The sequence below is a fragment of the Lasioglossum baleicum genome, chromosome 17 (assembly GCF_051020765.1).
Source record: "Lasioglossum baleicum chromosome 17, iyLasBale1, whole genome shotgun sequence".
In the NCBI taxonomy this organism is placed as follows: domain Eukaryota; kingdom Metazoa; phylum Arthropoda; class Insecta; order Hymenoptera; family Halictidae; genus Lasioglossum; species Lasioglossum baleicum.
The window spans coordinates 4,834,407-4,893,905 of record NC_134945.1 but is presented as its reverse complement, the minus strand read 5'-3'; the positions used below and the strand labels follow the sequence as shown (position 1 = coordinate 4,893,905).

General features: G+C 46.1%; 3 protein-coding genes across 3 annotated transcripts; 1 reads left to right on the top strand and 2 right to left on the bottom strand.

The window, feature by feature from the left end:
* Positions 1–32,405: 32,405 nt before the first annotated feature.
* On the top strand, positions 32,406–33,740 carry LOC143217535 (uncharacterized). Its single transcript, XM_076441920.1, has 3 exons — positions 32,406–32,823; positions 32,902–33,069; positions 33,172–33,740. The coding sequence occupies exons 1-3, from the start codon at positions 32,406–32,408 to the stop codon at positions 33,738–33,740; spliced, it is 1,155 nt and encodes a 384-aa protein (XP_076298035.1).
* A 13,002-nt stretch (positions 33,741–46,742) lies between these two features.
* LOC143217534 (uncharacterized) lies at positions 46,743–47,696 on the bottom strand. The gene has a single exon (XM_076441919.1). It carries the CDS (start codon positions 47,694–47,696, stop codon positions 46,743–46,745), a length of 954 nt encoding a protein of 317 aa, XP_076298034.1.
* A 3-nt stretch (positions 47,697–47,699) lies between these two features.
* Positions 47,700–51,647, bottom strand: LOC143217533 (uncharacterized). The gene has a single exon (XM_076441918.1). The coding sequence runs from the start codon at positions 51,645–51,647 to the stop codon at positions 47,700–47,702; it is 3,948 nt and encodes a 1,315-aa protein (XP_076298033.1).
* Positions 51,648–59,499: the final 7,852 nt, after the last annotated feature.

Sequence of the window (59,499 nt, the reverse complement as noted above, 5' to 3'; positions counted from 1 at the left end):
CAATTCTTATTCTCTCATCTACCCCCGCCCCCTTTCTCCTTTCCCTATTCACTATTGCCCATACCTGACTTTCCCTTTTTATACCCTCCACCTCCTTTTCCCATTTCTCCCTCTCTTTCTGTTTTTTCTCCTCACACAATAACTTGTATGCCCTTTTTCTTTCTTTATATTCTTTTCCCTCTCCTCCCCTTTTTCTCCACCCCCTCAATTCATCCCTCACTTTCCTTTTTTCTTCTTTGCATTCTTCATCCCACCATCCTTTCTTTTTCCCTTTTTCTTTGTTCCCCGTTACCTCTATTACTTTTATTATTTTCTCTTTTAACCCTCTCCAATCTTCTTGTAGTCCCTCCCCCCCCTCGCTTGTCCTCCTCCCAAATCTTGCCCTGAAGTTCTTTACTCCCTCTTCCGACCAATCCCCCCTACTCATCCACTTCCCCTTCCCTTTCTTCTTTTCCCCCTTTCCCCTTACCCCTTTTAGCCATACGCTTACTGGCATGTGATCCGACTCTACCTTTTCCCCTATTTCCATTTTTTCTATTCCCTCTCTTGTTTCCTCATTTCCTATCACATAATCAATTACCGAATTTCCTCTTGCTCCTACATATGTCCATTCCACTCTCTCATCCCCCTTCATATTCCCATTTAAAATTCCCCACCCCCTCTCACTCAAAAACTTACATAGTTTTCTCCCTTCCGTATTTATCATCCCGTCTTTAGAATTCCTGCTTTCTTTCCCCCCTCCCTCATCTTTCTCCCCTACCTCTCCCCCTTCCCTCCCTGTCCTCGCATTAAAATCCCCCCCTATAATCACTCTTATTCCTCTCTCTTTCCCCTCTATACATTCTCCTAGTTCCTCCATTTTTCTCTCTAAATCCCCCTTTACGTATACCCCAATCACTCTCCACCAGCCCCCCACAATTTTCACCTTTGTCATCATAATTCCCTCCCTCCCTCTTAACTCCCCTCTTTCCGACTCTATCTCCTTACTTACCCCCACCATCATACCCCCTTTTGCTCTCCCCATCTTTTCCTCTCTTTTAGCCCATTGTACCTCCCAGTAAAAGTTTTTTGGCAACTTACTTCTAATTTTGTTCCATCCCTTTTCCTCTATCCATGTCTCTAACATTATTATTATATCCCATTCTTCTAAATCCTTCCAAAATTCTTCCTCCTTATTCGCTAGACCTGCCACGTTCCAAAAGCCCACTTTATATCCTGTTCTCCTCTTTTTGTCCCCTGAAAACTTCCCCTTCCCCCTTCCCTATTCATTGCCCTGCTCTTCTATCCATATTTCTTCTATTTCATCCCATCTTTTCATTTTTCCATTCACCCACATCTTCATATAGCCTACCTGAACAATCCTACCTTCCCTTCTCTCTTTTTCCGCTTCCCTTTCTATTTTCCATTTCGCCCTTCTCTCTTCTACCGTTAAATCGTTATCTATTCTTATTCCCATGCCCCTTAATTTTTTCTTTGCCTCTATCACTTCTCTCTTGCTATCCCTATCTGTCAGTTTTACCACTAGCATTCCCATTCCCCTTCCCTCTTTCCTTACTTTTCCTATCTTTTTTATCTCTTTTATGCCCTCTTCTTTTGCCCCTATCTTATCCCAGATTTTCTTAACCTCCTCTATTATCGCATCTCCTTCTCCCAAAATCCCCCTTACTACTACATTATTTCTTTTATCTTCTCTTTCCCTTTTATCCTGAAAAATTTCCATTCTTCTTATTCTTCTTCTGTCCTCTTCTACTAATTCCCTTTCTGCCCCACCTTCTCTATTTTTCTTTCCCTCCTCCCCCTCCCCCCTCTCCATTTCTTCTAATCTCCCTTCTACTTTTGCTACCCTTCCCTCTATTCCTTCTGGCCATTTATTTAACTTTTCTCTTTTTATCTCTTCGTCTCTCCTCTCCTCCCTTCTTATTTCCCTTTCCCTCCTCAATTCTTCTTCTAGTCTTTTCCTTTCTACCCACTCCCTTTTCATTTCCTCCCTCAGACTTCTCATTTCCCCCATTAATCCTCTGATTAAATCTTCTATTCCCTTAAGTGACCCATCCTCCTCCCTTTTATCCCCTTGCGGTGACCTCTTCGTTGTGTCACTCCTTTTGAAAATTGTTCTTTCCTCTATCCCCCCTCCCTCTACGTCCACTATTCCCCTTTTTCTCCCTGTACCATCCAAACTTTCTGTACTAAACCATTTTTCTAAATTACTATCCTTCTTAACCTTCCCTAATCTTCCTTTTTCTTCTTTCCCCTCTTCCCTCCCAATCCCCTTATCAATATCCCCCCTCTCACTCATTTTTATCTGTATTTCTTTCTAACTACCTTCCCTGTTACTCTTTTTCGAAATTCCCGCTTGCTGCTCTATCTTTCTTCTAGTCTGTCACTTTCCCTCTAGTTAGCGCCACTTTCTCTTCTACTCTTTTTCCCGCGCCTGCCTGTCTACTGCCACACGATCCTAACCTTCTATCCTGCCGCACACTTCACTTCCCTACAGCTCTTTCTCTCACTCCCTCTCCCTTAGCCCTTATTCTATCGCCTATCCCTATACCCCACTACCCCCTCTCCACTACTTTCTTCACTCACACTTCTTTTGACTCCACTCTTTCACACAAAAGATTCGCTCAGCTATTCGCACACAACCACCTCTCATACGACCGGAAACGGAAGTCCATATTGTTATAAGTATTGTTCATGAATTTTTTCAGATTTTTTGGTTTGGTGCGCCGTTGTTAAAAAAAATAAAAACCGATTTTTTCGACGTTTTTTCCGCGAAGAACTGAGCTAACCTTAAAATTGTTACGTTCTATTTATTCTGTAAGTCTATCAGGCTCTGATAAACCTTGAGCATTCTACAGAAGTAATTAAAAAATGAAATCAACTCAATTAATATTTCTACAGTATGAACATTACATCTAGAAATATCAATCACGTTTCCAACAGCTCAGTTGGCTCAGCGTGTTAGGTATTCGACTGGGGGAGTCCCCCTCGAACCTTCAAGGGAGACGGACGTGCCGACCGCTGTCCTGCGAGCTACCTGTCAAGATCAAAATCGCTCAACTAGAATCAGTGAAAAGCTTTTCTGTAACCTGGCATTTTTCTAAAAGAAAAAATTTGTAGGCGCGAACTATGTAACTATGAGTAATGCGGTGTGTTATTCGCGACTGGTGGCCGCTGCCCCCTGTAGGCTAACGCGGAAGACGCGAATTGTGTAAGATGTTTATATAGACAGGTATTCGAGAGTAGAGGAGAGATAGAGTTGAGGCTTTGAACGGAATAGATAATTGTTGTCACGACGAAGGACTGTTCGTGTGTGTGTGCGATAGTGAGAGAGATAGAAGCTACAAAGGACCGTAGACGATATCTTGTTAAACATTCAATATATATATATATATACATATATATTCTTTTCTCCTAGAATCTAACTGCTAATCTAACTGCTGTAAGTTCGTGTGCAAATAAATGTATATTGTCCTGACAACTCGAACTGTTATTTACTACAGTTCAAATATCAGAAGTGGGATTATTGCTTGGATTGATTATAAGGATTTAACTATTGGTGGTAACGAGCATTACGAGGATATTGATCAATGAACATATCGTGCTTAATAGGATTGATAGAGAACGATTTTGTGCTAAGTGAAATTTTCGGTTGGTGATAGAACGTTCGAGACATTTTGAAAGTGATACGCAGTCACCTCTGGGTAGACAATAAGGACATACTTATAGACAAGTCTTTGTTGGTACGACAGTTGCCGGTGATTTGTAAACACTTGAACTAGCAGTACGGTTTTGTATGGACCGAACGACATTGGAGAGTTCATCGATAAACGACCTTCGAGGAATAGCAGCTCGCTTGAAAATTTCTAGTAAAGGCAGCCGTGTACAAATCTTGGAACGATTATTAGATCATTTTGAGCGTGTAGGGTGGCCAACCTCAATGGAAATGATGTTAGGTGAAAACAGTCCAGATGTAGGATCACATAACGATCCAGATGCAGCAGTGCAGAGTAGAGGGAATGCATTGAACAGTAGAACGGTCAGTGAAATTAATATGCAGGAAATTGTGCAAGCGGTAGTGCATATTATGGAAGAGAGACAGCGTTCTTCATCTTCGTTAACTGCAACGGAAAGTCTCCGCGTAAATACGGAACAAGTGCCAGTGAGAGGAACGGATTCAAATCAATCGAATATTTGGCAGCAGGTGAAATGCGCAGGAAAATTGATTCCTTCTTTTTCGGGAAAGGATGAAGAAAATGTGACAAGGTGGTTAGAGAGAGTCGGATGTGTGGCTCGAATGTATCGATTTAAGGACGATGTGTTGGTTTTGGCGGCAATTAGCCAACTACAAGGTCGGGCGTTGGAATGGTATAATCGTCAACCGTTGGAGTCAGTTTCTACATGGGATGAATTCAGATTTCAAATTAGAAGATATTTTGAAAGAAAAGAATCGTATACTACAATTTTAGAAAGGATACGTGCCCGTTCGTGGAAATCACACACGGAAAAATTTGTGGAGTATGCGGAAGCAAAATTGAATCTTATGCAATTTCTAACGTTGACGGAGAAAGAAAAAGTGGAACTCTTGGCTGATGGGGTGAAAGATTTTACACTCCGAAAACTAGTACTAAGTACTTGGATAAACAATGTTCCGGATTTCATCGAACACGTTCGAAAAATCACAGAAGACAATGTGGTCGTCAGAAAGACTGAACCATTTTCGAAATACGATAATAGAAGAGCAAATGAAGTGGGAGGAAGAATCAATGCAACAGAAGAGAAGGTGTGCTTTACGTGTAGGAAGCCAGGACATTTGTCGCAAAATTGTACGATGGCCAGACCGAAATGTTTCAAGTGTGGTCAACCGGGTCATCTCAGCCCAATGTGTCCAAACAGAGAAAATCGTCGGGGTGCAGCTCTGAATCATGTGCAGCGTCGTGATGCAGACTCATTCTCCGTGGAAGAAGCAGCGGGAAATCAGGAGGCAGAGGAAATCACCCAAATCGGACGAATGCCTCAGGATGAGTGTGATAAGCCATTTGTTTACATTTATAGATTGAGTAATGAGACAAAAATACGTACTTTAATAGACACTGGTAGCCCAGTTAGCTTATTAAAAAAATCGGTGTACGAAAATTTATTTCGAGATCGCGGATTATTAAAGGTTAAAAAGGAAATTAACTATAATGGAATTAACGAATCTCCTGTTATAATTTATGGTAAAATTTATGACCAAATTGTGTTAGGGAATATTAAGGATTCTTGGTTTGATATTGTCTTTTTAGTAGTAGATGATAAAACTATGAGATACGATGCGATTATCGGTAGAGATTTTGTGAATAGTTCTAAGTTAAAGTTTACCTATTATAATAACCAATGTACTTTCGAACACGTTTACAGCTGCGATGAAGATGTCAAAAGTATTCTTACTATTAACGCTATTGAGAAGAGGGAGAAATATGATGTAATAACGGAAAATTTAGATAAAAACCTTTGCTTAAAGGATCGACAGGATTTGTTAAATACATTTAGAGAGGTTGAAAACATGGAAATCGATAGAGTAGAAGACGGTCATTGCGTATATGTACATTTAAAGGACCACTCTTTTTTTAGATACACACCAAGACGTATGTCGATGACAGAAAAGAAAGAGCTACAGGATATAATAGACGACTTGCTTGAAAAGGGTATTATTAAATCAAGTATTTCTCCATACTGTTCTAGGATTGTATTAGTATCAAAAAGGAATGGTAAAAAGAGGATGTGTGTCGATTTAAGACCACTCAATCAAAGGATATTTCCTCAAAAATATCCGTTTCCAATAATCGAAGATCAGCTGGATAAATTGTATGGTAAGAGTGTTTTTACCAAGCTGGATCTGAAAGATAGTTTTCATCAACTGGATATCCATCCAGAGCATACACGATATTTTTCTTTTGCTACGCATTCTGGACAATATGAGTTTGTCAAAATGCCATTTGGTTATTCAGAAGCACCAGCAGAATTTCAAAAACGGGTTCTTCAAATTTTTGATTCATTAATTAGAGAAGGAAAGATTTTAATTTACATTGATGATATTCTCATTCCTACTGTGTCGATTAAGGAAAATCTAAAAATATTAAAGGAAGTATTGATTTATTTGAAAAAATACGGATTGGAATTGAATTTAGCCAAATGTACATTCTTAAGTAAAGAAATTGAATATTTAGGTTATCTAATTTCATCAAAGGGTATTACGCTATGCAAACGTCATGTTCAAGCTATATTAGATTTTCCGTGTCCTAGAAATATTAAAGAGTTAAGAAGTTTCTTAGGGTTATCAAACTACTTTAGAAAATTTATTAAAGATTATTCTGTTAAAACTAAACCACTTCAGGCGTTGATTAAAAAGGATGTAGAATTTGTATTTAATCAAGAGTGCATGACAGCATTTCAAGAATTAAAAAAAGAATTAACAAACCCGCCGGTATTATGTATATATAACCCTGTTGCGGATACAGAATTACATACAGACGCTAGTAGTCTAGGCTTTGGAGCCATTTTGCTTCAAAAACAATCCGATGGTCATATGCGTCCAATTGGTTATTTCAGTAAGGCAACTTCCGATGCCGAGAAAAACTATCACAGTTATGAATTAGAAACGCTTGCTATTGTACGAGCTATAGAGCGTTTTCATGTATATATCCATGGCATAAAGTTTCGCGTTGTTACTGATTGTAATTCATTAGTGCAGGCGATGAAAAAAATAAATATAAATCCGAGGATAGCGCGTTGGAGTTTAGCGTTACAAAATTACAAATTCGAGTTGATACATAGAGCGTCAGATAAGATGGTACATGTTGATTGTCTGAGCCGAAGCGTTATGATGATAAGTTCTATTACGACTGAAGATGAAATTATGTATAAACAATGAACAGATGTGAAACTAAAAGGGATAGCGGAGGAACTGGAAACCAAAGAACACAAATACTTCGTATTAATTAATGGACTAGTTTTTCGTAGATACTCAGAGAAAAATTTATTTGTTGTTCCGGAAAATATGATTAATAGCGTTATAAGAATTTATCACGATGAGATGGGCCACGTTGGTATTGATAAAACTATACATGGAATTGTAGGACATTATTGGTTCCCATGTCTGAAGTTACGAGTAAAAAATTACATTGAAAACTGTGTAAAATGTTTAAGTTTTTCTTTGACGCAAGGAAAACCCGAGGGTGAGATGCAAATTGTTGAGAAAATTGCGATACCATGTCATACGTTACATCTAGATCATTTTGGACCGCTGGAAAGAACTGCAGACCGCTTTAAATACATTTTAGCTGTTGTAGATGCGTTTACTAAGTTTACATGGCTTTACGCGACCAAATCCACTACTACTGAAGAAGTTATTCATAACTTGACGAATCATTTTAATCTTTTCGGGTTTCCAGAGCGTATTGTTAGTGATCGTGGAACGGCTTTCACGTCAAACAATTTTTCGTCATTTCTAAATGAAAAGAAAATAAAACACGTGCTGACTGCAGTTGCTTCTCCCTGGGCTAATGGTCAGGTCGAAAGGGTTAACCGATTTCTTAAATCTACGTTGTCGAAATTGACAGAGAATCCATCTAAGTGGAAAAATGTTTTAGGAAAAGTTCAATTTGTGCTCAATAATACCTTTCACCGAGCAATAAATACGACTCCGAGCAAATTATTATTAGGTTACGACCAAAGGCAAAATAGCGATAAAGAACTTTGTACGTTTATTGAACAGTTAACGGAAATAGATGTAAACTTAGAAGAGGAGCGTACTAAGTTGCGGGATTCGGCTCAAATTGTAAACCGTGCGATTCAGGAATATAATAAATCGAAATACGACGAAAAACATAGAAAACCCTCACAATATAAAGAAGGAGATTTAGTATTGGTGAGAATTTTGCAACACTCGCCGGGAATAAATCAAAAACTGCTCCCAAAATACAAGGGACCTTATCAAATTAAAGCTGTTTTGAAAAAGAACAGATTCGTTGTTACTGATATACCAGGTTTTAGTTTAACGCAGAAACCATTGAATACTATTTTTTCGTCGGATAAATTGAAACCATGGATTAGAATAAGTGATGAATAGCTTTAAGTATATGTATATGTATTTTCACTTTTGGTAATGGTTTTCTTTAATTATTGTATTGTATTTACGTTCGTGGTCGAACTAGAGATCAGGATGGCCGAATCTGTAGGCGCGAACTATGTAACTATGAGTAATGCGGTGTGTTATTCGCGACTGGTGGCCGCTGCCCCCTGTAGGCTAACGCGGAAGACGCGAATTGTGTAAGATGTTTATATAGACAGGTATTCGAGAGTAGAGGAGAGATAGAGTTGAGGCTTTGAACGGAATAGATAATTGTTGTCACGACGAAGGACTGTTCGTGTGTGTGTGCGATAGTGAGAGAGATAGAAGCTACAAAGGACCGTAGACGATATCTTGTTAAACATTCAATATATATATATATACATATATATTCTTTTCTCCTAGAATCTAACTGCTAATCTAACTGCTGTAAGTTCGTGTGCAAATAAATGTATATTGTCCTGACGACTCGAACTGTTATTTACTACAAATTAGTGAAAATACAGATAGTGCACAGGGGGTTTACTCCCCGGACCCAGAAGTGATAGAAGAAGAAAATAAAAATAAAAATAGAAACACGGAAAATGTGATAAACAATAAAGTGTTCCTCAACATAATAAAAACGATCAAGGATGAAGAGAGTCTCGTCAACAGTCCCTCCGTCCTTAAAAACAAGTTAAACAAAATACTTAAAACAAAGAAAACGATTGAAATATCACTACCAAAGCCTAACATAAATGGTAAAAAACGACTCCATTTAAATAGCAATCCTAAAGTATTCGACGAAAAAATGCCAAAGACACCTAGTACAAAGAAAGAACAGAAGGAGAAGTCTTCTACAGAAGGAGAAGAAATAAACAAAGAACTATTACAAATGATCGATAGTCTAAAAAAAAATTGAAAATATAAGTAAGGAGCTGGAGGAGGAGAGAGCCAAAAACGCATCGAGCTCTACGCAAAATAGCATAGCAGAAAGCCCAAAAAGAAAATCTACAGCAAATGACAGTGAAGAAAAGAAATCACCAAGTACCGTTAGCCGCACGACCCCCAACTACGAACAAGGGAAACAATGGCCAGAAGGTCATAGCACAAGCAAGAAAAGATGTAACGGAACAGGGGCAACCTAGGAGTACCTGAAAGAACAAAACAACACCGCACCAGCCGACGACAATATGATGGACCTCGACGAGCCACAGGACCCCAACCCAAAGACAAAGACAACGAAACCAAACGTAGACAATAAAGAGGTACAAGAAATAGTAACGAAAGAACGACAGGTAAAACCGCCGATAATAAATATTTTCGAATCTTCCCAGCAAGTCACGTACAGAATTGTTAAAGAGTCCCTAAATATTAACAAATTCAGCATTAAATACATTAATAGTAATAAACATTATTTACAACTTGAGAACCTAGAAGACCATGCAGCAGTTATTAACATACTAACAGCAAGAAAAATTAAATTCTTCACATATACACCGAAGTCGATCAAACCAAAATCCATACTTTTAAAGGGTATTGATAACAGCTTTGTCCCGGATGAAATATTAGAAGAAATTAATAACCTAAATCTACCTAAAGTTTCGATTATCAAAATAACCAAATTCAGCACGCAAAAATCTATCAAAAATAACAATCCATTACCATTCCTACTAGTACAAATCACCCCCGACAGCGATATCGGAACCCTAACAAGCATAAAATACATTCTAAATCAATCGGTTAAATGGGGAAGACTAATAAAAAAAGAACCAATCATGTGCCTTAGATGTCAAAGAATAGGACACTCAGCGTCAAATTGTAAATTAGACTTTAGATGCGTCAAATGTTCCGAAAACCACGATCCAGGTAACTGCGAGATCAAAAAAGATAGCTTGGTAGAAAAATCAAACCTTTTTGTGTAAGATGCAAAGAATTTGTACACCCGGCATCGTACAAAGGTTGTCCAAAGTTCAAAGAAATAAAAGAAAGATACACACACAACTTAAAAAAAAAGAACGAAAACAAAATTACTACTTTAGCAGAGATAAAAAATAGTATAACCCCAAAATACAAAGTTTCATATGCTGAAGCGGTTCAAACAAATAACCGATCTACCGACAATCAAATAAACAATAACACAAACCCAACAAACAGACACTACTCTTTTTCTCAACGACCAATAGACAGCTCACAGCACACACAAACACAACAGGACAAAGTACATACACACGTAACAAACCTAACATACACAAATCAACAAAGCATACCCGACCCTATAATGGAGCTAAAAAATCTTTTTACATCACAATTGAACAGAATAGAGTACTTAATATCTCAAAACACTCAAAACATACAAAATCTATTTAAATTATATTGTGATGGTACACCAGAACTAGTAGACACTATACACTATGAAACAAACGAAGAACTAACCAATGGCTAACAAAAGCGTAACACAGTTAAATATTATTTCCGCAAATGTAAACTCCATCGCATCAAACGAAAGGAGACATAATATAGTACAAATCATCAACAACCTCAATCCGGATATTATATTACTAAACGAGACAAAGCTTAAAAAATTTCACAACCCGAAATTTAAAAAATACAATCTAATTAGAAACGACAGGATCTCAGCAAACGGAGGAGGCGTAGCAACCCTCATTAAAAATCATTTTAATTACGAGAGAATAATACCAATAAAAGAACTGAACATAATAGAAACGGTTATCTTAAAACTCAAACTAGAAAATAACAATAATCTGTTCATCATAGCAGTCTATGCCCCTAGTACGGAAGCAACCGATGTAATAGCTGATTTGGACTACATTTTTTACTTTTTAGAACTACATGAGACTAATAATTATTTTGTAATAGCGGGCGACCTGAACGCTAAACACCAAAAATGGAACAACCATTATCAGAATGCTAGAGGGCGAGCTTTGGCTAACTGGATACAAAAACACGAAATAGACTATAAAATAGTTGTAAAACACACAAATATTCCAACCTTTGTAAGGAGCAATTCATATTTAGATATAGGTCTGATCGACAGCAGAATAAAATTAGAAAACCTAAATCAGGATGGTACCATACAGACCACAGACATCGATAGTGACCACAGAGCTATCAACATACAATTCTCACTACCAAAAAAAGACGACATAATTGTTTTTAAAAACCATAAATATCCATTACTCTACAAAAAAACAGACTGGACTAAATTCAAAAAATACCTAGCGGTTAAATACACTACGCATATTCCGCAAAATAGAAATTTAACCAACCAAGAAATAAATAACTTTCTAGAAGAAATAAATACAGCCATACTAGACGCAATAAAAAAACATGTTCTTAGACAAGTAGACTACAATTCATCCGACATGTATATAAACAGAACCATTAAAAACTTGCTCGCACAAAAAAGCAAACTAATAACCATACTAAATAATGAATACAGACACCCCTCTCCACAAGCTATGGTCATAATTAAAGAATCCAAAGAATTGATCAAAAAATATAAAGCAGAAATCAAAAATGAATTCAAGAAATCGGTCAATACGTTCTGGGAAAACAAAATAAAAAACATACCCATAAATTCAACAAAAATGTTCCCGAAACTAAACTCAATTTTTAGAAAAAAAACAACTGAGAATATCCCAAATCTAGAAACCGATAACAACTATGATATTTTAAAAGACGCGAAAATAGACATAAATTCAACACAAACAAACAGCACGGGAAAATATATAATAACTAATAATAGGGACAAACTAAATTTAATAGGGGCTAACTTCGCAAAAGTCTACACTCAAAACAAAAATCTGGGAAAAAATAGATTATCTGAAATTATCGATAAACACCACAATAATCTCATGCAGAACATAGAAGAGGATTTGGCCAATAACAAATACCTAATACAGTTCGACGATAACAATCAAGCGAGAAACCCAGAATGGGAAGAGGACCCAAGCTACTTCACAAACATAGCACTAACAACCAGCCTCTTTAAAAAACTTAACAATAAATGCTCCTCAGGGCCAGACGAAATACCAAATATAATACTCAAAAATCTTCCACTCCACATCATATACGACTATAACACAATTTTCAATAACTGCTTAAACAACTGTTATTTCCCAACAAATTGGAAAACGGCAAAAGTAATCCCGATTGCCAAGAAAGGTAAAGACTTCTCCTCTTACAAGGGGAAGCCACGGTCGATGGGTCACGGATTTTTCTGAAACTTGCAGTACTTGAAGATATCTTCTCCAAATGTAATTTGATAAAGCAGTAGCGCGCGCTTCTCAAGATTTTTCGAGAAAATTGCATTTGAAAATCGGTTTACACGTTCATAAGGAGTTCCCGTTAAGAGGTCAATATGAAGTGAATAGCCGAGGGCGTAGCGAGGATTACTGGTAATCTGTAGGTTGCTGGTTCGTGTCTCGCTGTGGATTTTTTTTTTCTAGAACTTCGATACTCCTCCCTCAATTTTAAGCCTAAAATCTATTAATTATCACTTATTTTTATTTTTTAAGATGAAAATGCATGTTTTTTATTTGTTCGATCAAAATCAAAGTTTTTATTTGTGGCCGTTGGGAAATAAATCGAACAAAAAATAATTTCAAAATGTTATAGTTGCTTTATTATTGAAAATTCTCTCTGTATTGATTACATGCTAGTATGACACGAGCCAGGGTGATACTCGTCGTAAAAACATCAAAAACAATAATTCTTGCGGCATCTCGCACACACAATAAACGAAGCATTCGTACAAGAACACACGTTTTTCAGGACATCTATCGGAAAACACGCTTCATTCAAATTTACAAATATGTACCTCTCTGGGGACTTCCCTTTCCGGTTGTGTGAGAGGCTGCGGTGAGTTACTAGCTGAGCGTGATTTTTGTGTGAAAGAGAGCAGGTAAAGAAGTGTGAGTGGAGAAAGTGGTAGTGAGGGGTTAGTGGGGTGTAGGGATAGGAGTGGGATATAGGGCTAAGGGTGAGGGAGCGAGGGAAGGAGCAGTAGGGAAGGGCTAAGTAAGTGGAGGTTAGGTTCGCGTGGCGGTTGACAGGCGGGCGCGGGTAAAGGAAGGAGGGAGGTGGCGCTAACTAGTGGGAGAAAGTGTGACTGGGAGATAGATAGAGTAAGAAGCGAGAATTTTTGAAAAGGGTCTTATTAATTGTGGGAAGATAGAAGTATAGGGAAAATGAGCGAGAGAGTAGAGGTAGACAAGGGGATGGGAAAGGAGGAGGGGAAAGAAGGGAAGGGAAGATTGGGGTTGATTCTAAAGGATAGCACTATAGAGAGGTGGTTCAGCACTGAAAGTGTGGACAGTGTGGGGAGAAAAAGGGGAATAGGGGAAGTAGAGGGAGAGGTGGGAGTTGAAAATATAATCTTTAAGAAAAGTGACACGACGAAAAGATCTCCGCAAAAATCTAAAAGTGAAGGGGGAGGGGTTTTTAAAGAAATGGAGGAAATGTTCAGAGGGTTAATGGGATAAGTGAAGAGGATGAGGGAAGAGATTAGGGGGGAAAGGGAGGAAGGAAAAAAGATATTAGAAGAGTGGAGGCAGGAAAGGGAAAAGTGGAGGGAAGAGAGGAGGGAGGAAGAGTTAAATAGGGAAAGGATGAAGAAATGGATAGAAAGCGTAGAGGGAAGGGTAATAAAGATAGAAGGGAGACTAGAGGAATTAGGGAGGGAGGAGAGGGACGAGGGTAGGTGGGAGAATACAGACAAGAGTGTAACAGACCTACATAACGTAGGCCTGTTACGAATAAACCCCTAGCAAACCTCCACCGGTTATACACGACGACGCGAATCTAGTAAAGTACCACCGGCCTCCTGTCACAACAACAACACCGCCTGTACCGCACGTACCCCGCACCCAGGCCCGTATTCCAACGGGAATCCAAATCAAATTTCCAAAATACTGTGCGAAAGACGGTATACGTCACTATCAAAATGCCGCACCGCACCACCATCCCTTACCACCAAACCATCCCTATAAAAGCCGTCGCGAACAGACTAGAATCACCGGAGTCTGCCAGCAGTTATCCAGGGACAACATCGTGCGATATTCCAGTGCTGTGAGTACTCTACCTGTAACCGTTGTCCACGTCTCCGCCGTTATCGGCATCCTGGTTCCGCTGGTACGAGCCGTGCTCTACCTCGAACACCCGGTGCGTCACCGGTCTCTTTCGCTAGGCGCGTCGCCTCCGAGAGTCGACGATCAAGAAGCGGTGTGTTACCCCTTCGGCCTCGTCGGAACCCTGCCGTCCTGCCCGTCCGCTGGTGCGAGCCGTGCTCCACCTCGAACACCCGGTGCGTCACCGGTCACTTTCGCCAGGCGCGTCGCCTCCGAGAGCCGACGAACAAGAAGCGGTGCGTCACCCTTTGACTTCGTCGGAGAACCTCCTGTCCAGTTATCCTGTCGCTCCGCTGGTGCGAGTTGTACTCCACCTCGAACATACCCGGTGCGTCACCGGTATATTTCGTGAGACGCGTCGTCCACGAAATCGGCCGAACTAGAAGTGGTGCGTCACCCTTCGACGTCGCCTAAGAACCGCCTAGAAAGTCACCCTCGTGAGGCGAGTCGCCCACGAGGCCAGTCGAGCCCGACAAGGTGCGTCACCTTGACCGAACTCCCTGAACGACTGTCCGGAGGAACTTCGATGACCCGTGCGTCACGGACATCGAAGGACCACTACAACCCGGCCTAGGTAGGGAGATCACGACGACAGTCGCGATCTAACCCTACGCCTGTCCATCCTGCCTGCACCCTGCGCCTCTTACAGGTAGTACTCTCACGGTCACGCATCTTAAACTCACGGGCACCGTAGCACTATCACCGGGCACTATATCCTGAGGAACCGGATCCTGAGGCACCGTAGCTTACGCGTCCGAAAGGCAGCGAGTATAATTTATTTACCCGCAACCGACTCGTCTCAGTTATTTCACCCGTACCGACTCCGTTCCTCGCGTCGTCACTCCACTTGTCGTTTAGAACCCTGGGTCGGCGAGCTGTTCAACACCAAGGAGCCCGAACGCGAGGAAGCCGAACGACGACGAAACACACCTGTTTCATGGCGCCCGAACAGGGACTGACGGAAAGGCATCCGCGTCGCGAATAGCTTTTCAAAATAAACAATCACCGGTTCAACACGGTAACGCGCGCGTACCCAGAGGACCAGTACGCCGCGTAACATTCCTGAGCCGCGTTGAACCGTGACCGCGCCGGCACACACACGCGTTTCGTACCCCAGACGCCATCTCTGGATGCGCACCGGTATTACCCGCCCTGAGAGTCGAAATTTCAAACACCCCGTCGCAAACCCCGGCCGAGGAAATCGGCCAACCACCAGGACTACGGACGAACGCCGTCAACAGTGGGCCGATCTAATTAAACTAGAGATCACCAACCTCTTCAACATGACCGAACCAAAGACCCCGCAATTTGTAAACACCATGCAACCAGGCACGTCCCACCAAGCCGACACAATGGCCGGCGCCAATAGAGCGGCCGCAAACGAGCAAGACGACACCGGAAAGAGAATGGACCGGATGCGCAAGTGGGGATGCACGACGGACGGCAAGGACCCTTTCCGGTTTCTCGAACGGATAGGGGAACTAGCCCATTCATATCACATCTCCGACGCAGAATTATTAGAGGGGGTACCGGAACTTTTGCGAGGAGACGCCCAAGACTGGTACCGGGATAACCGCTACCAGATCAACACATGGGAGGAATTCACCGCAGACTTCCTGATGGTCTACTCCGGACATAAGACCCCGGTGCAACGGGCCCGCGAAGCACGAGCACGCGTACAGAAACCCGGAGAACCGTTCCATGAGTATATGAACGCGCTCACCACCCTCATGAGACGAGCGCTCATCCCGACGGACGAATATCTGGAAACCATCTATGAAAACATGCTACCAGATTACACGGCCATCATCGATCCAGAATCGATTTCCAGCATCCGAGACCTGCTCCGACATGCGCAACGCATCGAGAGAGCCATAGAGCGGAAAACCCAAATGCAACGGACTGCCAGCCGGCCCCTCGCCGCCGCCATCAACGAGAACCAGGACCACACGCCAAGCCAGACACGCGCCGATCCAATCGAGGCACGACTCGCCCGACTGAGCAACACACCCCGTGGGGAAGGGGAAGCCAGTGCGATTCAAGGTGACAACACCAACAGCTACAGTCGAATGACACACTGCTGGCGGTGTAAACAAAGGGGCCACACCCGTTTCGAGTGCAGAAACGCCTACCGGAAATTCTGTTCGCGATGTGGGCGAGACGGAATACTCACGAAGGAGTGTCATCCACCGGGACTCGTCGCACCCGATCGCTCGGGAAACGACGCACGGGGCTTGTCGCGAACGGGCGAACGCCAGCCCCAGACATAAAGTATACGCCCCGCCCCTTCCTACCGATTCGAATATTAGGAAGGGAAATCGACGCCTTGCTCGACACCGGTGCCCAATTGTCTTGTATCAACGCCGAAGCGTACGAATGGGCGCTCGAACAAGGCATGCAAGCATCCGAACCGAGCACGCTAATCAGCCTAGCAGACGGCACGAGCGTGCAACCCGCCGGCCGCATACGACTGTCATTCACCGCACTAGGCACCGAAAACCAGCAGGACTTTACCATACTGCCGAATATGGGTCCGCCAGTACTACTGGGCATTCAAGCTATCGCGGCACTCCGAATGAACCTGAAGCCGCCATACGACATAGCAACCTGGCCCACCGCCTGCCTGTCCGAACCATGCCAGCAAATGGGCCTCCGCGTACCAGCTGAAGGTGCCCGCCGACAGTTCGACGACTTCCTACAAACGGAAATGAAACTGTTTGAAACGGTACCGGGACGAACAAATCTCATCGAGCACCGTATCAAATTGCTCGATGAAACACCGCTCAAACAGCGCTACCAACCCAGAAATCCGGCAATGCAAGCAATAATAAACGACGAAATTGAGAAAATGCTCAATGACCGAATAATAGAGCCGTCCAGCAGCCCGTGGAGCTCGCCGGTGGTAGTTGTGAAGAAAAAAGACGGAAAGCCCAGGTTCTGCGTCGACTTCCGTCGACTAAACGACCGATCCGAGAAGGACGCGTACCCATTGCCACATATCCAGGCAACTCTCGACAAATTACGAGGGGCGAAGTATCTGACTACCCTCGATTTAAAAAATGGGTATTGGCAGGTCCCACTCGAAAATGCCAGCCGACCGCTCACCGCCTTCACGGTACCAGGAAAGGGTTTATTCCAGTTTCGAGTCATGCCGTTCGGTCTACATTCGGCACCCGCCACATTTCAACGGCTGCTCGACCGAATAATCGGTCCTGAACTCGAACCATACGCGTTCGCGTACCTGGATGACATAATCATCGCCAGTAAGACCCTCGAGGAACACCAGCGACATTTGCGAGAAGTCTTTCGACGCCTCCGCGCAGCCGGACTCCGCCTGAATCCCGATAAATGTCGATTCTGCGTTAGCAGCCTCCGCTACCTCGGACACATTGTCGACCAGCAGGGGATACGAACCGACCCAGAGAAAACGAGCGCGATCGCAAAGATAGCTGCACCGAAAAACATACGGGAAGTTCGACGTTTTCACGGCATGGCCTCATGGTACCGGCGGTTCGTACCAAACTTTGCGGAAATAGTAGAGCCGCTCACGCAGCTTACACGGAAAAACGCAAAGTGGAAATGGACCGAAGCCGAGGAGAATGCATTCCAGACACTGAAGGAGAAACTGGTCACCGCACCAGTGCTCGCCTGCCCGGACTTCGAACAGCCGTTCACCCTCCAGACCGACGCCAGTGACCACGGCCTGGGAGTCGTGCTCACACAGGGCCCCGCCAACGAAGAAAGAGTTATCGCATATGCCAGCCACACGCTGAGCACCACAGAGCGAAACTACAGCGCAACAGAGAAGGAGTGTCTGGCCGTCGTCTGGGGAATTCGGAAAATGAAACCTTACCTAGAAGGTTACCATTTCACGGTTCTCACAGACCACCAGGCACTTCGTTGGTTGCAACAAATCGACAGTCCAACCGGACGACTGGCGAGATGGGCCCTCGAACTACAACAGTACGACTTCGACATCCAGTATCGGCCAGGAAAGCTGAACCATGTAGCCGACGCATTATCCCGCATCGAACCTGTACCAGGCGTCAGTCTCCTCCGCACCAAACCGCGTAACGACTCCTGGTACGAGAAGAAGATGGAAACCGTGCAGCACGATCCCGCCTCAGTTCCCGATTTCCGGATTTACGAGGGAAAACTGCAACGACGAATACCGCATCAGCTCGATTACAACGAGCCAGATTCCGGAAACGCATGGAAAATATGCATACCGGCGATCGACCGAGAGGCAGTGCTACGGCAATTTCACGACGACCCCACCGCGGGACATCTAGGAATCGCCAAAACGAGCGTCCGCATTGCCCAGAGGTACCACTGGCCAGGGATGTTCCGAGACATCGCACGACACGTTCGCAGCTGCGTCAGCTGCCAACAATACAAGTCACCGCCTGTACCGCCACCAGGACGCCTCCACGCTAATCCCGGGACACAACCGTGGCACACCGTGTCCGTAGATCTGGTTGGGCCACTGCCGCGATCACGCCGCGGACACATCTGGCTACTCGTCGCACTCGATCGCTTTTCGAAGTGGGTCGAACTTACACCCCTTCGAAAAGCCACCAGCACTGCTGTCGCCGCGGCGATCCAGAAGGATATTATCCTACGTCACGGAGCGCCACAGATCATTATATCCGACAACGGACGCCAATTCATTGGAGAGGCGTTTACCAGTCTACTACAGGCAGCCGGCATCACGCACCGCCGTACACCTCCGTATGCACCACAGTGCAACCCGGTCGAGAGAGCAAACAAAGTCGTGAAAACAATGCTAGCTCAGTACGTCGGGAAAAACCACGACCGCTGGGACGAAAAATTAGACGAGGCAAGGTTTGCCATCAACACCGCATGGCATGAGGCGACCGGATACACGCCGGCATACCTGAACCAAGGCCGAGAGTTAAGAGTACCAGGACAGCAAGCAGCAGACGAGCCAACCGCCACCCCGCACCAACGCTGGAAAAATCTACGAGAAGCCCAGGAACTGGCCAAACTCCACTTAGCGCAAGCCTTCGGCAGACAAGAGAAATATTACAACCTGCGACGCCGCGAGTGGAGACCGGCCATAGGGGATCGCGTTTGGAAAAAGGAACACACGCTGTCCGACAAGGGAGCGGGCATAGCTGCTAAGCTAGCCCCAAAATATAGCGGTCCCTACACGGTGCAACGCATAATATCGCCAGTTATCGTTGACCTCCAGGACGGAAGGAGAAAATGGATTCGACACATCCATATCCAGGATCTCAAACCGGAACACATCCCCGAAAACGACGCATGCCCGGAAAGCATCGAACCAGACGCCCCCGCGGAGCGAACCAGGATGCCCACACCCGCCCCTGACCCGACGGCTACCCCGGCCCCACGCGGCCGAGGCCGAGGCCGACTCCGGAAAATAATCAGCAGCCTTTATTCAATTTCCAGAATCATGCCAATGGACGATTTTTACGGGGAGCTGAACGAGCTATTCGGCGACACGTCAGACCTCGATGACCGACCACGTACGCCGACCACCCCCGCACACCTGGTCCAAGCAGGGGAACAAACGGTAGACCCTCCCCGGCAAGAGGAGACAACCCCACACCCGCCTGCGCCAGCCAACACCAACACCACGCGGTATCGCATCCCGAAAATCGCGAGACCTCAAGAAGGGGCACCACCAGCACCAGCAGTGATGACCGTAGCGGTCAACGCAAAAGGTCCAGCAAGGATGGAGGCCACAATACGGAAGCCTACCCGCCCCAGGCCAGTAGCGACCTCACGACGACGACCGGAGGCCACTCGTACAAAGGAGAGCAACAACCCCGCCCCACCACGAGACGGAAAAAAACACACCGTCCGGCCCGTAACCTGGATGCCAGGAACAGCACCAGAAGGCCTCCGAGTCCGTACCACCTCAACCTCCAGTTCTCTATCTAGTGGGTCGACAATCCCACCCACTAGCATAGAGGAGCACCGGAGGCGCGCAGGTCACGGACCATCTCTGGGCCTCCCCAGGGGGCTCCCAGAACCACCAAACTGGTGGACAAAAAAGGATACAGCAGCGTTGCAACCAAAGACCAGAATACGAGGCCCCCGAGTACGAGCAATACAGCCGCCAGTCAAGCAGACACAATCGGTAACACCGTCACCAGGAGAACAAGGGACCCAGCTACCAAAGGAAGCACCACCCCCCGAACAACCGCAACCGAGGCACCCCACCACGCCGACACGACGAACACGAACCACCCGCTACATGGCAACGGAAAAAGAGCAAGGGCCACCGCAACCTGCACCAACGCAACCACCACGACGACAAAACGCTGCGTCAACACCGGCTACTACCACACCCACGTCACCAGCGGGCCGGAAAAGACGAGCCGAAGAACCGGTAGCAGACAAACCCCAGCACCAGAAACCGGGGAATGGGGGTTTCCCTACACCACCTGGGTTCCACGACACGGTACCGCCATTAAGGTACACCGGGAAGGATACACCATGCCCCTCGACATGGTACTTGCTACCAAGTGGGCGACGCGTGGAGGTACCCTTGAGGCTGGCCACCTCCAAACGATTCCTGGCAACCATGGGGGACGAGAGATGGGTCCTAAATTTCAACCGGGTCGGACAATTGATGCGTTGCCGACGACGAGAGGGCACTAACAACGGCACGACACCGCAATAAAGGAAACCAGGCACCCACAGATATAAAGCTACGACGTGTTGACGATATTTCACTACCAGGCTACTATTCTGTTTGTACAAATACTGTAGTAAATCTTTGTTGCACGTTTTTTTTTTCTCTCTGAATAAAGACCGGTCTCTCTGCCTTTCACTCGCTTTTCCGAAGAAGGAGGGGGGTGTAACAGACCTACATAACGTAGGCCTGTTACGAATAAACCCCTAGCAAACCTCCACCGGTTATACACGACGACGCGAATCTAGTAAAGTACCACCGGCCTCCTGTCACAACAACAACACCGCCTGTACCGCACGTACCCCGCACCCAGGCCCGTATTCCAACGGGAATCCAAATCAAATTTCCAAAATACTGTGCGAAAGACGGTATACGTCACTATCAAAATGCCGCACCGCACCACCATCCCTTACCACCAAACCATCCCTATAAAAGCCGTCGCGAACAGACTAGAATCACCGGAGTCTGCCAGCAGTTATCCAGGGACAACATCGTGCGATATTCCAGTGCTGTGAGTACTCTACCTGTAACCGTTGTCCACGTCTCCGCCGTTATCGGCATCCTGGTTCCGCTGGTACGAGCCGTGCTCTACCTCGAACACCCGGTGCGTCACCGGTCTCTTTCGCTAGGCGCGTCGCCTCCGAGAGTCGACGATCAAGAAGCGGTGTGTTACCCCTTCGGCCTCGTCGGAACCCTGCCGTCCTGCCCGTCCGCTGGTGCGAGCCGTGCTCCACCTCGAACACCCGGTGCGTCACCGGTCACTTTCGCCAGGCGCGTCGCCTCCGAGAGCCGACGAACAAGAAGCGGTGCGTCACCCTTTGACTTCGTCGGAGAACCTCCTGTCCAGTTATCCTGTCGCTCCGCTGGTGCGAGTTGTACTCCACCTCGAACATACCCGGTGCGTCACCGGTATATTTCGTGAGACGCGTCGTCCACGAAATCGGCCGAACTAGAAGTGGTGCGTCACCCTTCGACGTCGCCTAAGAACCGCCTAGAAAGTCACCCTCGTGAGGCGAGTCGCCCACGAGGCCAGTCGAGCCCGACAAGGTGCGTCACCTTGACCGAACTCCCTGAACGACTGTCCGGAGGAACTTCGATGACCCGTGCGTCACGGACATCGAAGGACCACTACAACCCGGCCTAGGTAGGGAGATCACGACGACAGTCGCGATCTAACCCTACGCCTGTCCATCCTGCCTGCACCCTGCGCCTCTTACAGGTAGTACTCTCACGGTCACGCATCTTAAACTCACGGGCACCGTAGCACTATCACCGGGCACTATATCCTGAGGAACCGGATCCTGAGGCACCGTAGCTTACGCGTCCGAAAGGCAGCGAGTATAATTTATTTACCCGCAACCGACTCGTCTCAGTTATTTCACCCGTACCGACTCCGTTCCTCGCGTCGTCACTCCACTTGTCGTTTAGAACCCTGGGTCAGCGAGCTGTTCAACACCAAGGAGCCCGAACGCGAGGAAGCCGAACGACGACGAAACACACCTGTTTCAAGAGGATAGATAGAGTAGAGGGAAAATTGGGGAAAGTGGAGGACTGGATAGGAAAAAAGGGGGAGGGTAATGAAATAAGGAGAGAAGAGGCTTTAGATGAGAATAGGAGAAGACTTAGGATTTTGGAAATTAGGCAGGACAAGCGAGAAAGAGAGGAAAAGAAGAACAACATAATAATTAGGAGGATAAAGGTGGAGGGAAAAGATTTAAAAGTTGAGATTAGGAGACTGTGGGAAAAGATGGAACTGAATGAAGAGGGAATTAAGGAGATTAGGAAAATAGGGAAGGTAGATAAAGACGGAAGGGGTATGGTACTCGTGAAATTGACCGACAGAGAAAACAAAAGAAGGGTAATGGAGGGCAAGAAAAAGCTTAGGGGGCAAGAAGAATTGATAGCTGACGATCTTACAGAAGAGGAGAGGAGGGCAAGGTGGAAAATAGATAGAGAGGCAGAAAAAGGAAGGATGAATGGTAAAAATGTACAGGTAGGGTATATGAAAATATGGGTAAATGGAAAAATGAGAAAATGGGATGAAATAGAGGAAAAATGGGAGGGGGAACAGGGAAACGAATAAGGGAGGAATCAGGGGGGGGGGTACGTTGGGAAAATAGGAATAATTCAGGTTATAGGATAGGATTCTGGAATGTGGCAGGACTGACTAATAAGGGGGAGGATTTTTGGAGAGGGATAGAAGAGTGGGAGGTGATTATATTACTAGAGACGTGGCTAGAGGAAAAGGGATGGAATAGAATAAGATATAGGCTTCCAAAGGGGTACAAGTGGGAGGTGCAGTGGGCGAAGAGGGAGGAAAGTAAGGGAAGGGCTAAGGGGGGGATGCTAATGGGAGTGAGGAAGGAGTTAGAGAGGGAAAAAGGGGAAATAAGAATGAAGGAGGGAATGATAGGGACGAAAGTGAAGTTGGAGGGGGGATGGTGGTGGGTGGTTGGGGTATATGTAAACGGAGACCTAGATGCTAAGTTAGACGAATTAGGAGAGTGGACGGACCGGAGAGAAGAAGGGGTAAGGGTGTTAATAGGGGGGGATTTTAACGCGAGAACGGGAAGGGAAGGAGGAGAGATAGAAGAAGGGGAGGAGGAGGGGGGTAGGGGATATAGAAACTCAAAGGATACGAAGTTAAACGGGGATGGGAAGAAATTGTGTAGTTACCTGGGAGAGAAAGGATGGGGAATTATGAATGGGAACAAAAAGGGAGACGAAGAAGGGGAATGGACATATGTTGGGGCAAGAGGAAACTCGGTGATAGATTACATATTGGGGAACGAGGAAATGAGAGAAGGAGTAGAAAAGATGGAAATAGGGGACAAAATAGATTCTCATCATCTTCCCATAACAGTGTGGCTAAAAGGGGAAGCGGGGGAGGAAAGAGGGAGGGAGGGGAAAGGGAAAAAGAAGGGTAGGGGTTGCTGGTCGGAAGAGGGAATACGGGACTTTAGGGAAAAGTTTGGGAAAAGGGTGTAACAGACCTGCACCGGGCAGGCCTGTTACTAGCAGAACCAAGTATCAAGGCGCGCCGAGTCAAAACGAACCGGGCCGAACTAGACCGAACCGAACCGTCGCGCACCACCGATACGCGCCCTGCGCCGCGCGACCACCGCGCCACGAAACCGATACCGATGGGAACGAGTCGACAGTGTTTCCCCCACGCGTATGAGAAACGTCGAGAACATTCGCGAAGTCCAGCACCGCATCTATAAAAGCCGCTACGCGACCCCGGGAGGGCCTTCTTAGTTGAGACGAGACTCAGATCGGATCGTTCCTGTTAATATCCCTGCAAGTATCCTTTCCGGTGAAGAACCACATTTCACTGAACAGAATACGGCGCACCGCCATTTTGTCAACCAGTGTTCCCGTTCCATGGAGGCATTCCACCGGTGACGAACTACGTTCCACTGCAACAGGGTAAGGCGTACCGCCGCCCTGAAAGGCCAAGGTGTACCACCAGCCTCCTCGTCACGACGTACCGTCCACGAGAACGACCGACGAGCACGATGAACCATCACTCGTCGCCGTAGAACCGCCTGAGAGGACGTAAACGCACGGTGAACCACCACGTTGAAGTCCGACCGACCCGACTCAGGCAGGGAGCCCTCCTCCCTTCCCGAAAATGTCCTTTTTCCCGTAGCATAGCCAGAGCACGACGTACCGTCACTCTATTCGCCAAGGTGTACCACCAGCGAGCTTGTTAAGGCGTACCGTCGACAAGAACGAACGGCGAGCACGACGAACCGTCACTCGCCGCCGTAGAACCGCCCGAGAGGATCATGACGTACGGCGAACCGCCACGTCACATATCCGACCGACCTGACTCGGGCAGGGGTTTCCTGCCCTTCTGATCCTTCCGTTTACCTGTCCCGAAAATATATCCGCGTCGCGTCCGCGAAAGTAACGCGTTCCGTACCTGAAAACCGCGACGTGCGCGTCCGAGAAAAGTACTCGGAATCGTATCCGAAAGTCGCGGTTACCGAGTGAACATTCGCGACGAGCGAATCCAGAAAACCGCGTTCGCGAACGCGCCGGTAGCGAGCATCGTCAGTGAAACCGCCTGTGTCGTTATTTCGAAACCCGCGTATCACGTCCAGTTCCCCATCGACATTTTCCTCTCGTTGAACATCGAACTCTGGATCGGCGAGCTATAAGGACGAAGAGGAAGTCTCCGAACGTGACGACGAAACCAGGTTGTTACATGGCGCCCGAACAGGGACCTGGCGTGCGTAAATCGGACATAGTGAACATAACGAACACGTGGCAAACGGGACAAAGTGAGGTTAACCGGTCGCTGCCCGGTAAAAGCGAAAAGTGAAAAGTGCGACATCTAGTGACACCGGATCGCGAACGGACCGCGGAACGGTCGCCAGAGAGTACCGCGCGCGACATCTCCCGGGAAAGTGAGACACTACGCGATGTCGATGTGCCGATTCGGAAAGTACGGCGGGTATGCGGAAATCTTCGTTACGGCCAACTAAACGACGGGTCACTGCCGAGTTACAGAGAAGAAATTTGCCGATCCCGGACCGACAGAGTGGCCTGCAGCGAAGCTGGGACGAGATTATACGGGAACAGACCGAACAGTTGTTCGACATGGCGACCGCGAAGGGCGATCCCGCGCCGGGCACGTCGGTGAACGACAAACCCCGCAACACGGACACGACCGACGAAAGTTTCGGGGCAATACACATGCGCAAATCCGGGTGCACTACCGACGGAAAGGAGCCGTACGCGTTCCTGGAACGCGTGAGCGAACTGCGGAGGACGTTCCGTTTATCAGACCAGGACCTGCTGCTGGGCATACCCGAACTCGTACGAGGGGACGCACAAGACTGGTACCGGAACAACGAAGACCAGATCACGTCGTGGGCGACGTTCAGTGAAAGATTTCTGGCCTTTTTCACGCCACTCCAGACCCGACTGCAAAAGGAACGCGAGGCACGGTCGCGAACACAACGCCCCGGGGAACCGTTCCACCTGTTTTTAAACGCACTGATCACGAAACTACGCCGCGCCCATATCCCCGCCGATGAACATTTGGAAACCGCATACGAAAATATGCTACCAGACTACGCGATGTTAATCAACAGCGATAACCTCACCGACCTGGACGACCTGCTGCGGCAGGTACAACGGATCGAAATGGCCATGGAACGGAAGACCAAGTTGGAGCAAACGGTCCCGAAACCGGTGGCCACCACTATGCTTGGCTCCGCCGGAATAACGCCAGAGGCCCACGGCACGCAGAACGCGTCGGCGGCGACCGCGACCATGAACCCGCGACCGTGTATGCACCCGACGCCGACGACGCCCGAAAACCCCGGGGATTACAGCCCAATCACGCACTGCTGGCGCTGTAAACAGCGGGGGCACGTGCGGTTCGAGTGCCGGAACAAATACCGCAAATTCTGCTCACGCTGCGGACGCGACGGCGTGCTCACCCGCGAGTGTCACCCGCCGGGAAACGGAATGCGGGGCCCACAACCGATGGGCGAATACCGGCCCCCGCAATAAAATACACGCCACGCCCACTACTACCAATACTGATCTGCGGTCGGGAGATCGACGCTCTACTCGACACCGGGTCCCAGATTTCTTGCATCAACGCCGAAGTGTTACGTTGGGCGATGCAACAAGGCCGTCGACCCACGACACCGGCCAACGACATCAGCTTGGCAGACGGGTCCGAAATGCAACCCACCGGTGTCATTCAACTGCCGTTCTGTACCAAAGGATACGAGTGGTTACAAGACTTCACAGTGCTGCCGAACATGGGCCCTCCGGTGTTATTGGGCATACAGGCGATCGCAGCACTCCAGCTGGAACTGAAACCACCGATAAACGTTGCCTCATGGCCCGCCGACTGCAGGGCCGAACCATGCCAGGAAATGGGCCTTCGTGCCCCCGGGGAAGCGGACAGGAGCGAGTTCGAACAGTTCCTGGACGCCGAAATGAAACTGTTCACCAATGTTCCGGGCCGCACTACCCTGACCGAACACCGGATTAAACTGCTGGACGAGACACCGCTCAAACAGCGGTATCAACCCCGAAACCCGGCGATGCAAGCGGTCATTACCGAGGAGGTCGAGAAAATGCTAGCTGAAGGGGTCATTGAACCCTCCAGTAGCCCCTGGAGTTCACCGGTGGTGGTGGTGAAGAAGAAGGACGGAAAACCACGGTTCTGCGTGGACTTTCGCCGCCTCAACGAGAGAACCGAGAAGGACGCCTACCCACTGCCACACATACAGGCCACTCTCGACAAACTCCGGGGAGCAAAATTCCTAACGACGTTGGACCTGAAGAGCGGTTACTGGCAAGTGCCATTGGAGGCCACTAGCCGACCGCTCACCGCCTTCACGGTACCAGGAAAGGGGCTGTTCCAGTTCAGGGTCATGCCGTTCGGCCTGCACTCCGCCCCCGCAACGTTCCAACGTCTACTCGACCGCATCATCGGCCCCGAGCTGGAACCGTACGCATTCGCCTACCTGGACGATATTATTATCGTCAGTGCCACCCTCGAAGAACACCGGGAACACCTACGAGAAGTGTTCCGTCGGCTCCGCAACGCTGGGCTTAGACTCAACCCGGAGAAGTGCCGGTTCTGCGTCAGCAGCCTGAGGTATCTCGGACACATAGTGGACCAGCAAGGGATCCGTACCGACCCGGAGAAAACAAGTGCCATTGCACAGTTTCCAGCGCCGAAAACGATCCGCGAATTACGACGCTTCCATGGAATGGCGTCGTGGTACCGGAGGTTCGTGCCCAACTTCGCAGAAATCATGGAGCCGATTTCGCAGCTCACCCGGAAGAACGCGAAGTGGAGATGGACCGAAGCCGAGGAAAAGGCGTTCCAGACAATGAAGAGAAAGCTAGTCACCGCACCGGTACTCGCATGCCCGGACTTCACGCGACCGTTTACGTTGCAAACGGACGCCAGTGACCACGGCCTGGGCGCCGTACTCACGCAGGGCAACGACGCTGAAGAACGGGTCATTGCGTACGCCAGTCACACGATGAGCAAACCAGAAAGGAATTACAGCGCCACCGAGAAAGAATGCCTGGCAGTACTCTGGGGCATCCGTAAAATGAAACCATACCTCGAGGGGTACCGCTTCACCGTCGTCACCGATCACCAGGCGCTCCGCTGGATGCGACAGATTGATAATCCGACAGGGCGACTAGCGAGGTGGGCCCTCGAATTACAGCAATATGACTTCGACGTCAAGTACCGCCCGGGAAAGCTGAACCACGTGGCCGACGCCCTATCCAGAATCGAGCACGCACCTGGCGTTAGCTTGCTCGGACCGAAACCCCGGAGGGACACGTGGTACACAAAGAAAGTCGAGGAGGCGAAAAAGAACCCCGCCGCCGTACCAGAATTCCAGCTCAGGGAAGGAAAACTCTACCGCCGAATACTGCACCAGTTAGACTATAACGAACCGGAGACCAGCAACGCGTGGAAACTATGCGTACCGACAGGAGAACGGGAGGCGATCCTCAAGAAATTCCACGACGACCCGACCGCGGGACACCTGGGGCTGGCCAAGACAATAGTACGGGTCGCCAAATACTTTTATTGGCCGGGGATGTTCAGAGAAGTCGCACGTTATGTGCGAAACTGCAACAATTGCCAGCGGTACAAGACCCCGCCGAAACCGCCGCCAGGACTCCTGCACGCGAACCCAGGAACACAACCGTGGCACACGGTATCAGTCGACCTGGTCGGACCGCTGCCAAGGTCGCGCCAAGGCCACATCTGGCTACTAGTTAGCCTAGACAGATTCACGAAGTGGGTAGAACTCACGGCGCTCCGAAAAGCCACCAGTACCGCAGTTGCCGCCGCCGTACAGAGGGAGGTCATATTACGTCATGGGGCGCCGAAGGTAATCATCTCGGACAACGGCCGACAATTCATAGGCGAACCATTCACTGCACTCCTGCGTGCAGCTGGCATTGAACACCGGAGGACGCCGCCATACGCCCCCCACTGTAACCCGGTCGAAAGGGCGAACAAAGTCGTAAAGACGATGCTGGCACAGTACACCGGAAACCACCACAACCGGTGGGATGAGAAGCTGGACGAGGCCAGGTTCGCAATCAACACCGCCCGACACGAGGCCACCGGCTACAGCCCAGCGTACCTGAACCAAGGACGGGAACTACGGATACCAGGCCAGCCGACACCCGACGAATCAACGACACCGCCGCAACAACGCTGGAGGAACCTTCGAGACGCACACGAGCTAGCGAAGCTACACCTGGCACAAGCATTCGGCAGGCAGGAACATTACTATAACCTACGCCGAAGAGACTGGAGACCGGCGGTCGGAGACACGGTGTGGAAAAAGGAACACACTTTGTCCGATAAGGGAGCGGGCATCGCAGCCAAGCTAGCGCCGAAATACAGCGGCCCGTATACAGTCGGTCGAATCGTGTCGCCAGTAATCGTTGACCTACGCGACACAAGTCGGCGCTGGGTCCGGCACATTCATGTGCAGGACCTCAAGCCCGAAACTGAACCTGACCGGGGCCCGGAAGGTCACGATGGGGGAGCCGGTGATAGCCCAAGGCCACCCGCCTCCGCGGAGCAGAACAGGGCGCCGACGGACGTCACCACGGCCACCCCGACCACACGCCGACGCGGTCGACCGAGAATAGTAATAGGGAGTGTTGATTGTGGTCATAGGCCACAGTGCATAGCAGCCCTGCCAGGGGAAGAAGATTCGCAGACGGCCATGGACGACGATCTTTATGCAGAGCTGAACGCGCTCTACGTCGTTACTGGGGACGACGACAGCCGCCCACCCACTCCTGCCACCCCGGAACACCTGGCCCCGAAACCGATGGCAGTCGACACAGCCACGCCATTGCCAGACGCAGCCCCGATGTCGCTCACCGCGGCAGCAATGGCACCGCTACCAGTCAGGCAAATCGCCAAAACCGAAGAGCCGCCTATGGAGGAAGTGACAGCCCGGAAGGTCACGGCGGAGGAAAGACCGGGGAACAACGGTCATCCCGTGACACCATGGCACCACGCACCGAGGGCGCTCCCGCCCATCCGATACCAGGGCCGCCACAGAAATGCCGAAATGCGGTGGTTCGAACTACCGAACGAACGCCGCGCGGAAGTCCCAGTGGCTCTCATCACCACGAAACAGTTTCGGGCGCAACTTGGAGAGGAGCGATGGAAGTTACATTTCGACAATACCGGACGACTACGCAGATGCCAGAGACGGGCCCCAGCGCCGACCGGAAAGAAGACCAGAGAGGAGGTAACGCGTACCGCGACCTCGAACCCCGTACCGGGACACGTCGACACAGAGGAGGTACCGCGCACCACGGCCTCAAACCCGCACCGGGATGCGATAGGTTTAGGACACTAGATTAGGTTTTTTTTGTCACTGACTCGTAATGTATAGGTTAGTTAGGGTAGGATAGATTTCCAGTAACGGTATACACGGTTTTTTCCGCCTCTTTACCATCGTATAGCCCGGAAGATACGTTAATTTTTTTTTGGTTACAACACCCGCACCGGCACGTGAAGCGGGGACACTTCCCCTGCAATTGGTTTCTGTCGTACACACATTGTACACGGGTTTTTCTTTTCCCCCGGCTTGTTTTGTCAATTATTAACAATAGGATAGTACATAAACTAGAAAATATTTCAGTTAGGGATAGCATAGAACGTAAGCCAGAGATCATTTTTGTACTTAGGCATTAAGCTAGACAGTAACATAGGTATTACATACGGATACCTGTGGGATATGTATACCAAAGAAATGGTTTATTAAGTTGTGTAAATACCAGTCCAGTTTCTATTAATAAAAAAGTCTCGCTGCCGTGCGCTCGTTTTTTCCCGAAGGAGGAGGGGGGTGTAACAGACCTGCACCGGGCAGGCCTGTTACTAGCAGAACCAAGTATCAAGGCGCGCCGAGTCAAAACGAACCGGGCCGAACTAGACCGAACCGAACCGTCGCGCACCACCGATACGCGCCCTGCGCCGCGCGACCACCGCGCCACGAAACCGATACCGATGGGAACGAGTCGACAGTGTTTCCCCCACGCGTATGAGAAACGTCGAGAACATTCGCGAAGTCCAGCACCGCATCTATAAAAGCCGCTACGCGACCCCGGGAGGGCCTTCTTAGTTGAGACGAGACTCAGATCGGATCGTTCCTGTTAATATCCCTGCAAGTATCCTTTCCGGTGAAGAACCACATTTCACTGAACAGAATACGGCGCACCGCCATTTTGTCAACCAGTGTTCCCGTTCCATGGAGGCATTCCACCGGTGACGAACTACGTTCCACTGCAACAGGGTAAGGCGTACCGCCGCCCTGAAAGGCCAAGGTGTACCACCAGCCTCCTCGTCACGACGTACCGTCCACGAGAACGACCGACGAGCACGATGAACCATCACTCGTCGCCGTAGAACCGCCTGAGAGGACGTAAACGCACGGTGAACCACCACGTTGAAGTCCGACCGACCCGACTCAGGCAGGGAGCCCTCCTCCCTTCCCGAAAATGTCCTTTTTCCCGTAGCATAGCCAGAGCACGACGTACCGTCACTCTATTCGCCAAGGTGTACCACCAGCGAGCTTGTTAAGGCGTACCGTCGACAAGAACGAACGGCGAGCACGACGAACCGTCACTCGCCGCCGTAGAACCGCCCGAGAGGATCATGACGTACGGCGAACCGCCACGTCACATATCCGACCGACCTGACTCGGGCAGGGGTTTCCTGCCCTTCTGATCCTTCCGTTTACCTGTCCCGAAAATATATCCGCGTCGCGTCCGCGAAAGTAACGCGTTCCGTACCTGAAAACCGCGACGTGCGCGTCCGAGAAAAGTACTCGGAATCGTATCCGAAAGTCGCGGTTACCGAGTGAACATTCGCGACGAGCGAATCCAGAAAACCGCGTTCGCGAACGCGCCGGTAGCGAGCATCGTCAGTGAAACCGCCTGTGTCGTTATTTCGAAACCCGCGTATCACGTCCAGTTCCCCATCGACATTTTCCTCTCGTTGAACATCGAACTCTGGATCGGCGAGCTATAAGGACGAAGAGGAAGTCTCCGAACGTGACGACGAAACCAGGTTGTTACAAGGGCAAACATAGGGGAGGGAAGTCAGACTGATTGGAAGGAATTGAAAGATAAAATAAAGGAAGTACTGGGGAAGGTAGATATAAAGGATAAAGTAAAGAGGAAAGGATGGTGGGATGAAGAATGTAAAGTAGAGAAAAGGAAAGTGAGGGGGGAATTAAGAAATTGGAGAAGGAAGGGAGGGGAGGGATTAGAGTTTAAGAAGTTGAAAAGAGCATACCAGAGATTATGTGAGGAGAAAAAGAATAAGGAGAGGGAAAAATGGGAAAAGGAGGTGGGGGAAATAAAATCGGAAAGTCAGGTTTGGAAGCTTGTGAATAGGGAAAGAAAGAGGGGAACAAGGGTTGACGAAAACATAGGGATGGAAGAATGGGAGGAGCATTTTAGGAAGGTATTGGGAGGGGTGGGATGGAGAGTTAGAAGGGGAGAAATAACGGGAAGAAGAAAGGACGCGGAAAGGGATATAGAGATAGAGGAAATTAGAAGGGTAATTAAGGGGCTGAAAGATGGGAAAGCCGCGGGAGGGGACGGAATCCCGAATGAAGTGTGGAAATATGGAGGTTGCGAGATAGAGGAGTGGTTAATGGGGGTGTGCAATAAGGTTTGGAGGGGGGAGGGATGGCCGGAGGATTGGTCAGAGGGGGTAGTGATACCAGTAGCAAAAAAAGGGGACAGTAGTGTTGTAGAGAACTACAGGGGGATAACTCTGACACAAACTGCTTACAAAATTTACGCGGCGGTGTTAGCGGAAAGGTTAAGACAAGAGGTGGAAGGGAAGAGTTTGTTGCCGGCAAGCCAAACCGGTTTTAGAAAAGGATTAGGATGTATTGATAACATTTACGTGCTTAATTATCTAGTAAATAGACAGGTGAAGAGAAAAGTAAGGAAGTTAGTTATATTGTTTGTGGACTTAAAGGCGGCATTTGACACTGTGAACAGGGATGTACTAATAAGGGCAATGAAGATAAGAGGGGTGAGGGAAGGGTTGGTGGAGAGGTGTGAGGAGGTATTAATGGAAACTAAAAGTAGGGTGAAAGTGGGGTAGGAAGAAGGTGACAACTTTTGGACTACAAGGGGGGTAAGGCAGGGGGGCCCGTTAAGCCCGCTACTATTTACCTTGCTACTAGCGGACTTGGATGAGGAGTTAGAGAAGGGGTGTTGGGGTGGGGTAAAGCTGGGTGATAGAAAAGTTTTCACACTGGCATACGCCGATGACGTGGCCATGCTAGCGGAAAGCGAAGATGATATGAGGGGCATGATCGGGGTATTAGAGAGATATCTGGAAGGGAAGAGACTAGAACTCAACACAGAGAAATCCAAGATGATGAGATGCAGAAGAGGTGGGGGGAGGTGGAAAAAAATGTCTTGGAGGTGGAAAGGGAAAGTGTTAGAAGAGGTAAAAGAATACAGGTATCTGGGTTACACGATTACAAGAGATGGGGGTCAAAGAGCTCATGTAGAGGAGAGGTTAAGGAAAGGGGCGGCAGCTATGGGACAAATATGGGCGATAGGAAAAAGGAGATTTGCCAAAGATTGGGGTAGGAGATTATGGTTATTCGACAGATTAATATGGGCGGTGATAAGCTATGGGGTAGAAATATGGGGCTGGAAGGAGAGGGCAGGTCTAGAGAGACTTCAAGAAAGATATTTGAGATGGTTGCTAGGAGTAGGTAAAGGGCATAGCCGGATAAGATAGTCAAAAATGCCCTTGAGCCGAATTTTATCGACGATGTGCCATTCGATAGAGCACCAAGAAAAAACATACTGTGCAAAATTTCAACCCTGTATCTCGATCGGGAGGGTAGTTATGGGGTAAAAACGAAAAATCAGTTTTTGGCCTATTTTCCCTAGTTAATGACGTTTAGAAATTCTGAAAAAAATCTGACACATGTCAAAAACCCAAATACATACTTTGCAATTGGTTTCAGATTTTTAAAATGGAAATCCTGCTTGTAAAAAATCAAAAACCTCAAAAAAATCGAAAAAATGCAGATTTCACATGGAAGTTTTAGAGTGACAACATTTATATTTTTACAGTAGCAGTATATTGTTATAAGTATTGTTCATGAATTTTTTCAGATTTTTTGGTTTGGTGCGCCGTTGTTAAAAAAAATAAAAACCGATTCTTTCGACGTTTTTTCCGCGAAGAACTGAGCTAACCTTAAAATTGTTACGTTCTATTTATTCTGTAAGTCTATCAGGCTCTGATAAATCTTGAGCACTCTACAGAAGTAATTAAAAAATGATATCAACTCAATTAATATTTCTATAGTATGAACATTACATCTAGAAATATCAATCATGTTTCCAACAGCTCAGTTGGCTCAGCGTGTTAGCCGTTCGACTGTTGATCTGCTGATACTGGGTTCGCTCCCGGCATAGGTATACATTTTTTTTACTTGATTAATTCTTTTTTTTTATGTCTAACTATATAATAATCAATGGTGTGTTTGTAGATTTCTTTTAGAAGCAATATCTATATTTTCAAAAAAAATATTTTAAGGTGAAATTCGCAAAAAAATTATAATACATAGATTGTGCGGATCTTAATTATCTCAGTCTCATTTTATCGTGTTTTCGTAAAGCATATTTTATTTTATCGATGAATTGAAAGATTTATTTATGTTGAAAATTGGAGGAACTTCTGGCAGTACTCGACATTTTCAGCAGTAATTCCATTTATGTGTCTTCGAGTTTTAAATACTTTGTTATAGAGAAAAGAAAGAAATTCAAGTTGTAGAAATGGCTCTATTGTTGTTTACTTCTTTTGAGGCATTCAATTTGGAACCTCGTCTCTTATGCGGAACAGCAATTGTTGTGTATGTACCACTCAGGGTTGCTAATGAAATATTTCACAGTGAAAGCAGATGTTCCGATACTTGTCAAAGTAAACTAACGGATCTATAAAAGCATATTTAGAATGACAAACTTTTGATGTTTCATTAACTTTTACCTTTGTTTACCTTTATACGTTTACCTTTTCTTTTCTTTCCTCGCCTTACGACTCTGTTAGACACTACTGTATTTGGTGTATTTTACCTTAAAATACTTTTTAAATATTTCAATATTGCTTTTAAAAGAATTCTACAAAAATATCCTTGACTAGTGTGAAGTTAGAAATAAAAAAGGAAGAGAATTGATGAAATAAAAAAAATAGACCCACGACGGGCGCGAACCTAGTATAGGCCGGTCCACAATCGAATGCCTAACGCACTGAGCCAACTGAACTGTTGAAAACGTGAGTGATATTTCTAGATGTAATGTTCATACTGTAGAAATATTAATTAAGTTGATTTCATTTTTTAATTACTTCTGTAGAATGCTCAAGGTTTATCAGAGCCAGATAGACTTACAGAATAAATAGAACGTAACAATTTTAAGGTTAGCTTAGTTCTTCGCGGAAAAAACGTCGAGAAAATCGGTTTTTATTTTTTTTAACAACGGCGCACCAAACCGAAAAATCTGAAAAAATTCATGAACAATACTTATAACAATATACTGCTACTGTAAAAATATAAATATTGTCACTCTAAAACTTCCATGTGAAATCTGCATTTTTTCGATTTTTTTGAGGTTTTTGATTTTTTACAAGCAGGATTTCCATTTTAAAAATCTGAAACCAATTGCAAAGTATGTATTTGGGTTTTTGACATGTGTCAGATTTTTTTCAGAATTTTTAAGCGTCATTAACTAGGGAAAATAGGCCAAAAACTGATTTTTCGTTTTTACCCCATAACTACCCTCCCGATCGAGATACAGGGTTGAAATTTTGCACAGTATGTTTTTTCTTGGTGCTCTATCGAATGGCACATCGTCGATAAAATTCGGCTCAAGGGCATTTTTGACTATCTTATCCGGCTATGCCCTTTACGCCGGGGTACATGGTAAGGGAGGAATTACAAAGGGAACTACTTAGAGGGAGGGCAGGCATAAGGGCATGGGGGTATGAGAATAAATTGGGGCAAGGTAAGGGAGGGGAGTTAGCGCGCCTATGCTGGGAGGAATTGAGAAGAAGAGATAGAAAGGGAGGGCAGAGGGACGGATGGGAAAAAGAGAGATGGGATTTCTTTAGGGAGAGGGGGTGGACGGAAGAGGAGATGTCGAAACTGATAGAGGAAAGGCAAGAGTCCTTAAGCGAAGAAATAATAAGAAGGGAGAAGATAAAACAGAGTGAAGAAAGATGGGAAAGAATTAGGAACGCGAATTTTAATAGTTGGTATGGGAGGGTAAAGGGTGAGGGGCTGCCGGGATATCTAAAGAAAGGGTGGGGGGAGAGTAGATGGAAGAGAATGGCGAAATTTAGACTAGGCAATGGAATGAGGGGGGAGAAGTACTGGGAGGATGAAGAGGAGAAAAAATGTAGAGTGTGTGGTTGGGAGAGGGAAACATGGGAACATGTATGGGAGGTATGTATGAGAGTAGATGAAGAAGAAGGCTGGCAGGAGTGGATAGAGAAAGTGTTAGAAGATGAAGGGGGTGGGGAAGAGTGGCTGAGGAAATTAGAGGAATGGAGAGAAAGAATGGATGGTATGAATGGTAAGAATGGAATGAATGATAAGCAACCGGAAGAGGAGGTCCGTTTTAGCATGTAAGATTAGTATGTAAGATTTAAAGCTTAAGTGATAGGTTAAGGTATGTAAATCATTGTAAATAGTGTACATAGCGTCTTTTGTATATAGTTTGCTTCTCTCTCTCTCTCTCTCTCTATATATATATAAGCATAGATATAAGGTAGGATATAAGTTAGTTTAGGAAGACGAGAAACGGGTAAAGTAGGAAATATGGTTGAGGTGAAAATGTAGGAAAATTGTAACCCTAAGGGGAACCAATAAAGTACATACATACATGTACCTCTCTGCTATCACAGAATCGCATTTCGACAAGAGCTGTCGTAGCATCGTTTCGAAGTTGTGTAGAAGGTTCTGTAGCGAGGTTGTCGCTACCAGGTCCCGGAAAATTCGGTTCCCCATTTTATTAATGGGTTTTTCAGGTTTTTACAGTTTTTTTACAGTTAAAGTCTTTACCTGGGCTCGGTTCGACCTCGTGCGGTACTTTCCCGCGAGCGAATGTTCTTGACTCCCGACAAGAGCAATTATTGCAGGTATATGTACATACCTGATTGTCCGGCTAACTCATTGCCATAGCCAGGAACTTTTCGTTATATTATAATAGACGTTTTTTCCGGCGGTTTTCCGCAAGCCTTCATCCGTCCCTCTTTTTCGGACATACTGTCTTTTTCAATAACCATATAAATAGTCCTTAAAATGCGTCGGAGGTCCTCACATTTTTTAGTACGGTGGACGAACGAGTACGTTACCTCCCGCGACGATCTTTTTTCCGCTCTTTGGTTTTCGAGTTCTGCGTTTTTTTGTGTAATAATGCCGGACGTGGATATGGTGTGCGTGCAAGGTCCTTCGATAGCACAAGTTGCGGTGTGTCCGGATGAAAATGTGGACAATGATATTGACAATGAGAAGTTGCTGTTGCAAGATGCCGTGAGGTATTATTTAGGGCTGCTTGCTCAAGATGGTATAATTGTATCAGAGGCTTCAACAGTCATTAGTGATAAGGCCATTCACATGGGAGAAGAAATTTACTGTCGCACTATTGAAATGTTGAACGAGAAGAAAGTCATCGAATCCGAAGAACTTTTCATGAACGATGAACTCGTCGAGGACACATACGAGGAAGTTGGAGGATTCAGTTCGTCCGAGGATTATCAGCCAGCGAAGAAGACAATGAAAACGGAATATATTCCATTGGAGTACAAAATTAAAGTTGTGAATGTTGCAAAGGCACATCCAGGTTGGACACTGAAGAACCTGCACAAGAAAGGATGCACCCGCTTAAAACGCATGGAACATTTAAAAAAGTGGGAAGAGCATATTAAAAGTGGCGGCACCGCATTCGATAAATATGCTACCATCGATTCGTGGACAAATGACCGTTTCCAGGAAGCTCGGAACAATTGTCAGCAAGTGACAACAAGAAATTTACAAGAGTGGGCTCTAGCTGCTGCAAGCCAATTCTCCGATTTAAAATTTAAAGCGGCTGCTTCGTGGACAACGCAATTTAAACAAAAACATAGAATCCGGCAACGAAAAGTCACGAAATATGTTTCGGAAAGCGAAAGCGCAACGATGGAGAAACTTTTTGCACGCAAGCTCGTGCGCTGATAAAAGATTTCCATATGGATTTTGTCATCAACACGGACCAAACAGGATGCCAATACCAATCGACCTACGGCAGGACGCTCGCTCAACGAGGATCAAAAGTGGTCTCTGTCCAAATGCAGAGGGTGAACAAGATGATACATTCGTATACTGCCCAGTACGCTGTGACTTTATCGGGTAAATTGTTACCTACCGTTTTCGTGTGCCTGCAAGAAAAGTCTGGAAAATTTGGACCGAGGGTGCGAAAGTTGGTGGACTAGTATTCGGCCAAATACCAGAACGTAGTTGTAACAAGTTCCAAATCGGGTAAACTGACAACTGCTTTGTTCAAAGAATATTTGACGAATTGTTTAAAGCCATACGTACAAGAAAAGAAGTTCGCATTACTAATCGATTCTTGGACAGGACAGACTGATCCGGTAATGTACGACGAGCTATTCCAGGATGACGAGGGTATGCCAACGTGCAGCGTCAAGGTAATACCGCCAAAATGCACACCTCTGGTCCAGCCGTGCGATGTTTATTTCTTCAGACAAGTAAAAAATTTAATAAAACGTCTGCAAAATTGCTCGTACTTAATTCAACATAAACGCGAAATAAATTCTAGAGAAGATTGTATAAAAATACAATCCATCGTGCACCATCAGTTGTCTTCTCCGATATTTGCGAATATGATACACTATGCGTGGTTTGCGTCCAAACTCTGTGATAGCAGAGAGGTACATATTTGTAAATTTGAATGAAGCGTGTTTTCCGATAGATGTCCTGAAAAACGTGTGTTCTTGTACGAATGCTTCGTTTATTGTGTGTGCGAGATGCCGCAAGAATTATTGTTTTTGATGTTTTTACGACGAGTATCACCCTGGCTCGTGTCATACTAGCATGTAATCAATACAGAGAGAATTTTCAATAATAAAGCAACTATAACATTTTGAAATTATTTTTTGTTCGATTTATTTCCCAACGGCCACAAATAAAAACTTTGATTTTGATCGAACAAATAAAAAACATGCATTTTCATCTTAAAAAATAAAAATAAGTGATAATTAATAGATTTTAGGCTTAAAATTGAGGGAGGAGTATCGAAGTTCTAGAAAAAAAAAATCCACAGCGAGACACGAACCAGCAACCTACAGATTACCAGTAGGGGAGAGTCGTGCAGTACCGACCGCTCTAAGTTTTCTTGTTATTAGGTAGACTAGAATCGGTAAAAATTAAAATTAAAAAAAGGAATTTGTAACACAAAGGGAACTTAATAAAAGGCCAGAAATTGATTTTGTGAAATTTAATAATTAGTATTCAATATTTGTAAGAATAAAGATATTAGAATTTGAAGGAAACAAAGAATTGTCGTCCAGTACCGACCATTACGTATTTAGTAGATTTTTCAGTCTAAATCATTAATAATGTTAAAAAAAGATGTAGCAGACCTGTACAGCGGGCTCAGTACAGCTCTGCTACTAACGCGAAGACTCGCGTATTGCCGAAGCACGCCGAACGATCGCGACCGAAACCGAACCCGTAACGCGCGATTTCACGCCTCGTAACCAGGCGCGACACATCGCTACGCACCTTCCCGCGTTTTCGCGCCTCGAGACAGACGCCGCATACATACCGCAACCCGCGCACCCCGCGGTAATCACCGAATTTGCCTATAAAAGGCAACGCGGAAGGCGACACGCTCTCTTTCCGAGTCCAGCAGGCGAGCCGCTTGGTCGACTGGAACCCTGGTAAGCGCCTTACCCTGACGAGCCGTCAAGACCCTGATCCCGACCGTTCCTGTTCCCCGTGCAACGCGCCGTTGTATCCCCGTCCGTTCAACGTGCCGTCGAACGAATCTTCCGTTCAACTTCGCGCCGAAGTTCCCGTCGCCGTCTCCACGTGCCGTCGAGACACCTTTTGCAACGCGCCGTTGTATCCTCGCCCGTTCCACGTGCCGTCGAACGAATCCGTTAACTTCGCGCCGAAGTTCCCGTCGCCGTCTCCACGCGCCGTCGAGGCACCTTTTGCAACGCGCCGTTGTATCCTCGCCCGTTCAACGTGCCGTCGAACGAATCTTCCGTTCAACTTCGCGCCGAAGTTCCCGTCGCCGTCTCCACGCGCCGTCGAGGCACCTTTTGCAACGCGCCGTTGTATCCTTGCCCGTTCCACGTGCCGTCGAACGAATCCGTTAACTTCGCGCCGAAGTTCCCGTCGCCGTCTCCACGTGCCGTCGAGACACCTTTTGCAACGCGCCGTTGTATCCTCGCTCGTTCAACGTGCCGTCGAACGAATCCGTTTAACTTCGCGCCGAAGTTCCCGTCACCGTTCCCACGAACCGTCCTGACCGATCCCGAATACCTGTTGCCGCGAGCCGCCGGTTCCCGTATCCGAGTAAGTCGACGAGCCGTCGCGGAAAATCCGTACCTGCCGCGACGGGCCGTTTTCCGTCATCGACCGACAGATCCGCGAACCGCGAATCCGCGTGCGTGCACCCGCGAACGTTATCGGAAATCTTCGCGACCCGCGGCCCTGTGAGACGTAAAAGTTACGTCGCGTGTTCTGTTTATTTCATACCTCGCCCGAACTACCGTCTCCCGTCCGCTTCCCTCGCCGCGAACCCTGGCTCGGCGAGCCATTCAGCAACGAGGGAGAGATCCGGTTGTGACGAGGATTCGGACTCGTTACAAAGACATTTAGATGTTAGAATACGCATTTTTATTCAAATTTTATTTATACAAATAATAAAATAATTATATATTTTTATATATTATGTCATTTTTTTTTTTAGTTTTTACATCTTTCCTTATTTCCTTTCCTTAATTGAGTTTCAGCTTTCCTTTTTTCTGCTTCTTTGGCTTTTTCGTTTCTTGCAGCTTTTCTTTTCTCCGCATTTATCTTTTTTTCGTCAGCCAGGTTCCTTTTTTTCTGAACTTCGTTTATAAAAACGGTCGAAGTTAGGATTTCGGATTGTTGCGTCCGTTGTCTTCTCATTTTTGTTTGCAACTCTAATGTGTCGTTGCTAGGAGAGATTGATTTTACTATTTCCATGAACTTTGAAGTTACACCACGTAAAGAAGTTAATGAAAAATTATCGTTAATATTTAAAGTGAGCACTGATGATGGTTTTTTCCGCTTTGGAATTTCGGACATTTTTCTGTGGGAAAAGGTAGAAGAAAGATTGAATAAACATCTTCTCTAACTTCATTTCAAATGCTAACAGATTGAACTTACAGATAAGAAAAGTTTGGCTTATACTGGTCGATGGTTGATTGGTCGGTACTGCACGACAGTTGGATGGTCGGTACTGGACGACAAACATGGGGAAACATTTTAGGTTATGGTATACATAATATACAAAGAAAATTCCAAAACAGGGCCCGTTAATTATGCTTAATAGACTAGGTATAATATACATAATTCAACAAAGTCATTTACTTACCTGAGAAATAAATTATCAGATCTAGAAAATAACTCTTAACACTCGAAATATCAACGCTCACGCTAAATGTGTCAGAACTGCGAAAAAAATCGAATGAACAATGTAGCAACGAAACATATTACCCACAATAGTTATATTCATTTGTTTTCTTAAAGGAAGTGTAGCCATTTGACCTGGAAAAGTCATAAATTAATTTTGGTCGGTACAGTACGCCGGTCGGTACTGCACGACTCTCCCCTAATCCTCGCTACGCCCTCGGCTATTCACTTCATATTGACCTCTTAACGGGAACTCCTTATGAACGTGTAAACTGATTTTCAAATGCAATTTTCTCGAAAAATCTTGAGAAGCGCTCGCTACTGCTTTATCAAATTACATTTGGAGAAGATATCTTCAAGTACTGCAAGTTTCAGAAAAATCCGTGACCCATCGACCGTGGCTTCCCCTTGTTAGCTACAGACCAATCAGCCTTCTCCCCAATATCTCTAAAGTATTCGAAATCCTAATAAAAAGAGCTCTAGAAAAATTTTACGGTGATAACAACTTAATTCCGGACACACAATTCGGGTTCAAACATCAACTAAGTACAATACATGCAATACATAAACTAACATCCGATATCCACGCAGCTATTTTTAATAAAGAGAATGTGGCAGCCTGCCTTATAGATCTAGAAAAGGCCTTTGACACAGTGTGGGTCAAAGGTCTCTTATACAAAATGAAAAAAAAGGCTGCGAATCACACCTGTTAAAAATACTATCGAGCATGTTACTGAACAAAAAATTTTACACAAACACACACGAAGATATTCTAGTCGAAATGGAAGATGGCCTGCAACAAGGAACAGTTACAGCTCCGATTCTTTTTAACTTTTTCAATGCAGAAATTCCGAACCTATTTGATATACCGGATTCAACAGACATAAAAGTCATATTTTTCGCAGATGACTTAATAATATACATCACAGGAAAAAACGTCAAAAATCTCCAAGCCAAAATGCAATCAATAGTTAACAAAATAAATGAATACTATAAAACCTGGAAGTTAAAAATAAACCCAACAAAATGCGAAACTATTTTATTCAGGCCAAAAATATACAAACAGAGCAAAACTTTTAGAAACTCCTACAAATCATTCCAGATAAAAATTGACGATACAACAGTTCCGCACAAAAATCTAGTACGATACCTCGGAATTTACTTAGATAACCGAATAATACTAAACGAACACATAAAAATACAAATGGAAAAAGCTAGAAAAGCATTCATGGCTAACAGCAAAATATTCCATTCCGATTACCTAAATCCGCAAATTAAAAAATTACGTTACATGCTCTTGATCAGACCTATAATCTCATATGGTTGCCCTATTTGGTTTAACACGAGCCCACATATAATAGAATCTATTAGAAAATTCGAACGTAAATGTCTAAGAGCGTGTACGCGTGTATATAGGAGTAGAGAATCGAATTTCAAAAAATTCGAAACATGTAAAAAACTATATGACACGGCAAATATACCAAGGATAGATAGCTTTATGATAAAATTAAATAGAGATTATTTCGCAAAAATTAGACATATAAGAAACAACAATTTAATTTCTAGTTCGCTATACCCAAATGACGAATATTACACAAGAACGTGCAATACTGGAAATATCCCTCCAGAAGCTTTCCTATTACACTGTCCAACAGCCAAAAAGTATTTCGATTCCCACTATGCGATTCTTGTAGAGTTTTCCGCGCTGATTCCGAATCTGGTTTTAATTTTTTTCCTATACGTCCAGTTTTTGAGAAAATGGAGTTTAAAAAAAAGACATATTTTTCAACTTTAAACAAATATTGCGATGTTATTATAAAAGATATTGAATTGTTCTTTACAGCAAAAGATTCTGTAGACTTTCCCGAATACAGTGATATCCAATATTAATACATTACGATTGTTTAAACATGTTTAAACAATGATTAAAGACGGAGATGCACCACTTTTGCACCAATTTTTGCGGATATTTTCGAATTTATCTCAAAAAATAAGGGTCCAGCGAAAAATTGAACTATACCACGCGAAAGAGCAGACTTTTATCTTGAGAAACCCTCCTGTGAAGTTTGCATGGTCGACGTTTTTTTCGAACCAGAAAGCAAAATATCTTCGCGCAACATGAGTTTCCGCCAGTGGCGCTCGGGACGGGATACGGCGCAGCGACGGAATACGGAGCGGCGAACGACCGTTCTGGTGGTGAGCGCCACTGGTGACAACTCTTGTCGGGCGAAGATATTTTGCTTTCTGGTTCGAAAAAAACGTCGACCATGCAAACTTCACAGGGGGGTTTCTCAAGATAAAAGTCTGCTCTTTCGCGTGGTATAGTTCAATTTTTCGCTGGACCCTTATTTTTTGAGATAAATTCGAAAATATCCGCAAAAATTGGTGCAAAAGTGGTGCATCTCCGTCTTTAATCATTGTTTAAACATGTTTAAACAATCTAATGTATTAATATTGGATATCACTGTATTCGGGAAAGTCTACAGAATCTTTTGCTGTAAAGAACAATTCAATATCTTTTATAATAACATCGCAATATTTGTTTAAAGTTGAAAAATATGTCTTTTTTTTAAACTCCATTTTCTCAAAAACTGGACGTATAGGAAAAAAATTAAAACCAGATTCGGAATCAGCGCGGAAAACTCTACAAGAATCGCATAGTGGGAATCGCGAGAAACTTTACTTGTAAATCCATGGGATCGATGTACTACTAGCTTCTATCCGATTTCAATGAGCTTTGGATATGTGGTCAAGACCATTATTCTGAACAACATTTCTCTTTAGACTATTTGGCGGTTGGCTTTGGTTTACGAGATAATCGTAAAAAAAGAGAAGAAGCAGAAACTGATTGTATTAAAAACTCACGTATTCAGCCGTAAAACCATTTGCTGCTTCGAAATGTGTGTCACTGGGTCACTCGGTGACGAACTGCACAGATGTCTTCAGGTATACGGCAGTACCGAAAGCCAAAGGACGTACGGCCAGGTCGACGAACTGCACTGCCGGTGGTAGAAGGCCTAAGGGATGCGCGATCAAGTCGACGATCCAAAATTTAACTTTCACTTTCGAATCGATAAAAAATTCGTATGTTTATTTCACACAGAAGCCTTGAAATTTCTCCACACTCACAATCACTGTTCACATTTGTCAACACATAGTTATGCACTAATAATAATTGCCATATCCCTTGTACTGCTGCACAAATCACAACAATCAGGTAATGCAATCACTAGACTGCGGATTTCATGCATTTGTAGCAAACATGAGTAGGTGCATTTTAAGACAGTAGAGAGATTAAAATAAATTCAAAAAACCAATGTATTATTTTCAAATTCTTAAAATGATCACAGTAAGACTCAAATATCTGTCTGGCTCCTGTCCCTTGTAATAGCGGCAGCCAACATTAATTTTGCATAAAGATCCGCAATCTAGTGATTAGTTTAAATACCAATATCAAAAACACAGCTAATAGCAACCGTTAGCATTGAATTGACAAGTCTTTGGAGATGTTCTCTCTACCGCGGCTCGAACGACAGTGATTTTCCGCAAGATTTTTCTAAAGAATTTAGGAAGGGCATTTAGAGTGTCGAAATTCGAAATGCACGCTGTAGCACGTTTACGAAAACGAAGGGACGGTTAGACGAAAAATAGGATACGAGAAGGACCGCTTAAAGATTTATGGCAATCACATGTTCAGTTTTTCCTGCAGATTGGTACGCAGAGTCGATGGGTAACCGTTCGAAAACGTCGTCTGTCCTACTTTTAGAAAGTTTCTTAAGGAAGGTATAGGACAATAGGGATGGTACGCTGACCTGACATTTTTACCCCTTGCTGGGTAAAAGGACGGATGACGTTTTCGAACCCGCGGTTACCCATCGACTCTGCGTACCAATCTGCAGGAAAAACGAAACATGTGTTTGCCGTAACTCTTACAGCGGTCCTTCTCGCGTCCTGTTTTTCATCTAACCGTCTCGTCGTTTTCGTAAACGTGCTACAGCGTGCATTTCGAATTTCGACACTCTAAATGCCCTTCCTAAATTCTTTAGAAAAATCTTGCGGAAAATCAGTGTCGTTCGAGCCGCGGTAGAGAGAACATCTCCAAAGACTTGTCAATTCAAAGCTAACGGTTGCTATTAGCTGTGTTTTTGATAGTGATATTTAAACTAATCACTAGACTGCGGATCTTTATGCAACATTAATGTTGGCTGCCGCTATTACAAGGGACAGGAGCCAGACAGATATTTGATTCTCACTGTGATCATTTTAAGAAGTTGAAAATAATACTATGGTGTTTTGAAATTATTTTAATCTCTCTACTGTATTAAAATGCACCTACTCATGTTTGCTACAAATACATTGTTACACGAACCCTTTAGGGAACTGAGGATCCGTGAACGATAAATGCGTTGGACTCGCGTGAAGAAGGACAGGAGAAAATTCGGTCGGAGGTTGGATCTTCGTGAGAGGTTTCAGTCAATTGTTCCACCCGCGTGTTACGGTTCACAAAACAAGCACTTTATTGTTGCTGAGGCTACGGACGCACTTTAACCCGAAAGAACAGAGCTCGCAGGGGAGATTATTCTACGTGTTTCTCGCAGAGGAGATTATCGGTCGTTTTTGAAACTTGCTCGTAGCTATTATATAATTCGCGTGTGTACTCGCAGAGGAGGTTACAACGGAACCAACTTCAAAACTGGCTGGGGGTCCTATTTACCGGTAATCGGTGGATTCCCCCACCGTACACACATACGGGAGCCCGCTTCGAGGTGAAGACTCGCCGCGGTGCTGTAGGGACGACGAGGGGGGTGGTCGCGGCGCTGAATCATACGAAACTGTATCGTTCGCGTTTAACAAACCGCCCGCCTTGCGCGGTCGCGCAACAGAAACGGATAATCTATATATCTCGAAGAGCTCCCCATACATACATACACATACACACACATACTAACTATTTACAATATTTACAATGTTTCGGATGATGACACCTGGGCCGACGGCCGGCCGCGACTATTATGTCACTTAGGTCGTGACGTCGCACGCTCGACAACATTATTCGGGGGGTGCCTTCAGTTGTTTACTGGTAACTGGTAGACGCGAGTGATGGGTCGTTTATATGTTGAGGACGCGGTCTTAACCTCCACCACTCGTACGTGGCCGTCTTTACCTGGGAACGTTTTTACGACCCTCCCTAATTCCCATTTGTTAGGAGGTAGTAGGGGGTTGTCCAAGAGGACTACCGCTCCTACAGTCAGATCCTTTTGTCCAGTTTGCCATTTGTACCGCGACTGCAGTTCCTGCAAGTACTCGCGGGACCATACGCGCCACAGCAGTTCGTGGAATTTTTGCACTTGTTGCCATCGTGATAAGTGCGTTGTCGGCTCGTCAATCACGGGAGGAACCGGACGTGAAATCAGCGGACTACCGGTTAAAAAGTGCCCTGGCGTAAGGATTTCAAGACACTCTGGGTCGTCGCGCACCCGAGTAATCGGACGCGAGTTTAACGTGGCTTCCACCTCGCAAAGCAGTGTGGTGGACATCTCTTTGGAGGTTGACGCGAACGACCCCATGATACGACGAAGATGATGCTTGGTTGACCGGACTGCGGCTTCCTGCATTCCTCCGTGATGAGGAGCGCCCGGGGGATAGAACTTCCACTGAATTCGAAGAGTGGAGCATCGATTTTTCAATTCCGGCGAATTTGTGACTTCGACGAAGTGTCGAGCGAGTTCGTTGGACGCGCCTACGAAATTCGTGCCATTGTCGCTAGTGATCGTCTGAGGAACACCACGTCTGGACGTGAAGCGGTCGAAGGCTGCGAGGAAGGCAGCCGTGGAGCAATCATCAACCAACTCTAAATGGACCGCGTGAGTAGCAAAACAGATAAATACTGCAATGTATTTTTTATAAGTTCGCTTTCCGCGCCCGGGTGCGTCTCGTACTTGGTAGGGACCGGCGTAATCGACTCCAATGTGAGAGAATGGAGGGGACGGACGGCAACGTGACGTCGCGAGGTCTTGCATTACCTACGTTGCAGTTTCCGCCCGCCAACGCGCGCATTTGACGCACTTATGAATCACGCGACGGACCGAATTACGCAACCCTAGGATCCAATATTTTTGTCTTGTTGTGTACGTCGTGATTTGATTTCCGCCATGCAAGGAGAGAAGATGCGATTCCCGAATAATGAGGTCGGAAACGTGATGTTTCGGCAATATCGCGGGGTGCTTCGTTTCCCAAGGCAGAAAGGAGTTTCTGAGCCTCCCGCCTACGCGTACGACTCCGTATTGGTCGATGAAAGGGTTGAGCGGTAAAAGTGACGAGCTATTGGTCAACGGTTTGTTCCGCGCGAACGCGGCGATTTCGGTTGCGAACGAGCTGCGTTGGATTATTCGCAGTATTGTTATTTCCGAATCGCGTAGCTCCGAGACGGTGAGGAACGAGGGGGGCGCGGTGCTTGTTTGCTTTCGCACCGTGTTTATAAATCGCCGCACGTGACAGAATACGCGGATTAGGCGTTGCCAGCTAGAGAAGCGAGACAGAGCATCCCAATCTTTGATTGTGACCGTATTATGTACGGCGGTTTTACATTTTTCCTCCTCCATTTCGTAGGTCTGCTGAACGGGCCAGTCTTCTTCGTCCCTCTTCAACCACGATGGACCTTCGATCCACAGCGTCGATGACAGCAGTGCTTCTGCACTTACACCACGCGAATTCAGGTCTGCAGGATTGTAGTGCGTCGGCACGTGTCTCCAGACGGCATTCGGCAGTGTGGAGTGGATCTTGGACGTCCTGTTGGCCACCATGGTCTTCCAAGCTGCTGGGTGTTTCCGCAACCATGCGAGGACAATCGTGGAGTCCGTCCAGCAAACCGTCTTCGTTACCGGTATCCCGATCGAGTGGGTCACGTGAGCGGCCAATTCAGTTAGCATGACGGCTCCGTTTAACTCGAGGATAAGGATAGAGACAGTTTTTATTGGAGCTACTCGCGATTTAGCTGTGAGCAGCGTTGTATGCGTTTCGCCGGTGAGCGACGTTACGCGGGCGTAAATCGCGCATGAAAAGGCGGCACGAGATGCGTCGCTGAATCCATGTAGTTGGATTTCGAGTGAGTCAGGGGCGTACTGGATCCACCGCGGGACCCTCATTGCGGTTAAAGCACGCCAGTCCATACAGAAGAGGTTCCAGGTTTCGCGGGTGTCGTCCGATACGCAGTCATCCCAGCTGATTCGTTCGAGCCATTGTTGCTGCATCAAGATTTTGGCTCGAACAACAATTGGAGACAACCATCCTAGAGGGTCGAACAACGTCGCAATCTCCGAGAGCAATTCGCGCTTGCTCATCTTCTCCTTTCTGACCGCCAGTTTTTGTAAGTCAAAATAGAACGCGTCGTCCGAGGGGATCCACCTGATTCCGAGGACTTTGAGTTCCGAATCATTGAATATTCGCAGATCCACCGCGTGTGAATGTGTGGTTTCGGGAATATTTCGCAGGGATTCGGCATCGTTGCCCGCCCATTTTCGCAGATTGAATCCGCCTCGAGACAACAGCTGACAGACTTGTATTCTAGTCTGTTCGAGCAGCTGTTTGTCCGGCGCGCCCATGAATACGTCGTCGACATAAACACTGTTGCGAAGAATCGGGGACGCGAGGGGGTATTCCGAACCTTCCAACTTGTTTACTTCTTGTATAACGCGCATCGAGAGGTACGGGGCGCAGGCGGTTCCGTAGGTTACCGTATTCAATTCGAACGTCTCGAGATTACCGGTAGATTCGCTTCTCCACAAGATGCATTGATATTTGCGATCTTGTGGGTGGATGAGAATTTGACGGAACATTTTCTCAATGTCCGCCACTAGAACATATTTGTGGATTCGCCACGCTAATAAGATGTGAGTGATATCTAACTGTAACTTCGGACCAGTAAGTAGGATGTCGTTTAAGGAGTATCCGCTAGACGTTTGGCTCGACGCATTAAAAACGACTCGGAGCTTTGTAGTCAAGCTTTCCTCTCGGAGAACGGCGCGATGTGGAATGTAATTCCTCGAACGGTCGACGCCATCGAGACGGTTCATGTGGCCGAGCGACTCATACTCGCGGATGAACGCATTATATTCGCATTTTACCGCCTCGTTTTCGCGTAGTTTCCGGGTCAGACGTGCCAGTGACGCGGTGGCTCCTCGGAGTGAATCTCCGAGGAAGTCCTCAGGGACCGACTTGAGAAACGGTAACCGCACCACGAATCTGCCGGTAGCGTCGCGCGAGTAGGTTTTTTCGAAGTGCCGCTCGCATTCTATTTCCAAGGGAGTGAGGATACGCGTTTCAGGGACCGCTTCCGTTTCCCAAAAACGAGTTAACGCACGTTCGAGTGGATCCGTGATTGTCCCGTGATGCGTGGTAACCGCGACGCGATGGTTTTCCGGGGTGTTGATGCATCCGGACAAGATCCAACCGAATACCGTATTTTGCGCAATCGGTCCTTGGTTACTGGGGAGTCGAACGCCAGGTCGTAGAATTTGCGCGAAGATATCCGCGCCTAGGAGCAATTCGATACGTTGCTTTGATGCGGGCTCGGGGTCCGCGAGCGCGAGATCGAACAGGGCGCTGTAATTTTCCATCTGGATCGCCGGCGGCGCGTACTGCGTTATACCGCGCACTATGAACGCACGGGTTGACAGTGCTGTTGACTCCTGTTTGGACGAACCTATCCGCAGTTGCACACTATAATCAATGTTGCTTGTTTGTTCGCCGCCGAGACCGGTCACGGAAATCGGTGATCGGACTTTTTGTAAACGTAGCTGCTGTACAAGATTGGTGGACACGAACGAGGATTGAGACCCCTGGTCTAATAGCGCGCGGGCTAATCGCGACTGACCGTTGGGCGCGAAAACTTTGACCATTGCGGTAGCCAGTAGGACAGTCTGAATGCCATTCGGACTGGCTTCGGCGAAATGTGTCGCAACGTTACTACCGATTTCTTCTGAATTCGCGGGCCGCGCAGGGGCTTGAGCCGATAACGGTGTCTGAAGAGTGGTAGACGCGTCTAATCTCGAGGGCTGGACCGAAGATGCATGGTTTCGGTAACCACTCGTTTTGGGTCTGCTGAGGGCCCTGGATTCTCCGCGGTGCAGCAATGTGTGGTGCTTTTCACCACACTGTCTACACACGTTTGTGCTCGGGCAATTCGACACGGTGTGATTCGCGCCGAGGCAATTTATGCACGCGTGTTGACTTTTCAGCGTCTCGAAGCGCGCTAGTGGCGAGAGGCTACGGAACATGCTCCAGTCGCGGGGTACGTGCGCTTCTTTGCAAAGAAAACAAGTAGGAGACGGCCTACTTTCTTCAATCACGTGCGCGTTCGTTTTTTGTCGTAACGGTTTCGCAGGACCCGCGGAGGATTGTAGTTGTTGCGTCGGTTGATTGGACATCTTAACCGCCGCGGTTTGTTCTAAAACAAACTTTTCCATCGCCGCGTATGTTGGGTAGGTTCGTGCATCTCCGAGGGTTTTGTTCCACTCCGTTTCTAATTCGCGGTCGAACTTGCTCGAAACGAAATAAACGAGATGATCCTCTTTCGTGCCTCTACCTAACTTGTACAACGCCTCGAGGGTGTTACGATAATGAATCGTGAACTGATTCAGCGAGTCGAGCTGCGACAATTTGATCGATTTCAAGGAATAAAGTTTTTGCATCAGCGTATGTACAATAACTCGTTCGTTATCGTAAATTTCCTTGAGACGTGTCCAGCCGATCTGGAAGTTCGCGTCCGTTACATCGAGGTGCTGTATCGATTCTAGTGCTTCGCCCGACAATGCGCTAAGCAAGTACTGCAATCGTTCTGAGCCCGTCAAGGTTTCGTTTACAATTACCGCGGAATTGAATCGCGATTCGAACGATTTCCAACGCGTGTAATCGCCGTCAAATTTCGGGAGTTCGATCCGGGGTAATTTAACATGCGCGGGACGAGTTACCATGCTAGCTGGAAACGCCATAGATGAATTCGCCGCAGGGGGTGTGATGGGGGGGGGGGCGTAGATGGGCCAGCTGCTCCCGTAGGTAGGACCAGCCATCAAGGTACGCGTCCTCCATCCGATCCATTGTTCCGGCCTTGAAGTAAGGTAGGTCTTCTTTCGTCCGGTCCGCTTTCCGGTACGCTTGGAGGTACCCGTTGAAAGAAGTAATCTGGGTCCAGGTCTCCTGATACATGGTCAGCCTGGTGTCCAGATACTCCACGGTGTAGTTGTCGACCCCTTTTTTCTTCGTATTCGCCAATATTTTCGTGAATTGAGCAAACGCCTGTGTTTGCCGCTCCAGCACCGCTTCGAAGGTCTCCGTGACACTTGTATTCATGTTCACAGCGTGTTTTTACTTTGAAAGTCACGAGACCCGACACACTCGTTTGAAATGGACGGTTGGTTTCGCCTCTAACGTTTTCCGACCGATCCAGGTTTCTTCACTAATCCGGCTCGAAGGACCAAAAACTGTTACACGAACCCTTTAGGGAACTGAGGATCCGTGAACGATAAATGCGTTGGACTCGCGTGAAGAAGGACAGGAGAAAATTCGGTCGGAGGTTGGATCTTCGTGAGAGGTTTCAGTCAATTGTTCCACCCGCGTGTTACGGTTCACAAAACAAGCACTTTATTGTTGCTGAGGCTACGGACACACTTTAACCCGAAAGAACAGAGCTCGCAGGGGAGATTATTCTACGTGTTTCTCGCAGAGGAGATTATCGGTCGTTTTTGAAACTTGCTCGTAGCTATTATATAATTCGCGTGTGTACTCGCAGAGGAGGTTACAACGGAACCAACTTCAAAACTGGCTGGGGGTCCTATTTACCGGTAATCGGTGGATTCCCCCACCGTACACACATACGGGAGCTCGCTTCGAGGTGAAGACTCGCCGCGGTGCTGTAGGGACGACGAGGGGGGTGGTCGCGGCGCTGAATCATACGAAACTGTATCGTTCGCGTTTAACAACATGAAATCCGCGGTCTAGTGATTGCATTACCTGATTGTTGTGATTTGTGCAGCAGTACAAGGGATATGGCAATTATTATTAGTGCATAACTATGTGTTGACAAATGTGAACAATGATTGTGAGTGTGGAGAAATTTCAAGACACACATTTCGAAGCAGCAAATGGATTTACGGCTGAATACGTGAGTTTTTAATACAATCAGTTTCTGTGCTACTTATCTTTTTTTACGATAATCTCGTAAACTAAAGCCAACCGCCAAATAGTCTAAAGAGAAATGTTATTCAGAATAATGGTCTTGACCACATATCCAAAGCTCATTGAAATCGGATAGAAGCTAGTAGTACATCGATCCCATGATTTACAAGTAAAGTTTCTCGCGATAATCTCGTAAACTAAAGCCGATCGCCAAAAAGTCTAAAGAGAAATGTTGTTCAGAATAATGATCTTGACCACATATCCAAAGCTCATTGAAATCGGAGAGCATTCACATAATCGAGAAACTCTTGTTCGTTGCGATGTCACGGCGTACCACCGACACTCGCTTACCGGCAAGGCGCGACACGGCGCGGCGCGGCGGCCCAGGGCGCGCTCTGATTGGTCCGTGTTTTTCGTTAATAACTCCTAAACAAAGCCGCAGTTGACATTGGTGCAAAGGAAAATGTCTCTTAGAATGGTCTCAGGAACCTCCCATTTCAATTAAGTACACCACATTTGGGACAACCTGTATAGATATCAAAAAGTACAAGATTGAATGAATGAATGAATGAGTATGTAAATAATAGTGTGCAAGTGGTAGTCAGATAAGTTATCCGCATTGTTCTGTATACAGGGTGTCCCAAAACCCCTTCGACTCCGGGAAATGGGAGGTTCCTTAGGTCATTTGAAGCAACATTTTCCTTTGCACCAATGTCAGCCGGGGCTTTGTTTAGGAGTTATTAACGAAAAACACGGACCAATCACAGCGCGACCTAGACGCGCGATGGCACGTTCAGCCCGGACCGCCGGGAGACGAGCGTGGTGTAACGCCGCGACGCCGTAACGAACAAGAATTTCTCGAGATTATGTGAATCCTCCCCGATTTGGATGAGCTTTGGATATGTTGTCAAGACCATGATTCTGAACAACATTTCCCTTTACAGTTTTTGTCGGCCGGCTTTAGTTTACGAGATACATAATTGTAAAAACTTGTCATTGTAAATCGATCGATGTACTATCTTCTACCCGATTTGGATGAGCTTTGGATATGTTGTCAAGACCATGATTCTGAACAACATTACCCTTTACAGTTTTTGTCGGTCGGAAGAACTTTACTTGTCAATTCATATGGGTGGATCTCTTTACCCGACTTACGGCAACTTTACCCGAACGAGGGAAGAAGCAGAAACTAATTGTATTAAAAACTCACTTATTCAGCCGTAAATCCATTTGATGCTTCGAAAGGTGTGTCACTGGGTCACTCGGTGACGAACTGCACAGATGTCTTCAGGTATACGACAGTACCGAAAGCTAAGGGACGTACGACCAGGTCGACGAACCGCACAGCCGCTGGTAGAAGGCCTAAGGGATGCGCGGTCAAGTCGACGATCCAGAATTTCACTTTCACTTTCGAATCGATAAATAATTCGTATGTTTATTTCACACAGATGCCTTGAAATTTTTCCACACTCACAATCACTGTTCACATTTGTCAACACATAGTTATGCACTAATAATAATTGCTTAAACTAATTAAACGATTATTTAATCCAATCACTAGACTGCGGATCTCTATGTAAAATGAAAGTTGGCTGCCGCTATTACAAGGGACAGGAGCCAGACAGATATTTGATTCTTACTGTGATCATTTTAAGAAGTTGAAAATAATACATTGGTGTTTTGAAATTATTTTAATCTCTCTACTGTATTAAAATGCACCTACTCATGTTTGCTACAAATGCATGAAATCCGCAGTCTAGTAATTGCATTCCCTGATTGTTGTGATTTGTGCAGCAGGACACGGATATGGCAATTATTATTAGTGCATAACTATGTGTTGACAAATGTGAACAGTGATTGTGAGTGTGGAAAAATTTCAAGGCATCTGTGTGAAATAAACATACGAATTATTTATCGATTCGAAAGTGAATGTGAAATTCTGGATCGTCGACTTGACCGCGCATCCCTTAGGCCTTCTACCAGCGGCTGTGCAGTTCGTCGACCTGGTCGTACGTCCCTTAGCTTTCGGTACTGTCGTATACCTGAAGACATCTGTGCAGTTCGTCACCGAGTGACCCAGTGACACACCTTTCGAAGCATCAAATGGATTTACGGCTGAATAAGTGAGTTTTTAATACAATTAGTTTCTGCTTCTTCCCTCGTTCGGGTAAAGTTGCCGTAAGTCGGGTAAAGAGATCCACCCATATGAATTGACAAGTAAAGTTCTTCCGACCGACAAAAACTGTAAAGGGTAATGTTGTTCAGAATCATGGTCTTGACAACATATCCAAAGCTCATCCAAATCGGATAGAAGATAGTACAATCGATCGATTTACAATTACAAGTTTTTACATTTATCGCGTAAACTAAAGCCGGCTGACAAAAACTGTAAAGGGAAATGTTGTTCAGAATCATGGTCTTGACAACATATCCAAAGCTCATCCAAATCGGGGAGGATTCACATAATCTCGAGAAACTCTTGTTCGTTACGGCATCGCGGCGTTACACCACGCTCGTCTCCCGGCGCTCCGGGCTGAACGTGCCATCGCGCGTCGAGGTCGCGCTGTGATTGGTCCGTGTTTTTCGTTAATAACTCCTAAACAAAGCCCCGGCTGACTTTGTTGCAAAGGAAAATGTTGCTTCAAATGACCTAAGGAACCTCCCATTTCTCGGAGTCGAAGGGGTTTTGGGACACCCTGTATATGTATACAGGGTATCCCAAAATTCGTAAAAATCCCGAAAGGGGGTGGTTCCTGAGACCATTCTAAGAGACATTTTCCTTTGCACCAATGTCAACTGCGGCTTTGTTTAGGAGTTATTAACGAAAAACACGGACCAATCAGAGCGCGTCCTGGCCCGCCGCGCCGCGCCGCGCCGGCAAGCGAGTGTCGGTGGTACGCCGTGACATCGCAACGAACAAGAGTTTCTCGATAATGTGAATCCTCTCCGATTTCGATGAGCTTTGGATACGTTGTCAAGACCATGATTCTGAACAACATTTCTCTTTAGACTTTTTGGCGATCTGCTTTAGTTTACGAGATAATCGTAAAAAAAGAGAAGAAGCAGAAACTGATTGAATTAAAAACTCACGTATTAAGCCGTAAATCCATTTGCTGCTTCGAAATGTGTGTCACTGGGTCACTCGGTGACGAACTGCACAGATGTCTTCAGGTACACGGCAGCACCGAAAGCCAAGGGACGTACGGCCAGGTCGACGAACTGCACAGCCGGTGGTAGAAGGCCTAAGGGATGCGCGGTCAAGTCGACGATCCAGAATTTAACTTTCACTTTCGAATCGATAAATAATTCGTATGTTTATTTCACACAGGTGGCTTGAAATTTTTCCACACTCACAATCACTGTTCACATTTGTCAACACATAGTTATGCACTAATAATAATTGCCATATCCCTTGTACTGCTGCACAAATCACAACAATCAGGTAATGCAATCACTAGACTGCGGATTTCATGCGTTTGTAGCAAACATGAGTAGGTGCATTTTAAGACAGTAGAGAGATTAAAATAAATTCAAAAAACCAATGTATTATTTTCAAATTCTTAAAATGATCACAGTAAGACTCAAATATCTGTCTGGCATTTTGCATAAAGATTCGCAGTCTAGTGATTAGTTTAAATATCACTATAAAAAAAAACAGCTAATACATAGCAAACCGTTAGCTTTGAATTGACAAGTCTTTGGAGATGTTCTCTCTACCGCGGCTCGAACGACACTGATTTTCCGCAAGATTTTTCTAAAGAATTTAGGAAGGGCATTTAGAGTCTCGAAATTCGAAATGCACGCTGTAGCACGAGAACGACGGGACGGTTAGACGAAAAACAGAATGCGAGAAGGACCGCTGTAAGCTTTGTGGCAAACACATGTTTAGTTTTTCCTGCAGGTTGGTACGCAGAGTCGATGGGTAACTGTTCGAAAACGTCATCCGTCCTTTTACCCAGCAAGGGGTAAAAATGTCAGGTCAGCGTAGCATCCCTATTGTCCTATACCTTCCTTAAGAAACTTTCTAAAAGAAGGACAGACGACGCTTTCGAGCGGTTACCCATCGACTCTGCGTACCAATCTACAGGAAAAACTAAACATGTGTTTGCCACAAAGCTTACAGCGGTCCTTCTCGCATTCTGTTTTTCGTCTAACCGTCCCGTCGTTCTCGTGCTACAGCGTGCATTTCGAATTTCGACACTCTAAATGCCCTTCCTAAATTCTTTAGAAAAATCTTGCGGAAAATCAGTGTCGTTCGAGCCGCGGTAGAGAGAACATCTCCAAAGACTTGTCAATTCAAAGCTAACGGTTTGCTATGTATTAGCTGTTTTTTTTTATAGTGATATTTAAACTAATCACTAGACTGCGAATCTTTATGCAAAATGAATGTTGGCTGCCGCTATTACAAGGGACAGGAGCCAGACAGATATTTGAGTCTTACTGTGATCATTTTAAGAATTTGAAAATAATACATTGGTTTTTTGAATTTATTTTAATCTCTCTACTGTCTTAAAATGCACCTACTCATGTTTGCTACAAACGCATGAAATCCGCAGTCTAGTGATTGCATTACCTGATTGTTGTGATTTGTGCAGCAGTACAAGGGATATGGCAATTATTATTAGTGCATAACTATGTGTTGACAAATGTGAACAGTGATTGTGAGTGTGGAAAAATTTCAAGCCACCTGTGTGAAATAAACATACGAATTATTTATCGATTCGAAAGTGAAAGTTAAATTCTGGATCGTCGACTTGACCGCGCATCCCTTAGGCCTTCTACCACCGGCTGTGCAGTTCGTCGACCTGGCCGTACGTCCCTTGGCTTTCGGTGCTGCCGTGTACCTGAAGACATCTGTGCAGTTCGTCACCGAGTGACCCAGTGACACACATTTCGAAGCAGCAAATGGATTTACGGCTTAATACGTGAGTTTTTAATTCAATCAGTTTCTGCTTCTTCTCTTTTTTTACGATTATCTCGTAAACTAAAGCCGATCGCCAAAAAGTCTAAAGAGAAATGTTGTTCAGAATCATGGTCTTGACAACGTATCCAAAGCTCATCGAAATCGGAGAGGATTCACATTATCGAGAAACTCTTGTTCGTTGCGATGTTACGGCGTACCACCGACACTCGCTTGCCGGCGCGGCGTGGCGCGGCGGGCTAGGGCGCGCTCTGATTGGTCCGTGTTTTTCGTTAATAACTCCTAAACAAAGCCGCAGTTGACATTGGTGCAAAGGAAAATGTCTCTTAGAATGGTCTCAGGAACCACCCCCTTTCGGGATTTTCACGAATTTTGGGACACCCTGTATATCCCGCAACCCGATACATAGAGGTTAAGAAATTAAAATTCCGTCTTTTTCCTGTTATTTTTTTTTACGGAAGAATTAGAACGAGCAAAAAAAAGAATCCAGAATTATGGATAATGCTAAAAAATAGTTATAGTTATGTATAAGACCAGCCTTTAAGACATAGAATAAGTGGTTGTGAGCGTTAAATTATATTGACCATTCAACTCGTTTATATATTTTTTTTTGTCTCCGATATGTGTTGTAGTATATTCTCTACATGTAACAATGTGCAATCTTGTTTATCATTGTTTCCTGAATGAAGCTTTTTTAAAAAAAAAAATTAGGCATTCGACTGTGGACCGGCCTATACTAGGTTCGCGCCCGTCGTAGGTCCATTTTTTTTATTTCATCAATTCTCTTCGTTTTTTATTTCTAACTTCGCACTAGTCAAGGATATTTTTGTAGAATTCTTTTAAAAGCAATATTGAAATATTTAAAAAGTATTTTAAGGGTGTAGATCCGTTTGTGACCTCGAGATTAGTTTGAGCTCCGTCCTGTAGGGGAGCTGGGTACATGTTCTCCCGTTGAATCGTCGAGACTGTCGAGAGCACGGTGCTCCGTGGTCGAGAGGCACAGCAGTGCTAACGAGATACCATCTCGGCGGTGACAGCAGTCACTGCATCAATAAATGTTGCTGGTAAGTCAGGCTTCATCAGCAAGCGTGACGCTTGGGCAGCGTGTATGTGTGCCTAGGCGGATTGCAACTTTGCAAGGGTCCGGTTCCGGACGTTATTTGTCTCGCTAATGCACATTTGAGACCCTACGTAGTCACAATCGCCAGATAAAAGATCAATCTAGCGCGCGAGCTCGCCCAAGTGGCCTAATTTTGCGTTTCCGAGGCGTAATTTACATTATTCGGCAGCATGATGTCTGCTCGGGAGGCTCTGTAGGCAGGCGTGAAAGCCGGACCGCGCGCCGCGCGGCGCACTCACACACTCATCGCTCGGGAAGCGTATGCGTGTGCCTAGACGGATAGCAAGGGTTCAGCTCCCGACGTTATTCGTCTCGCTAATGCACATTTGAGACCCCTACGTAGTCACAATCGCTAGATAAAAGATCAATCTAGTTCGTGAGCTCGCCCAAGTGGCCTAGTTTTGCGTTTTCGAGGCGTAATTTACATTATTCTGCCTATTATGTCAGCCCGGGAGGCTCTGTAAGCAGGCCTCGCGGGCAGACATTGCGCTGCCGAATAATGTAAATTACGCCTCGAAAACGCAAAAGTAGGCCACTTGGGCGAGGTCACGCACTAGATTGATCTTTTATCTAGCGATTGTGACTATGTAGGGGTCTCAAATGTGCATTA

Coding starts and splice junctions, on each gene's coding strand:
- LOC143217533 (XM_076441918.1), bottom strand. CDS start 51,647: ATGGTAACTCGTCCCGCGCATGTTAAATTACCCCGGATCGAACTCCCG.
- LOC143217535 (XM_076441920.1), top strand. CDS start 32,406: ATGGAAGAATGGGAGGAGCATTTTAGGAAGGTATTGGGAGGGGTGGGA. Junction 32,824..32,901: donor ACAAGAGGTGGAAGGGAAGA/GTTTGTTGCCGG, acceptor TTAATTATCTAG/TAAATAGACAGGTGAAGAGA. Junction 33,070..33,171: donor GGTATTAATGGAAACTAAAA/GTAGGGTGAAAG, acceptor CCTTGCTACTAG/CGGACTTGGATGAGGAGTTA.
- LOC143217534 (XM_076441919.1), bottom strand. CDS start 47,696: ATGCAAGACCTCGCGACGTCACGTTGCCGTCCGTCCCCTCCATTCTCT.